The sequence below is a fragment of the Biomphalaria glabrata genome, chromosome 4, assembly GCF_947242115.1.
Source record: "Biomphalaria glabrata chromosome 4, xgBioGlab47.1, whole genome shotgun sequence".
Lineage (NCBI taxonomy): Eukaryota > Metazoa > Mollusca > Gastropoda > Planorbidae > Biomphalaria > Biomphalaria glabrata.
Window position 1 is genome coordinate 15302926 of NC_074714.1, and position 72089 is coordinate 15375014.

Here is a 72089-nt window from a genome sequence, read left to right on the forward strand (position 1 = left end):
TCTAGCTGGAATACCATCAGGTCCAGAAGCTTTATTTGGTTTGGTGTTGGCTAATAGTTTTTGAATTCCATTTTCTTGTACTACTATATCTTCTATGTTGTCTACTTGGTTCAAATTCAGTAATATGTCTTTGTCTCCTGGGGCTGAGAATGCTGATGCAAAGTATTTGTTTAGAATGTTTGCTTTAGTTTCATTATCATTATGTATTATGTTATGTTCATCTTTTAATGGCGCTACGCCTGTTGTTTCCATTTTCTTAGACTTAATGTATGACCATAGGTTTTTGTTGTTGTCTTTAGATATTACATTGTTTATGTATTCACTCTGCAGCTGTTTCAAATGTTTCAATCTATCTACAAGAATTATTAACCTTAAGTTTTGTAAATTTTTGCACATTGCATTATGCACACTTTGTAATACTGGAATTAGCTTTTTTTTTTGTGTGTTGTTTTTATTTTGTGTACACAAATTCTGTTCGCTTCTTGGGATTGGTAGAATCTATAACTTGAAAGGTTTCTTTTTTTTAAATTCATTGTTAATTTGTGAGAAAGTGTCTAGTTGTAGTATTTCAATATCGACATCATTCTTTCAAAGTAGGAAATCAAGCCCAGTCTTTCTTATTAGATATATAGACTATATAGGGTTAGGGTAACAGTTCAAAGTGAGATCTATCGCTGAACAAGATCTAAATCTAGATAGCAAATCTATTAAGTTTACTATAAAAATTATACATCTAATTGTTGTTGATTTTAAGCTATTTATTATGTTAAATTATACAGTTTGTTCACTCCATGTCAGGAAATCGATAAATAACTTTTCGAAGATCTACACGTTTCTAATTTCCTATTAGCTCAAGCATAGCCATAAAGTCCCAGATAGGCCTGCTTCTTCTCTCAGCATTTTGTTGCCTCTGCCTTCTATCATGCTGGCCACTCTCCTTGCCTAACATCTTGACACTTTGACACTCACGATTTACACCATGAGGAGCATTTGTACGCTATAGCTTCTCACCGTTAATGTCAATTTCACAGTCCTTGAGTGTCCTGTATTGCTTGTGTTGATCACTCCTCATTTCCCGAGAGCGCCGCTTTCCAGCACGCAGCTCCCAATATAAAAGTCATTTAAGAACGATTTTCTGCCATATGGACAGTGTCACAGCTTTCCTTTTATATAACTATTATTATATCTACTTATAACTCGATAGAATCTACCTTAGGTCTCGATAAGTCTCCAGGTGTCCCTGGTTCAGCTGTAGTTAACGAAATAAAACAATTAAAACACTAGATCAAACACATAAACTTTAATCAGCTTTACTGCATATCACACCAGCTGGACTCTCTCTGACAACAAACACACTTCCGGTCATTTGCAAAGAGTGTAAAAATAGATTATACATACATACACACATTCATCCGTGACATCTCGCCCCTCTTAAAATTATAATCAATTTGTACAAAGAAACATAAAAAAACACGATTATAAAACAAGTATAAAACCTTAAAACACAATACAACTAAAATGTTAATTCGATAGGCCACAAAGGCTCTAAATATGCCACACAGCGTTTATGTATCCAAACAAACTTGAATATAGTCACACAGACTTTAATGTAGTCACACAGACTTTAATGTAGTTACACAGACTGCAATGTGATAGGCACACAGTCTATAGTTAAGACACACAGTCTCGGTATAAGAGCCAGTCTTAGTTAATTACACAGTCTTAGAAGATGAAGACACATTCTTAGAAGATGAAGACACACAGTCTTAAAAGATGAAGACACAACAAAGTCTTAGTTGCAGACAAAAAGTCTACCATCAAGCAACAAAGTCTAAACTGTTGAAGACACAAAGTCTTTGATGAAGCAACACATGCTTTAGAGAAGCCATATATGCTTATATCTATGATAAGCGTGACAGAATGTCCGCTACGACGTTTCCTTTACCTGGAATATGCTGCACTTCGAACTGAAAGTCCTGAAGCATGAGGGCCCAGCGAGTTACCCTGGAATTCACCGACATACGTGTGTTTAAACAGCGTAAGGGTGCGTGATGTGTGACCTGTAATGGGGCTTTTGTATAACAATCTCTGGGCTTTGTACTGGCAAAAGTGCTGCACGCTGAACAATATTTTTTCACATCTTTAAATATTCCTGGCCAGTAAAAGTTATTCAGAATTCTTTGTCTTGTTCGTGCTGTCCCCATATGACCCGCAATAGGTGAGTCATGACCTAACTCTAAAATTATGTTTCTGTCGGCGGCAGGAACGACTAGCTGTAGTTTATCTTTGTTATCTTGTCTCATCAGAAGCCCATTTTTCACTTTAAATTTACTGGTGGGACGCTCAGCCAATTCAAAAAGTTTAACCAATGTTTGGTCCTTCTTTTGTTTCCATGCATAACTGATTCTGGCTGTTCGATCTGACTATGTAGTATCGGTTGTCCCATGTTATCTATTGCACCAGATTTAGATATAGTTACCGCATTTGTAACTTCTGACATTGCTGACCTTTGCCACTTGTAGACATCTGTGATTGTAGGCTCTGTTATGCCAGTCACGTTTCCTAGAATCAAGTCAGCTGCAGGCCTCTCCTACACACATGCTTCATCTTTCCCAGATAAAAATGGCGTATCAATGTCAATGACAGCTGTGGGATATTCTTCAATTGTTCCTCCAAATGTCATACATTGGACTTTCTTACCCGTCAACTGGTGAGGGTGCACATGTAGTCTCCTCACTCCGATTGTGGTCGCTCCTGTGTCTCTCAAGACCCAAATAGATTTCTTCCCAACAAATCCAGGATACATTTTTAGTTTCCCAGCGTCACAAGTTACAACTCCAGTCATCTGGATCTGATCAGCTTCATGATGGAGTTGTTCACCATGTTGATAGTCTATGCAAAATGACACATTGTATGGATGTCCAGTTGGTCTTCTCTGTTTCTGGTTTTAAACTCTTGACTTCTGCTTGAGCCCTTAGTCTCATTTCGTCTTAATGGGCTTTTGTTTTTACATTGGGCTGCTAAATCTCCCGTTTTTAAACACTTAAAACATTTTCTTTTTTCAACAACACTTCTTTTCTGCAGATGGTCCTGTCTCCATTCTTGTTTAAAGCGACTTCTGTTATCATTAGTCTTTGCAGCAAAGGCAAACTTGCTAGTTATCAAGTCTTCTTCTCTTGATTGTCTGCTCTGGATGTGCTGTAATATATTGCTGACACAATTTGACTGCTGTTGGCACATTTTTCCGTTTCCTTTCATGTAGAAAAGCCACTAACTGAAGATTGCAAAATGTGAGGATCTTGTCTTGGATGAACAGATCAATGAGACCTTCGAATATCTTTTCAGTATTAAACAATTCTACCCAACGCATTAAGTATCTTGTAATGTCCTCAACAAATTTATGGAATGGCTGGTTTCTCTCTGGTATATCTTTATGGAACTTCTCTCTATACCCATCATCTGTCAAGTTGTATCTTTTCATTAATACTTCCTTCACCTTGTCATATTCCTCTAAATCTTTCTTAGAAAAAATGATACAAGCTTGCAGTGCCTTTCCCTGTAACAATGTGTAAAGATGACTTCCCCATTGGGTTTTAGGTATTTCTGCAACTTGAGCATGCACTTTAAATCTCGCCAAATATGCATTTATTTGATCAACATTTTCATAAAAAGGTGGCAACTTTGGCTTCCATACAAGTTTTATATGCTCTTTGATTTCTCCTTTCGTCTCCCTAAGCTCCAACTCTCTGACTCTCAATTCGTGTATTTCTACCTCAGCTTCTTTCTCTTTAGTTCTTGCTTCTGCCTCTTTAGCTCTCTCTACCGCCTCTCTTTCTTTAGCCCTTTCCACCGCCTCTCTTTCTTTAGCTCTTTTCACCGCCTCTCTTTCTTTAGCTCTTTCCACAGCCTCTCTTTCTTTAGCTTTTCTTTCTCTCTCATTAACACGTTCCTCACGCTCTCTGTCTTCTCTTTCTTTCACCCACTCCTGTAGAGCTGTCCCCGACAATCCTATTTCTTTTCCAGCGGCTATTAACTGTGTTAATCTCTCTGCCATTTTGTTTATATCTCTAGCATACAATATAAACAACACAAATAGTTTTCTCACTGTGTTTGACCTAGTTTCGTCTCGGCTGATTGACTTAGTTTTTTCCCGCCGTTGCACGTGAGCGCACACTCTTCACTGTCTTGTATCAGTTTTAAAAACCCCTGTAATATTTAGTGAATAGTAGTCACTGAACTATTCCGTGCTAACTGCACGAGATTTTTCTCCTGGTCGGGGACTGACCACGAGGTGGACACCTCAGTAGATATTAGACTCTCAGAGCGAGAGGAGTGCTATGGATATTTTTTGACAGCAGAGTTATGTATAAGTATTAAAGTATTGAAGCTATTATAATTGATTTGTATTCAGAACATATTTCTCTGGACGTATAATTTGTGATGGCTAAAGTCGCCAATATCTTTTGTGATATATTATTGTGTGAATAAAGTTCATGTCTGCTACCAGTGTGTTTATCAATAATTCTAAATATTGTCGTTGGAGACTTTAGTATACTAGTGTTCTTACGCACTTGCAAATCTAGTGCGTGTAAGAAAGTATTTAGTTAAGAAGAACATTATAGTAGTACCAGAAGAGGTATCTACAACACACAGAGACATTTGCGTCATCACGCCTACAACAAGAACTAGGCCGTGACATTCACGACTTCACGGCCTTCTTGGTCCTTGACCTTTTCACAATGGCGAACCGGAGTTCTGCCTAAAGTCTTCCAATACTACGTCAAGTAACAGATAAACGAGCCCCCAAATATGTCACAGCTTTCCTTTTATATGACTCTACCTACTTATAACTCGATAGAATCTACCTTAGGTCTCGATACGTCTCTAGGTGTCGCTGGTTCAGCTGTAGTTAACGAAAGAAAACAATTAAACCACTAGATCAAATACATAAACTTTAATTAGCTTTACTGCATATCACACCAGCTGGACTCTCTCTGACAACGAACACACTTCCGGTCATTCGCACAGAGTGTAAAAATAGATTATACATACATACACACATTCATCCGAGACAGACTACATGTCAAACCCATAGACTTTGGGACATTTTTGCTGTGGCGTGGATACCGTTCATATGTGACAACTATTGGATCTTAATGTGACAGTGTCTGACCTGTGTTCAAACTAGGGCAGAGTACCAAGGGACTGGAAAGAAGCTATTGTCAGCCCTCTATTTGAAAAAAAAATAATAATCAGACCAGAATAAACTACAGACCAGTATCACTTACCAGCATCACATGTAAAATCCTAGAACACATAATATGTAGCAACATCATAAACCACAAGCAACATGGCTACAAGAAATGTAGATTATTTAAAACTAAATAATAAGACTCTTTGATGATTTTTCAAAAGGTTGAGATAACAGTGAGCAAATAGGTGCTATCTTAATAGATTTTTCCAAAGTTTTTGACAAAGTTTACCCCCATAGTTTGCTTAAAAAATAAAAATATATTGGCATTGATGGTCCATTTAATTAATGGATTAAAGATTTTCTGATAGGGAGAGAACAAACTGTAATAATAAATGGCTCTAAATGAACACCAATAAAAGTAAACTCAGGTATACCTCAAGGAACAGTCTTAGGTCCAGTACTTTTTTAATTTACATAAACAATTTTACCAAATCGCATTAGTTTATCAACAACAGTCAGATTTTTCGAAGACTATTGCATAATATATCGAACAAAAAAACAACACAAGATACAGAAATTTCACAAAGAGAATTAGATAAATTACAGAAAAATGAATCAAATTCGAGCACGTCTTTCCACCAAAAAAAAAATCATTTATTAAAAAAGTAACAAAAAAAAAAAAAAAAATTTATTACACTAATCTTATTTATGGTAAACCAGTACCAAAGACTAAAAACGCAAAATATCTAGGGGTTGAAAAAAATGAAAATGGAATCCCCATATTGATAAAGCTATCAAAAAAATCAAACAAAACATAAAGGTTTATTTAAAGAAATTTATATAAATTTCTATATATCAAATGTTTGGAATCCTCAACTGAAAAGAACAATAAGAAACTGGAACAGACACAAAATAGAGCAGTGAGATTCATAACAAACGAATATTCACATTGGACTAGTCTAACACCTTTAGTAAAATCACTAAGTTTAGAAAGCCTTCAGGACAGAATACTTAAAAGTTTTATTAATACATAAAACAATAAACATTAAAATAAAAATAAAAAAACAAAATCTAATAAAATACTCAGAAAGATACAAAGATAAAGGCACATTCCTCATCCCATATGCTAGTACAAAATTTTTACAAATACTCATTGTTCCCTAGTGCTATTAGAACATTAAATTGGTTGCCTGAGCTAGCCAAGAAAACCAGAGACTTGGCAGAATTTAAGTCATTGGTTAATATGCATAATAAATTTATGATGCGTAGGACGTAATCATCTTCTTTTTTGAAGTAAGGTCTCTATTATATAAGATAACATAATTCTCCTTTCCCTTTTTTATTAGGCAGATTATATTAAGGCCATTCGTTTCTGTGGCTCACGGTTAAACTTGATTTGAAATTGAGAAATGGAAGAAAAAAAGTGTAAAATAGTCCTATCAGACCGAAAGACATCATAAAATAATAAAATAAGCTGATAAAAAAATATTTTGGTAACGTTTTAAATAATGGTTTATTTAATATCTATAAGTATCATTCTTTAATAGAGAAACTTTTTATGTCTAAACATCGCACATCTTTACAATACATATAAGCATATCAGTACTGTGGTCAAAAGTAGAAATGTAACAATTTGAAGCTTGGTTGAGAGGCTAAGGACTACCTATGAATAGACTGGAGTTTCAAACCTCGAATCGGGCAGAGTTGTTTTTACTGATCGCTTAAAGTAGCACAAAAAAAACCTTCTCAAAGATACCCCTCCCTCTTACTGGTCCAAGAATGTTATGGGACCTGAACGCTCTGAGCATGCTATAAGCATGAAAGTAGTGCTATATAAATTATAATTAATTAATTATATTATATTCACAATAAATTTATGCTCTCGTGAAAAAATTAGACAGTTAATAAGTAAAGATAAAAATCTTACTGTGTATACCGGTGAAAAGACGACCAAGGCCAGCATCGGTCTTTAAAATGAAATTTACAGACGGATGATCAATTAATTTGGAGAGAACATAGTTGCCACCGTCAACCCAATGTAATGGTGTGACATTTAAAAAAGCAATAAAAACCAAGCGGAATAGTCAATTTTTAGAGTTTCTACCTCTAAAAAGTCAGATGTTGAGTTTGTGTACATAATACGTCAGAAGAATAAGTCAAAGATCTTGTACAATCGCGACGAAAGAAACCACAAATACGGTGTTTGTTTTAAGGCTAATTGCATTTTAAACTTAAAACATGTTAACAGAACTATTTCATAATTCATATAAAAGTTATAATTAAATAATTTATTATATTATATTCACGATAACGTAATGCTCTTGTGAAAAAGTTAAAATGTTTACTCATTTTAAGAGGGGTGGGGGGCAAGAGACAGTAAATGAGGGCTGTTAAAAAGCTTATTATGTATATAGGTAAAAAAACGACAAAAGCCAGCATCGGTCTTTAAAATGGAATTTACAGACGGAGCACATTAGAAATGTAAGTTTTCCTTGTTTGGGAGAAAAAATCAAGGATCAATTAAATTTGGAGAGAACATAGTTACCACCATCGACACAATGTAATGAAGTGACAAATAAAAAAGCAATATATAACGAATCCGAATAATCAATTTTTACAGTTTCTACATCTAAAAAGTCAGATGTTGAGTTTGTGAAGAAAATACGGCTGAAGAATAAGACAAGATCTGATACAATCGCGATGACAGAAACCACCAAGACGGTGTTGGTTTTAAGGCTAATTGCATTTTAAACTTAAAACATGTTAACAGAACTATTTCATAATTCATAATTCATGTTTGCCATCGACACTATTACTATTTGTTGTGCATCTTTTCAAACGAAGCTTTCCCATTTCTCCAGGAAAAAAGTGACAAGAGCAATTTATAGTGTTTTATGTGAAAGGTAAAGCCCATAATTACCGTGGTCGAAGGTAGGAATTTAACTAATCACTATTTGAATCGTAGTTCAGAGGCTCAGTACGCTTTAACTATTCTTAATTTGGCTATCTATGAAGGGACTGGACGTTCGACACCCAACTCGGGCAAAGATGTTTTTACTGAGCACCTAAATGCAGCACTGAAAATCTTCTTTAAGATACCTCCTACCATTTACTGATCCACTAATGAGATTGAACTATAACGCTCTGGGCATGCTATAAGCATTAAATTAGCTCTATATAAAAGTTACAATTAAATAATTTATTATATTATATTCACGATAACGTAATGCTTTCATGAAAAAGTCTTGTTTGGGAGAAACTCTCAAGAATCAATTGATTTTGGAGAGAACATAGTTACCACCATCGACACAATGTAATGAAGTGACAAATAAAAAAGCAATGAAAACCAAGCCTAATGTTTAAATTTTACAGTTTCTACCTCTAAAAAGTCAGATGTTGAGTTTGTGGAGAAAATACGACAGAAGAATAAGACAAGATTTAGTACAATCGCGACGACAGAAACTCGGGCAGAGATGAAAAGACGACAAAGACCAGCATTGTTCTTTAAAATGGAATTTACAGACGGAGCACATTAGACATGTACGTTTTTCTTGTTTGGTAGAAAACCTCAAGGGTCAATTGATTTTTGAGAGAACATTGTTGCTACCATCGAACCAATGTAATGCTGTGACAAATAAAAAAGCAATGAAAACCAAGCCCGATCGTCGAATCTCTGCCTCTCAAAAGTCAGATGTTGAGGTTTTTAAGAAAATACGACAGAAGAAGCTGACAAGATCGTGTACAGTATTGAAGACAGCTAAAAGCATGTTAACAGAACTATGATGGCCATTATATTGGGACTAGAACCCTTAGCATAACAATTTTTAAAGTATATGACGCAACATTAGACTATGAACATCAGACTATGAACATCAGACTATAAACATCAGATTATGAACATCAATCTATGAACATCAGATCAATCTGAGCTTAACTTTATCACTCAGCGTTCCAGAGCCATTATTTATTGTTTAAAATCTAGACTGGATTTTATGTGTGCATTTGTTATACATAGTTTACACAGCTTATATATATATATATATATATATATATATATATATATATATATATATATATATTGTTATGACTCTACAATGCACGCTGTCATTAGGTGTGAGACTGCGCACCATGAGACACAGGACAGGGACATGAAATAGGAGAGGAAGTCAAGATGGCCGATGATTAGAGATGAAAACGACGCTTGTCATGTGATTAGTGTAATTCTAGATCTAGTTTCCTATTTGGTTATTAAACATTTTATTTTGTTATCTTATAATCCTTTCGTTGAGGTTATTTAGCTAAGTTATAGCAATTGGTGTCAGATAGTGGGATCCTCAACGAAAGGGGAGAAGATGGTCTAGATCTCAGTATGGGACATTGAACGATTCCATTTTCGGGTAAATCAACATAAGTTTGTTTTTAGTTGATCAACGTTTTAATACTGGATGGCGTCTAAGAAAACACTTAGTCAACTGTCATTACAGGAACTTAGGCATGAACTCAGAGGTAGAGAGCTGAAGGTGAGCGGCAACAAGGAGGCACTTATAGAGCGTCTTAGGCAAAGCATGATAGAGGAAGAACAGGACCCGAAGACCGATGAGTTTGAAATAGAACCGACTATGATGGAGCTTGGAACATGATACAAGAACAAGGCAAAACAAATACTGACATAGGAAGCTCAATGAAAGAAGACATGAAATCATTAAAGGATGAACTTAAAAAAGAAATGGGTTATGAACTGGGCTCTATAAAATCATTTGTGACTGAATTGAAGAAGGATATAGACGACTCCAAACAACAATTAAGAAATGATGTAACTGAGCTAAGGTTCCAAATGGTAGAGGATTTCAATTCTAAAATGCAACTACTACGTAGTGAAATGAAGGCGGAGCTGGAAAAGAAACAAGATGCTGGGGCCACTGTCAATGAAATGGCTGGGAAGACTAAACCGCCGGCGTTTGACGGTTCTGTTTCTTGGTCGGTGTACCGATTGCAGTTTGAAGCGGCGGCCAAAGTAAACAGATGGAATACAAAGGCAGAGAAAGCAACTGGTCTGGTGTTGGCACTAAGAGGCAAGGCAGCCGAATTGTTACAGACAATGAAGGACCAGACGGACTTCGATGCCATGGTCAAAACAATGGAACTGCGATACGGCGACGAACACTTACAGGAAGTGTTTAGACTACAATTGAAAAGTCGACAGCAGAAGAGTGGAGAGACACTACAGGAATTAGCGGCGGACATTGAACGTCTTGCCCGTCTGGCTTATCCATCGGCAACACCAGAATTTGTGGATGTTATTGTTACAGATGCCTTCATAGATGGAGTGCGAGATGCGGAACTAAAAAAAGCCATCCGAATCAGTGGAAAACGGAAAGTAAGTGAAGCTCTTATCTATGCTCTGTCCTACGAAGCGGCTAGGGATTTAGCGAAGGCCACTTATTACAGCCGAACGATAGATGCTCGGGAGGAGGATCCTACACAGCTGGTACGAAGACTGGTGGGGGAGGCTATAGACGAAAGACGACCCCAGGAGAAGGATCTTTCACGGCTGGTCAGAATGGTGGTGGAAGAGACTAGAGACGAACGGCGACCCTATATCAGACATAACAGAACACCCTTTCGCTGCTGGAATTGCAACAACCCTGGTAACATGCAAAGGGATTGCACCAGAGTGTTTCGGGGCTGTGAACGCCAAACACAAGAATGGCAGAACGGCAACCGGGAAAACTAATGTCTGCCGGTTTCAAGGAGCGGAAACAGGCAGCACGGTATACAGAGGCTCCAAAAATGGTTATTTCTGTCACAGTGTTGGGAAGAAATAGAAGTTTAAAGGTACAAGGAAAGATCGGCAGCGGGTGTTGTGCTTTTCTTTTGGATACTGGAGCATCTCGGTCGATAATTCGACCCGATTATATTGGAGATCAGGAATTGATACAAACGAATGGTTGTACAGTGAAAACAGCCAGCGGTGAACTAATACCAGTGTTAGGACAGGTTAGACTAAACTTCGAAATTCAAACCCAACCATTCAATCATGATTTCCTGGTCGCCAATGTGACCGACGAGTGTATCCTTGGTTTGGATTTTATGCAAGCATTCGGGTTGTCGTTAAACATGGCAAATGGTACTATACAATATGCTAACATGGAGATTCCACTACTCGAGGAGGATACCGGAGAAGGTCTAGTGAGAAGAATTTTGTTAGTAGAAGATACGACCATACCAGCACAATCGGAATGTATAATTTGGGGAAAGATTGAAGGAAGTTGCGAAACTATCCGCACGAAACTCGTAGAAACAGCGAGAGGAATAGAGAATAGGCTGGCTGTAGGAAAGACGTTAGTGGTCAGTGTTGATGATAGAAAGGTCCCCGTGAGGGTCATGAATCTTTACTCTCAGGACAGAAAGCTACGAGCGGGTAGTGTCATAGCGGACTGTTACTCCGTGGATCTGATCACACAATGTCTGGACGCAGAGGTATCGACAAACACGGCACCGAAGGGAAATTCACAGATACACAAACTTCTTATCAAGACGAAAGAAAGTCTTTCGATGGAAGAATATAACAAGGCTGAGGAATTAATTTTGGAATTTATGGAAATTATACCCAATGACGAGAAAGACTGCGGGATTACAAACCTTGTGCAGCACAGTATTGATACAGGAAATGCCAGACCCATTCGACAACCACCACGTCGTCTACCGCTGGCAAAACAGCAAAAAGCTCTCGATATGCTGAAAAGTATGAAACAACAAGGGGTCATCGAACCATCCAACAGCCGGTGGTGTTCACCAGTTGTGTTGGTTAAAAAGAAAGATGGGACTTTGCGGTTTTGTGTAGATTACCGGGCATTGAATAATGTCACTCAGAAAGACAGTTATCCTCTTCCCCGAATTGATGACACCTTGGACACACTTGCCAGATCAAGAATCTTTTCGACTCTAGACCTCAAAAGCGGATATTGGCAGGTAGCGATGCACCCAAAGGATAAAGAAAAAACGGCCTTTTCAGCTGGAAGCGGCCTATGGCAATTCAAGGTGATGCAATTAGGCCTATGCAATGCACCAGCCACTTTTGAGAGATTGATGGAGCAAGTCTTGAGAGGTCTTAACTGGAATACTTGTCTGGTATATCTTGATGACATTATCGTACTTGGGAGTACATTTGATGAGCATTTGAATAATTTGAGAGAAGTGTTTCAAAGGATTCGAAGTGCTGGCATGAAGATAAACCCCAAGAAGTGTGACCTATTCAAGAAGAAAGTGAAATATTTGGGCCATGTCGTATCAAGCGAAGGTATAAGCACGGATCAAGACAAAAGGAAGCGATTAGGCAATGGCCTGTCCCTGAAAGTGTACAGGAACTGAAAAGTTTTCTGGGCCTTTGTACTTATTACCGACGCTTTGTTCCAGGCTTCTCTAGGATTGCAGGAGTTCTTCACCAACTGACAGAACAGAAAAAGCGGTTTACATGGACAATAGAATGCCAGGAGGCGTTTGAAATGTTGAAAGAGGCTCTTCTTTTGTCGCCGATGTTAGCATACCCACTGTCGGATATGCCATTCATTCTGGATACAGACGCAAGTGGTACGGGGATCGGTGCTGTGCTATCGCAGAGCATTGATGGAAACGAAAAGGTCGTAGCTTACTTTAGTAGAAGGTTGTCAAAGGCTGAAATGAATTATTGTGTTACGAGACGTGAATTGTTGGCTGTAGTTGATTCAATTAAACATTTTCATAAATATCTCTATGGACAAAGGTTTAAGCTGAGAACTGACCACGCAGCCTTGAAATGGCTTCTATCTTTCAAAAATCCAGAGGGACAGGTGGCGAGATGGGTTGAACGGTTGCAGAGTTATGAATTTGAGACTGAACACAGGAAGGGATTGATTCACCAGAATGCCGATGCATTGTCTCAAAGACCATGCAAAATGGAGTGCAGGTACTGCGTGAAGGCAGAAGAAAAAGAAATTGAGTGTTGTCGTCTAGGAGTAGATGTTACCGGATCCTGGTCAGATGAAAAAATTAGAGAGGACCAGTTGGAAGATAATGATCTGGCTCCCATTCTGCTATGGAAGGAGAATGGACAACGGCCCGAGTGGCAGCACATCTCTGAAAAAGGGGCTGCCACGAAAGCGTACTGGGCGCAACGGGACTCAATAACCAGCATTAATGGTGTCCTAAGAAGGGTCTGGGAATCCGTTGACGGCACATCGAGGCGTTTTCAGCTTATACTACCAAAAAGCAGAGTGTCTGAGGTGCTGCAGGAAATTCACAATGGTACCAGTGGGTCTCATTTGGGTGTTAATAAGACCCTCGATAAGGTTCGCCGGAAATTCTACTGGTTCAGATACAGAGAGGATATAGAGGAATGGTGCCGGGGATGCAACGTCTGTACAGCCGCAAAGGGCCCTCCACGCAAAACAAGGGGACAAATGCAACAATATATGGTTGGAGTTCCGTTTGAAAGGATTGCAATCGATGTGGCAGGGCCATTTTCAGAAACTAGACGAGGAAATAAGTACATATTGGTAACTATTGATTACTTCACTAAATGGCCGGAGGCGTATGCAATACCGAACCAAGAAGCAACAACGGTAGCAGAAACGCTTGTAGAGAACTGGATCAGTCGATTTGGTGTCCCTATGGAGTTACACTCCGATCAAGGCAGGAACCTTGAATCTAGAGTATTTCAGGAAATGTGCCGGGTGCTTGGCATCAATAAAACTCGCACTACACCGCTACACCCGCAGTCAGATGGAATGGTAGAGCGGTTCAATCGTACCTTAGAACAATACTTGTCGAAGGTCACCGATGATCGACAGGACAACTGGGATGCATACATTCCAGCGTTCCTGATGTCCTACAGGAGTTCTATCCATTGCTCTACTACATATACCCCTGCAAAGATGTTGTTCGGCCGGGAACTTCGTTTACCAAGTGATCTGCTATTTGGACTTCCGAGAGACACACCAGTCCTTGCTACTGAGTATGTCAACGATCTTAGACGGCGTCTGGAGGAAACATATTCTCTGGCTCGTGGGACAATGAAGAATAACTGCGATCTAATGAAGACTAGATACGATAGACGTGCAAATACTTCGGGATTTCAGGAAAACGATCTGGTATGGCTATATAACCCCCAGAGAAGAAAAGGTAGATCCCAAAACTCCAAAGAGACTGGGAAGGTCCATATCGTGTCGTTAAAAGGATCAACGATGTGGTCTACCGAATTCAGAAGACTCCACGGTCTAGCTTCAAGGTTGTTCACGTGGATCGGCTTCATCGTTATCATGGCGGGGCAAACTTTGTTGGAGACGAACAGTTGGAGGGGGCAGTGTTATGACTCTACAATGCACGCTGTCATTAGGTGTGAGACTGCGCACCATGAGACACAGGACAGGGACATGAAATAGGAGAGGAAGTCAAGATGGCCGATGATTAGAGATGAAAACGACGCTTGTGCTGTAATTCTAGATCTAGTTTCCTATTTGGTTATTAAACATTCTATTTTGTTATTTTATAATCCTTTCGTTGAGGTTATTTAGCTAAGTTATAGCAATATATATATATATATATATATATATATATATATATATATATATATATATATATATATATATATATTGTTACGATTCCCACCTACTCAGGCCTTCTGCAAACACTGCTAAAGACAACACAATACATAAACACATCAAGAACAAAATGGCAGGAGTACAAGTCAAATTTAAAAATAATCTTGCTACAAGAGACGAAAAAACATTGGCCAACGAGTTAAATGATTTCTATTGTCGCTTCGACACGAAAGATTTTAATTATTTAAGACTCAAAGCCCTTGAGGATGTCAATGTTAACAACTGCTTAGAATTAGCGATTACTAAAGAACAAGTTTGTAACATTTTCAAAAACGTCAACCCAATGAAAGCTGGTGGGCCTGATGGAATAAAAGGGCGAATCTTAAAAGAATGTGCTGAACAACTAGCTGAACCTTTCCAAGATATTTTTTCTACTTCATTACTAAACCATGAGATACCACCTGTGTGGAAGTCATCTATAATTGTACCTGTGCCAAAGGTTTCCAAACCGAAGGAAATGAATGACTATAGACCTGTTTCACTTACTTCCATTGTGTCTAAATGTTTAGGAAAATTGGTTAAAATGTTTCTTCTGAATGATCTTTGTAATAAGTTAGACCCTTTACAATTTGCTTACCAAAAGGGTAAAGGTGTAGACGATGCCATCCTAAATATTTTAAACTGTGTCTACAAACATCTGGACTTACCGAACACTTATGTAAGATTGCTCTTTATGGATTTCTCATCAGCTTTTAACACTATACAACTTCATTTACTCATTGAAAAGATGAAAGCGTTGCAGATTAGTCCATACATAATACTATGGGCTAATGAATTTTTGACCCAGAGAGCTCAGAGGGTTAGGGTAAACAATGTTATATCTAATGAACGCATAGTTAACACAGGGGCGCCCCAGGGGGCTGTAACATCGCCATTGTGGTTCATTTTGTACACCAATGATTTTCAATCCGATAGTTCTTGTTGCTCCTTCACAAAATTCGCTGATGATGCTGCTCTTCTTGCCCTGCTCTCAGAGAGCTCAGACGTAAATGAGTATTTCAAAGAACTAGAACACATTGAGGAATACTGTAAAGATAATTTTTTATTATTAAATGTAAAAAAAACCAAAGAAATGATAATCGATTTTCGTAGGGACAAGAAGGGAAATGATATTGTTTCTGTAGCTGGAGAGACTATTGAAATTGTGCAAACCTTTAAATACCTTGGTACTATCCTAGACAATAAACTAAATTTTACTGCAAATACTAATTATATCAGCAAAAAAGGGCAGCAAAGATTACGACTACTAAGAAAACTGTCCTCGTTTAATGTTAGCGAAAAGGCCTTGGCTATGTTTTATCACGCTCACATCTGCAATATTTTAAGTTTCAATATCACTGCCTGGTATGGCAATCTGAGCATTAAAAATAGGAATAAACTTTATAGAATCCTAAATGCTGCTGGCAAAATCATTGGCAAAAAACAAACCCCATTTGGTCAGTTGTTTGAGACAAACATCTATAAAAAAGCTAACAAGATCCTCGAAATAAAGAATCACCCTTTGTGTCAGGATTTTGTGATTTTACCATCACAAAAGAGATACAAGACACCGATAGCAAAGACAAACAGACACAAACACTCTTTTGTTCCCCTGGCAATCAAATCATTAAATAAGAACAATCTGATATAAACTTTGTCACATGTAAATTATGAGTGAGTCTGGTGTGAATGTACACTTTGGTTTCTTATAGTTATAATGTTTTTTGTTTGGTGTAATGCACAAATTGTAAGACAAATTTCCTTACGGATAATAAAGATTATTATTATTATTATTATTATTATTATTATAAGAACCAAAATATCGGGTACTTTAATAAGGGTCAAATAAACGGCCCATATGACACAATTGGCAACACAATAAGCTACTACGAATGTTAAACTGTACATCACCGAACTTAACTATACTGAGTCTCTATCTCTTCCTGGACTCGTACATTCACTGGAGGACTGCACCAGGACCGACTTCATGGCTGACTAACAGTCCCGGTCTCAACGCTCTCCGGTCTTGAACTGCTGCTTTCCTCTACACTTTGTCTCTGGTCTGCGCAGGCCTATGATCAGATGACCATAACACGGGCGCTTTTCACGTGCAAAGTTCATGCCGGTACTGTCCCTTGCCTTTCAATATAGCACGCTAAACTGTATTGCTGGCCTGTGTCACAAATGTCAGCTGATCACACACAGTTAACCCTTTTGCGTCGCAAATAGGGTTATAACAATATATATATATAGAGAGAGAGAGAGCGCCTTCTTCATTGTCAAAAATGAGCACATTTCTCATTTCCTATGTACTCAAAGATGGCTGTTAAGTCCAATCCTTGCTTTAAAAAGCCGGCCGCTATGAGGAGCGATCGAGAGCTAGTGCTTTCCAGCCGTGAATGTCGATATCACATTCCTTGAAGGAGCTCTTGAGAGTGTCTTTGTAGCTCTTGTATTAGCCTCCTTGGGATCTCTTTCTTGCACACAACTCCCCGTACAAAAGTCTCAAAGGGCTTGAAGTAAGACTGTGTGCTGGTTTTTCAGCTTTTCAAAGCTTTTTAGCATAATGTTCACCGCCATGAAGAAAGATGTCTTTCGCACAGAAAGCATTGGAGTTGGCATACGATATCGCACCGAAGCAAGTTTGTTTTAATGCTCAGAGACTCAAGGCAAGGACCATGGTAAACTACTACTGCACCAGAGATCTGCTATTTGCAGATGACTTTGCCCTAAAAGCCGCAAATGAAGAAGACCTTTAAAAGAGCCTGTCCCTCTTCACTAATGCCTGCAAAAATTTAGGCCGCACCATTAATGTAAAAAATACAGAAGTGTTACATCAACCTCTGTCACAGTACCAGGTATTCTCATAGATGGCCTGAAATTAGCAAATGTCAAAAAGTTTGTCTGGGAAGCACCATATCAGAAAACGCCAACCTAGATGATGAGGTTGTCTTCCGTATTGCTCGTGCCAGTGCTGCTTTTGGCAGACTTCAGGAACAGTGTGGCAACGGAGAGGACTCAGCATATTTAAAAATCTGAAATTCTACAGTGCTGTAGTTCTCCCGTCACTCCTATATGCGTCCTAGACCTTATATACCCGCCACACCAAAAAGCTCAACTCTTTCCATCTAAATTGTCTAAGGAGTATCCATAAGGTGCGTTGGTCCGACTACATACCAGACACAGAAATTTTAAAGTTGACCAGCATGCACAGGCCTGACAATATTTATTGATATAATGTTTAAAATCTTGACTTGATTTAATGTTATACACAGTTTAGACAGCTTATATAAGAATATTGGTTCACGTGCCTGGACTAATTCACATGCCTGGACTAATTTGTTTGGTACAATTTTTACCTTAAAAATTATATGTTTTTCTTTCATCTAAATTCAAATTTTTTTTTCGCATTCTTTGAATTTACTAATTTTTTTCTTGCATTCATTTAATATGTTCGCCTTTACTAGATCTCAATTCTTTAAAATCCAGTCAGACTATAAAAACATGTGTACATATCATGTTTATTGACAAGGCATTCTTTTAATATTTAATTTATCATGTTTTACAGTTTACATTATCTTAATGCAAAAGTGTGTATTCTTGCAATACGAAATAATTTAAACTTTCGGAACGTATTAGCTTGGAATGTCCGCGACAACATTCACATACTGGACTATGTTCCATTTCAAGCTCTTTTCATTCATATATAGATCTATGACGACGCAAAAAAACATTGACTATACATGTCATACTAAAAAGTTGATAGTAAACGTAGATTATTCTAATTGGCAATATGTCGAAGTGTGTGAGGCGTGGTCGAGAGGCTAAGTACGCTTGAACTTGGCTTGGCTTTTCTACCTATGAAAAAGGCTTGAGGTTTGACACCCCGCTCGAGCAGAGTTGTTTTTATTTAGCGCTTTAAGCATGTTTCCATGAAAGTAGTGCTATATTAAAGCAAAAGACGCAAAATCAGGCCTTTTTATATTCAATGATATGAAGAACTGTGTTAAAAATGTTGTGTTGGCATGCTTTGCTTTGGAAAAAATAGGTTTGTTAATAAAATTAAAGAACAATATCTCAAGACTATAAAAAGTTCTTTTTAATATCAAAATGTTATCAACCCATGGATCAAACTTTTATCAGAGCTAGGGGTATTAACCACAGGCAGTGGCAGTTAAGAAAAGTTCTTAAAGATTTGGAAAAAAACATTCTGAGTTTCAGTAACAAAGTAGTATCCGCTGGCCTAGCATGGGCAAAGTATTAAGAAGATCTCAAGGCAGCACAACAGAATAAATCCTAAACCTTAGAATACTCTGTGTAAAATATCTCCAACACCAAGAGAATCTTTTCAATGTCTTTATTGTTTTCAAGAAAGCCTTCGTTTTAGTATGGCACGGGGCTCTCTGGGCGACAATGGAAAAGTACAACATTACTTAAAATATAATCAAAGTTATCCAGAACCTCTACAAGAATGCAACCACTGCGCTGTACTTCAACAATAATATTGGGGACTTGTTCAAAACCACAGTTGGAGTAAGACAAAGCTGCCTATTTTCACCAGCACTCTTCAATATCTTCCTTCAAAGATAATGGAAGATGCTTTCAAGGGCTATGAAGATACTGTTAGCATTGGAGGAAGAGGAATCACTAACGTGCGCTTCGCAGATGATATTTTCAAAACTGAAAATAATATGGAAAGACAAGGGCTTGGCCCTCGGCACCAAAATGCGCTCCCACATCATGGCCACATTTTTATATACTTGCAAGTCTTGGACGCCGACTGTGGAGCTAGAGAGGAGGATCCTAGCAAAGGAATTGAGATGCTACAGAAGGATCCTAAGCATCACAATTAAAGACCGCATTACAAACCAGGAGGTTAAAGACAGGGTAACTGCAGCGATCGGACCCCATGATGACCTGCTAACTATTGTAAAAAAAACGAAAGCTTAAAATCTAAGGCCATATTACAAGATTAACGGGGCTCGCAAATCTTCCTTCAGGAAACAGTACCAGGAAAAAGAAGAAGAGGCAGACAGAGAAAGCGATGAGAGGACAACATAAAAGAATGGACGGTCTACCATTTTAAACAAGACAAACAAAAAGGGAGAAATGAAGAAAGACGGTCGACAGACTAGTGAATATGTAAAGGTAAAGGAAGGAATTGTTATGTTAAATGAAATATATTTACTGTGATTTTGTTTCTGTTATTTCAATTGAAGAGTGGAAGGCAGAATTAATGTTAGCCATTTACACTATTACTATGTGTTTGCATCTTTTCAAACATAGCTTCCCATTTCTCCATGCAAGCAAGTGACAACAGGCTTTGTCTATTTCCTTTGCTGAATGGGGAAGTTATTATTTCTTTTAAAATTGTTGAGAAGTACAAGACTTTTTTTTTGATACTTTGAACGTGGAAATGGAAAGCAAATTTAAAAACGTCAAGAACTTGGAATATGTTTTAAATACTTTACATTTATATATTATGTGTACATAAATATGTTTGGTATTGGGTCAGTCATATTTATTGTTCAATTGTCTTATAGTGCATTTTACTATTTTGGGTTCAGCCCCTTTTGGGTGTCACCCGATGTTGACCACACCCTCTAGTGACGCCACTGATAGAAATAACGTAATAAATACATAGCTCTATTATTTTTTAAATAGCCTATAAACATAAATCACATCATACCGTTTTCAAATACAAATCACCTCATACCATCTACAAACATAAGCCATGTCATACCATCTACAAACACAGCCTAGTCATACTATCTACAAAATAAAAGCCACGTCATACCATGTACAAACACTAATCACGTCAAACCACGTCTACAAACACAAGCCATGTCATACCATCCACAAACATAAGCCATGTCATACCATCTATAAACACATATCACGTCATACAGTCTACAAACACAAATCACGTTATAACATCTACAAACACTAATCACGTCTTACCATCTACAAAAACAAGTCACGTCATACAATCTACAAACACAAATCACGTTATACCATCTACAAACACAAATCACGTTATACTATCTACAAACACAAATCACGTTATACCATCTACAAACACAAGCCAAGTCTTACCATCTACAAAAACAAGTCACGTCATACAATCTACAAACACAAATTACGTTATACCATCTACAAACAAAATCATGTCATACCGTCTACAAACACAAATCACGTCATACCGTCTACAAACACAAGCCACGTCTTACCACGTACAAACAAAATCATGTCATACCATCTACAAACACAAATCACGTGTTTGTAGTAGTCTACAAACACAAGCCATGTCATACCTTATGTATTAGCAAACTTTAAAAATGGCTTTCTATATAAATTGCCTCCGTTGATAATTAATAGTTTCACTACACTAACTTAACTTACAACTTTTTACAATTTATAGTGTTATAACATTACACAATAGTATATATTGGGCATTTATTGCATAGGGCATAAGCCACGTCTTACCATCTACAAAAACAAGCCACGTCATATCATCTACAAACACAAATAATGTAGTGTTGTGACATTACACAGTGGTATCAATTGGTCATTCAATGCCTAGTGCTTTATGTCATTTCGATGTTCCCCTCTGCCTCCCGTAAAAGAAATATAACACCAAACTCATTGTAATCATTTTCAAACATTTACCTCTAACTTATCTTATTTAGAGAGTAAATGCTACGGAATAATTCTGGGTATCAGATATCAGGAAAAAAAGACATATTAGTTTGTACTGTTACAAGTCAACACTCTGGCTGGCAAGAAGAAAGAACTCATCTACAGTGAAGAGGCGACAGTTGAGCTTGTTCGGTCCTATTGTAAGACATCACTGTCAAAAGTTATTCTTCAAGGTACAGTGGACGGAGCGCGAAGAATAGGTCGTCCTAAAGAAAAGCTGGCTGGATAACATAAAACAATGGACCGGCCTCTCTCTTGATACTGTGCTTAGAACAGCTTATGATCAGGAAAGTTGAGAGATTTAGTTAGTCAAGCTTTCACGGCACCCCTACGACGAATGTCAAGGAACAGATGAGAGATGAGATATTATTTACAAAACAATTCATTGTTAATATTACTCACCGGCTCGCTAACTTTCATACTCCATATTTTTTTCTTACTGACTTTCTGAATTTTTATAATAAGTTGGTTGGCTCCTCTACCCAAACAAGACAAATTTAGTGTGTTACTACAAATTCGAGTAGTCTGTATATATCGGTACATTTACCAAAATGCATTCCAATGCAAGTAGTGTCTTTCATATGAGCCCAATGAAGCCTACAGTGTACGATGTTTGCACACCTTCTCAAAATATTAAACAATTTTAAATTGTTTTAAATAAACAAAGCTTATTAGTTTAGACACCAGTTACTCGCCTTCACCCCTTCTCCTGTCAGTGAAACAAGTTCCACCGAATTCAATATCTTTGCCATATGTGAAAGTCAGGAGCTAGACTAGTTGTCAGAGAGTCTATTTGAGACGCATGCCATTAGGAAATATTTTATAGGTAGTAGATTGCTTATATTTATTGCCACTTACAGCAATGACAACTTTGCGGAACTAAGTATTTAGTGTCGTTTGGTATTTGGCCCGGTTTTATGGAGCCCCTTCTCGCCATGGATGCTACGCCACTGAGTTAAATCTGCATTCTTAATTCGGACAGTCTTTTCTCATTTTTTTAGGCCATCAAAGATCTTCTCCAGCTGTGCTAAGAAATGTATGCAGATGTTGCACAAATCATTTATTTTTAAATATCTTGCATGAAAGGATAATGTAAGATGCTGGTTAAGGAAAAGAAAGTATTGTTATTATTGACGGAAGAAAGGTGCACAGCTTACGCTTTGCGGATGACACATAGTGTCTGGCAAATCTAAAAAGCTAGCTGACTTGCTGATTCCTATAATTCATCACCAAACCTGTATTATTTGCAAGAATTGCACAGTCCAAAGAAGTACTCGTTAAGCTAAATACAAGCTCCCAGGGCCACATCCTTAATAGGGGCTTCCAGTAACTCAAAAACATTCTTAAGAAAACTTACACACTTGCAGTTAAAATGAAGGTTTCAATATTTTCAGCATGGTTATGGTATAAACTACAAACTATCAACAACTGCAACCTTATCTCCTCTAATATAAAAAAAAAGTAGTGTCAACTGTGAACACTCGAAGCGTTAGTTCTAGATTATTTTATTAAATTAAAAGAAAAATAAAAGTACTTTGGGCTACAAGACCTCTTTGCAATGTACAAAAAAAAATTGCAAAGGTAAAAAAAAATTATTTAGTTTAGGATTAAGGTCAGGGAAGGATGTTTAAATGAGACACAGTAGGGAAGGATGACTAAATGAGACACAGAAGGGAAATATGACTAAATGAGACACAGTTTAAAGGGATGAATAAATGAGACAAATCAGGGAAATATGACTAAATGAGACACAGCAGGGAAGGATGACTAAATGAGACACAGCTAGGAAATTTGACTAAATGAGACACAGCAGGGAAGGATGACTAAATGAGAGACAGCAGGGAAATATGACTAAATGAGACACAGCAGGGAAGGATGACTAAATGAGACACAGCAGGGAAATATGACTAAATGAGACACAGCAGGGAAGGATGACTAAATGAGACACAGCTAGGAAATTTGACTAAATGAGACTCAGTTTAAAAGGATGAATAAATAAGACACATCAGGGAAGGATGATAAAATGAGACACAGCAGGGAAGGATGACTAAAAAGACACAGCAGTGAAGGATGACTGAATGAGACACATCAGGGAAGGATGGTTAAATGAGGCACAGCAGGGAAGGATGACTAAATGAGACACAGCAGGGAAGGATGACTAAATAAGACACATCGGGGAAGGATGACTAAATAAGACTCAACAGGGAAGGATGACTAAATGTGTCACACTACTTTAGACACAGTGTCGAAGGGTGATTAAATGAAACACAGCTTTGGAGAATGACCTGGATCAACTAATGTTATAAAATGACTTTCTATGATGTTTTTGAATGGGGTAAATCGCTCATTTAAGGCCTCATGAAAGAATCCTTTTACTTTTTCGATCAGCGTATGGTAGCATAGGATATCAAATAAACAAACAATAATAAACTAATTACATTATATATAAAATGTTATTAATCTTATATACATATAACATTGAATATCTCTATTTAAACAAAAAAATATGCCGTTTGTAGCATATTTAACAGAAACCACTTGATTTCGAAATACAGATATATTTATACACATTGTTTTTTTTAAACAATGTGCATAAATGTCATACAGATTTTCAGTCTCCTCTGTTGTTGTTTTTTTTTTTTAATTATAAAAAAGTTTAATTGTAGAGATTGTGTTTTTTTACATTTTTGCACAAGAGCTTCGAAAGATCTATATCATTATATTAGATTTTTAAGATCTTTTCTAGATTCTGCGATTTATAAGGGACAGGTGGACGGGCGGACACGGACAGACAGAGCACAAAAACAATAGATTGTTTCTGGGGTGTTTGTGTCTAAAATGAATTTTTAAAAATGTCTTTAAGTTACTGTCATTTGTTCTGAATGTCTTTGTGTGAAACAATTTGTTCTGGATGTCTTTGTGAGAATTTCTTTCTTATAAATATCTTTCATATGAATGTTTTTGTGTAAATGTCTGTTAATAATGGCTTTATTATGAATGTCTTTGAAGTGAATGTGTTTGTGTTAATGTCATTGTGTAAATGTTACCATTATGAATGTTTGTTATGCTGTATTTTAGTTTCGTATCTAGGTTGTAGCTTTTGTATGTTTAGTCAATGTCTGCAAACTAAACACCTCAAATCAAATGGTAAGTCCCGTCACTGTTAACGATGGTGTTATCTAGCTAGCACAATGACTAACCGCCTTTTTGTTTTCCCAAGTTATTCACATTTGTCATACTTTTACGATTAGTTTAGAACAATACCCCCCTTTAAAACAAGCTACAATTTTTACCTGTGACAAACGTCTTAAAAACCCCAAAATAAAAATTCCAACATTCACCATAATCAACTTATAAAGAAGTTATAAAAAAAAACAACAGCATTTAAGATGTAATTAGTATTGTTAACACCAGTTGTGTTCGACATTTTAAAGATGATTACATTTAGATCGTAAATAATGTTTGCAATTAGTTCACATAAAACTAGTATAAAGAATTGTAAGTTCCTTTAAAATGTTACGACTTATTTTATACGGGCTGTGTAAGTAAGAGTTTATTACGAGGTTAACTGTGGACGAGATTTTCATTTGGCTATTAACTGTGGACGAGGTTTTCATTTGGCTATATTTCTAAGACTGATTCCAAGTGTAGTTAGGACATAAAGCTTTAATTCATTCTATTTTTTGAGGAGGTAAGACATAATATTGCTTTAATACTTTGGTATCTTGCAAAATAAAATTTTCATTGAGATTATCTGGATAGTATTGCGCCTCAGACGATCCTATGCTAGGAAAAATGTATCACATGTACTGACAATTTATTAAGAAAAGGTGGACTGGATGTCTGTGTTGAACAAAAGTACTTCTTCTCTTTTATATTAAGATTATCAGTTTAATCTTGTTCAGAGACTGGTTTATTGCGGTGTTTGTCCCATGGACATTTCTGCATGTACGTTGAAAGAAGACAGTTACACCTTTCGCTCCCCGGCAAAGACATTTTTTTCCATTCTGGTACGCTCTGATGATCGATAATCTACAACTTGCTTGGTAATTCAGTAACATTTCCTTTTTAACACTTTCTGATTGCTGTTTTTTTGCAGGAATCATTTGGTGAAGAAAAGATGCAAGCAGTTGGTGGATAAACTCTATTTTCAAAGGCAATGTCTTTAGAGAAGTTGAGCCTCGTAAAAATGTCTTCGCTGATAGGACCAAGATAGGCAAGAGAGATCAAGGTCAAGTTTAAAGACCAACTGTTGTTTAGAACTTAGGATACTCTGAGAACAGTCGTGAAAGAAAAAAAACATGTTAGATTAGCTCTTCTATTAATTAGAAAATATATTGTGTAATTTTCTGATGATTAGAGCTCTGGATTTTTTTTAAATAAATATTAGAACTAATACAATGGGCCGAATAAATAATTTTACCATAATTTGACCATAGGTTTTTGGGGAAAATTTGTCCCACTAAAAAAATGATAAGAATAAACTGTTAGGAACTAGTTTAACCTAAAACTTTTTTTAAAATTTAACTTTATGTAAAATTAAACTTAAAATATAACCAAAATGTATTCTTCAAGTCAAATTATTTTGTTCTTATGACAGGTTATAGATTACTTGCCCTCTGTCCTCGAATAGTACTAAGCGATAAAAAAAATGAAACTGTTCTTTTTGTGTGTTTTCATTTTGTTTTATTCATTCTTTTTTTATTATTTGAATTAAATATTTATCTTTACAAAGACATACTTAAAAAAAAAAAAACGAAGTTTGTAAAACATACAAGTTTTGGGATGATTACAGAAGCAAAAAAATGATTTTTAGTCAATAAATCTTGTAACAAGTCTTTAAAGGTATAACCGATTTTATGGATTCACTAAAGTTGTATTTGTTAATGGTATGATTTAGATTATGTTCTAGTTAATAACTCTTCTTAGTTGTGTGAACTTCTTGGTTACAGTATGTAGCCCAATGCTTGTATTACATCCTTGGGGGGCCAAAGCTAATTTCATTATTTTTACTAGACGAAAGAAGTTATTCACGAACAAAAATGCCTTTATTTATTGGTAGGCCTACTATCCTAGACAATAAACTTAATTTTACTGTAAATATTGATTATATTGTTATAACCTCGCCATGCACACCGCCATCCAAGATAGTGCAAAAGGTGCACAATATTAGCAGAAAACTGTACAGTCCTATAATTGGAATTATTCAATAAGTATACTACAATAAATGAAATAAATTAAAAATACATGAAATACAACTAAATGTTTTTACTATATATAAATAACAGATTACAAAAGCTGTCCATATTGTAATAACTTAAGTGAGGCAACTCAACGAGACAAAGACTTTTATTTACATGAAGACATGACAAACACAAAGGGGCATCTGCCTTGAGTACAAAATCTCCATATTGGCTCTCTACTTGGGCGGAAATCGTTAGTCCCCTAATGTCAACATCCGACTTGTTTAATCACAGATAGTGCGCACCTTCTTTCTGCACTATCTTGGATGGCGGTGCGCATGGCAAAGTCATAATAATATGTTTGTTTTTTCGTTAATCTCCAAAGAACATTTATGCCAAGTTTATCAAGATTGCTCAAATGGTTTTGATTTTCACTCGGGTCGTACATACATGCATACATATACATACAAAAATACATACGCCTTACTTTCTTCTTTATATTGTTATGACTTTGCCATGTCTCAATGTAAATAAACGTCTATGTCTCGTTGAGTTGCCTCACTTAAGTTATTACAATTGCTGTCAGAAGTGGGATTTATAGGCAACTCAACGAGAAGAGGTAGGATTAGATCTCTATGGCATCGTTGAAGCTATTACATCAGCTCTTAATTAAAGAGCAAGACAAGAGCTTCGAGACCGAGGTTTAAAACTGTCGGTAGCAGGGAAACGCTCACGGCTCGTCTGCGGCAAGCTCTGATCGATGAAGAGGAAGATCCGGAGACCTATCAATTTGAAATTGAGCCTGAGATTGTTGATGTAATGGGCAAGATCCAAGATTGTGGGGATGCATTAAAGGAACAATTGAACATGATTAGGAATAAGATGGGGAGCATGATGTGGAACAAAGTAGATGAAAGTGTGTTGCCAGTAGAAGGCCCAATAGACCAAAGTGATAACATTGTTCCGCAAGCAAAAGGAGGAATAAACTCGTTAGGGAAGGAGCAGTTGCCTGGTCAGGACTGTGGTTGCACAAACAGTGGTGATGGAGGCGCTGGGGATTGGAGCGCTGTCTGTGACTGTGTTGTGGGCAAGTCTGGCGGGGATGACTATCAAGGCGAGAAACGTGACGACGATTGCTGCGACGATCTGAACGGGTCTGCGTCCAAGCTTTCTGCTGTGGACCTTAAAGACCTCTGTTTATCTGTCAGTACCTTTGACGAAAATTCAAACCATGAAAGCCTGATGACCGTTTCTGATTCCTTGCCTTGGAAGACGTCGGGTGAAATTGTGAATATGGGCCCCAACAATGGCCGAGACAGAAACAACGAATTTGACTTTGGCAGCGGCATAAGAGAGAACTCGATGCTTGGCAACTGCATTCAGACGATTGACATGAACTGTATATGCGGCGCCATGCGGGGACAGTGCCCATGCCAAAAAAAACCCAGCTACAAGATCTGAACTTGACAGAAATGTGAACTTCTGCCCACATCAGAGAGAGTGACTTGAACGGTTGTGAATTAATTCCAGCGAAACCTGATGTAGCGGTGGAAGAACATTACAAGGATGCTTCATCGGCATACCTTACAGATGAGGCTGAGAAAGACTATGTGCCTGAAATCATGGCTACCAGTGGGCCTACAACTGTGTCACGAGACATCTATGGAAAAGGTCCGCTGACTCAGCGTCTTGTAACAATAACCCTGGAATCTACAAAGATCGCCACAACCTCCATTTGTGTTACGTGGCTGGCAACCATGACCTCCACTAACTCTCCCTGTGTCATCTGGCTGGCATCAGCGACTATCATCATGAGGTTGAAGCAGTGACCACGACATCGTCTCAAGCGTAGACTGGCCAACTGGAAGAAGAGGAAGCGACGGCCGCGGAATACTGTGCAGATGGCTTCGTGGGCAACAGGCTCCCTGCCGTCTGTGGCTCCCACTGATCGACCTCCACCTGAACTGTCAAACCTCAGCTGCAGTGTTTCTTTTCGGGACGAAAAGTGCTAAGACGGGGGCAATGTTATGACTTTGCCATGCGCACCACCATCCAAGATAGTGCAGAACGAAGGTGCGCACTATCTGTGACCAAACAAGTCGGATGTTGACATTAGAGACTAACGATTTCCGCCCAAGTAGAGAGCCAATATGGAGATGCTGTACTCAAGGCAGATGCCCTTTGTGTTTGTCATGTCTCTATGTAAATAAACGTCTATGTCTCGTTGAGTTGCCTCACTTAAGTTATTACAATATATTAAGATAAATGTTTGTATTTAACCCTTAAAGTGCTGAACTGTTTTACAATGAGTGCATACACAATTCTGATGTTTAGAGGCTAAACTACCACACGAGTTTTAAGGGTTAAGTGGCACTTTCTTAAATCGCACAAAACAGTAAAAAGAGATGTCCTAGAGGTTCGCGTAAAATGTTCAGGACAAAAAAAGTAAAGTTCCTTTTTAGGGGGGTGGGAAAACCGACAGCCTATTCATCCCGACAAATTGCACGCGCCACGAAAAGCTCATGCACCCGTAACCAGTTTAGAAAATACAGACTTTACACTATTAGTAGACTAATAGGCCAAGAGACCAACTTTTATATAGGGAAGGGCCGGGTCGGGATTAGCTAAAAGACAGACTGAATGACATATAGTGAAAAAAAAGGTATTTAAAGACAGACTGACTGACACTATAGTTGCATACACAGAGTTAGGAAACACTTTGCATACACAGAGAGACAGGACGTAGTTGCAATGGACATCCATGACGGACAGATAGGGTTAGGAGACAGGAAGACATGCATACACACAGAAGGAAGAATTAACAGTAGATAGACTAAAATAAAATATGTAAATATTTAGAAATAGTAGACAGACAGATAGACATAAAAAAATGTTAGGGATTAAGTAATAGTAGACAGATAGACAAAGAAAAAAATGTAAGTAATAGTAGACAGATAGACAAAGAAAAAAATGTTAGGCATTAAGTAATAGTAGACAGACAGATAGACAAAAGAAAAAATATTAGGCATTAAGTAATAGTAGACAGACAGATAGACAAAGAAAAAATATTAGGCATTAATTAATAGTAGACAGACAGATAGACAAAGAAAAAATATTAGGCATTAAGTAATAGTAGACAGACAGATAGACAAAGAAAAAATATTAGGCATTAAGTAATAGTTAACAGACAGATAGACAAAGAAAAAATATTAGGCATTAAGTAATAGTAGACAGACAGATAGACAAAGAAAAAATATTAGGTATTAAGTAATAGTAGACAGACAGATAGACAAAGAAAAAATATTAGGCATTAAGTAATAGTAGACAGACAGATAGACAAAGAAAAAATATTAGGCATTAAGTAATAGTAGACAGACAGATAGACAAAGAAAAAATATTAGGCATTAAGTAATAGTAGACAGACAGATAGACAGAGAAAAAATATTAGGCATAAAGTAATAGTAGACAGACAGATAGACAAAGAAAAAATGTTAGGCATTACGTAATAGTAGACAGACAGATAGACAAAGAAAAAATATTAGACCTTTTAAAGTAGTAGATAAATTGACAGAAAAAAAACATTAGACATGTAGAAGTAGGAGAAAAAAAACGTAGAATAGGGTACAGATAACAATAACAACATAGGCACGGTAAAACCCCACCTTGTTTTTTTAAATTACTGCTAATGGAATCTTGTATACAATACCTATATGTAAGGACATTTTGAACTGCTATTTTTAAGGAATATGGACTAAAATATAGTGTTTTTTTTAAATGATAGTAAATTGAAGTTTATTTTATTCCCTATTTTTCTATGTACTTATTAGTGATGCGCACTGAATCTTATTTCTGTAGAAGTTGAGCGCTATTACTTCTGATAAAATTCCGCCTCCTCCGAAGGCTTTTACCATGTATACATCACTTAGAGTATGTACATTTCTAGTTTAGTGATATAGTTCGAGATATAATTGTAATCTATATAGATTGTTGTAACTCTAAGGCAGACAACTCAACAAAAGGTAGGAGGTAAAATTAACGATTTATTTATTTACAACTATCAACAAATAGTTAGACTTAGACTATTTGTTACAGTAATTATTTGTCCTATAAATAAACATCGATGTGCCGCGTTGAGTTGCATGACTTAAGTTTTTACAATATTAATCAAAGTAGGTATCTTGGAGCAGTGGCGTCATGGGGGGGGGGGGGGGAGAGGGTGCGGTCCGCACCGGTCTACACCATTTTGGGGGTGACATACAAGTTGGAAAAAGTATAACTTGGCAAAAGCAGACACATTGAAAAAGATAATAATAAAATCTCTTTATTTTGCTTGTATCCAATATACATATTGTTATGACTTTGCCATGCGCACCGCCATCCAAGATAGTGCAGAAAGAAGGTGCGCACTATCTGTGACCAAACAAGTCGGATGTTGACATTAGGGGACAAACGATTTCCGCCCAAGTAGAGAGCCAATATGGAGATGTTGTACTCAAGGCAGATGCCCCTTTGTGTTTGTCATGTCTCCTTGTAAATAAACGTCTTTGTCTCGTTAAGTTGCCTCACTTAAGTTATTACAATTGGTTGTCAGAAATGGGATTTATAGGTATATTAGACAAGTTTAAATTTTCAGGACACATCTTATTGATCTATTTCTGTCTTGCTGACTCTGTTAATATATTTTTTTCATCAAATTAAATCTTTTTTAACTGTGTGAAATTCTTAGAAGTGTTTTAATGCTTTAAGCCAGTGATGCCCAGCCTAATTCGACCTGCGGGCCATTTTAATTTCGGACATTCGTGTCGCGAGCCACATGACCTAAAAGGTACAAAAACGAAATGAAGTGGCCTGAAACTATTGGATTAAAATCTTACATTAATTAATGAGACTTTAATAGTTTATCTTTTTTTGATGCGTGGGATAGTGGTTTAAAATGTGAGAAGCATTGTAGAAAGATTTACCATCGACTTATTTTCTTGTCGCTTTTTAGTAAACATTCCCATCAATCCTCCAATCTCTAGGAGTCTAGGCGTAGTTAAAGAATCTTTTATTCGCGGCTCAAATCAAGAAAGCCGTCTTATTTGTTTCATGGTGCTTTCATTTTTTTTTTAAATAGCCAGACTTTCATTACAAAACAAATCTGGTGGTTTATTATCATGTTCCACAAGAAAGAAAAAGATCCGTTCACTTTTCCTGGTTGATTCTACATTCAAAATACCATTTCATAAACACACAAATATTATAGGTTAATAGTGAAGGCACTAACGTAGGAAAAGATTCATCTTTCAAACTTTTTTTTAATGGTATTTTCAGCACTTTGTGCCGACGTTCTGTGGGCCGGACAGAAACCACGTCGCGGGCCTGATCTGGCCCGCGGGCCGTATTTTGGGCATCACTGCTTTAAGCTATTTTATTTTTATTTCTGTTTTGTCCATTTTTAGCTACTTTCGTTGCCATTTTCGACAACTAAAATTAAAATGAATACCTGATTCCACAGAAGAAATTGTTACAGCAAGTATGACAAATGCCAGCAAAAACATGATGATCAGGAGGCTGAAAATGTTATAATAGATATTTGGAAAAATACACGATATATTTTCTTCACTGTATTTATCAAACTTTACTGTAGGTTTCAAGTAATAGTATTTTCAACATTATGTGTGCAAAAAAAAAGGTGAAAACATTAATAACATTAATAAAATCCTTTCTCTAAAATATGAATCTATTAAATATAGAAGCGTGGGAAGCGTAGTCGAGAGGCCAAGTGTGCTTGAACTTGGCTTGGTTTGGCTACCTAGAAGGGGGCTCGAGGTTCGACACCCGACTCGGGCAGAGTTGTGTTTACTGAATGTTACTGAGCGCCTAAAGGCAAAAGCAACTCCTAGATACCCCCTCCCACTGGTCCACAAATGAGATTGGACCAAAAGCACTCCGAGCATGCTATAAGCATGAAAGTAGCGCTATATAATAGCTCTAATAATATTGTTATGACTTTGCCATGCGCACCACCATCCAGTCTAGTGCAGAGATGCGCACTTCTTGAAACCAGACTAGAACAGGATGTTGACATGCAGAGACTAACGATTTCCGCCCAAGTAGAGAGCCAATATGGAGATGTAGTACTCAAGGCAGATGCTCCTTTGTGTTTGTCATGTCTCCATGTAAATAAACGTCTATGTCCTCGTTGAGTTGCCTCACTTAAGTTATTACAATTGGTTGTCAGAAGTGGGATTTATAGGTAACTCAACGAGAAGAGGTAGGATTAGATCTCTATGGCATCGTTGAAGCTATTACATCAGCTCTTAATTAACGAACTAAGACAAGAGCTTCGAGACCGAGGTTTAAAACCTATCGGTAGCAGAGAAACGCTCACGGCTCGTCTGCGGCAAGCTCTAATCGATGAAGAGGAAGATCCGGAGACCTATCAATTTGAAATTGAGCCTGGGATTGTTGATGTAATGGGCAAGATCCAAGACTGTGGGCTGCATTAAAGGAACAATTGAACATAATTAGGATTAAGATGAGGAGCATGATGTGGAACAAAGTAGATGAAAGTGTGTTGCCAGTAGAAGGCCAAATAGACCAAAGTGATAAAATTGAGTCGCAAACAAAAGGAGGAATAATCTCGTTAGGGAAGGAGCAGTTGCCTGGTCAGGACTGTGGCTGCACAAACAGTGGTGATGGAGGCGCTGGGGATTGGAGCGCTGTCTGTGACTGTGTTGTGGGCAAGTCTGGCGGGGATGACTATCAAGGCGAGAAACGTGACGACGATTGCTGCGACGATTTAAATGGGATATACAAAATTGAAAGAAAAGAAACAAATGAAGAAACTAGAGAAGTCTGTTATGAGCCTGAAACTTTTGTTCCTGGTATACCTGCAACGGGTCGGACAGATCAAGACAACGTAGGGTCTGCGTCCAAGCTTGCTGCTGTGGACTTTAAAGACCTTTGTTTTTCTGTCAGTACCTTTGACGAGAATTCAAAAAATGAAAGCCTGAAGACCGTTTCTGATTCCTTGCCTTGGATGACGTCGGGTGAAATTGTGAATACGGGCCCCAACAATGGCCGAGACAGAAACAACGAATTTGACTTTGGCAGCGGCATAAGAGAGAACTCGATGCTTGGCAACTGCATCCAGACGATTGACATGAACTGTATATGCGGCGCCATGCGGGGACAGTGCCCATGCCAAGAAACCCAGCTACAAGATCTGAACTTGACAGAAATGTGAACTTCTGCCCACATCAGAGAGAGTGACTTGAACGGTTGTGAATTAATTCCAGCGAAACCTGATGTAGCGGTGGAAGAACATTACAAGGATGCTTCATCGGCATACCTTACAGATGAGGCTGAGAAAGACTATGTGCCTGAAATCATGGCTACCAGTGGACCTACAACTGTGTCACGAGACATCTATGGAAAAGGTCCGCTGACTCAGCGTCTTGGAACAATAACCCTGGAATCTACAAAGATCGCCACAACCTCCATTTGTGTTACGTGGCTGGCAACCATGACCTCCACTAACTCTCCCTGTGTCATCTGGCTGGCATCAGCGACTATCGTCATGAGGTTGAAGCAGCGACCACGACATCGTCTCAAGCGTAGACTGGCCAACTGGAAGAAGAGGAAGCGACGGCCGCGGAATACTGTGCAGATGGCTTCGTGGGCAACAGGCTCCCTGCCGTCTGTGGCTCCCACTGATCGACCTCCACCTAAACTGTCAAACCTCAGCTGCAGTGTTTCTTTTCGGGACGAAAAGTGCTAAGACGGGGGCAATGTTATGACTTTTCCATGCGCACCACCATCCAAGATAGTGCAGAACGAAGGTGCGCACTATCTGTGACCAAACAAGTCGGATGTTGACATTAGAGACTAACGATTTCCGCCCAAGTAGAGAGCCAATATGGAGATGCTGTTCTCAAGGCAGATGCCCTTTGTGTTTGTCATGTCTCTATGTAAATAAACGTCTATGTCTTGTTGATTTGCCTCACTTAAGTTATTACAATATATTAAGATAAATGTTTGTATTTAACCCTTAAAGTGCTGAACTGTTTTACAATGAGTGCATACACAATTCTGATGTTTAGAGGCTAAACTACCACACGAGTTTTAAGGGTTAAGTGGCACTTTCTTAAATCGCACAAAACAGTAAAAAGAGATGTCCTAGAGGTTCGCGTAAAATGTTCAGGACAAAAAAAGTAAAGTTCCTTTTTAGGGGGGTGGGAAAACCGACAGCCTATTCATCCCGACAAATTGCACGCGCCACGAAAAGCTCATGCACCCGTAACCAGTTTAGAAAATACAGACTTTACACTATTAGTAGACTAATAGGCCAAGAGACCAACTTTTATATAGGGAAGGGCCGGGTCGGGATTAGCTAAAAGACAGACTGAATGACATATAGTGAAAAAAAAGGTATTTAAAGACAGACTGACTGACACTATAGTTGCATACACAGAGTTAGGAAACACTTTGCATACACAGAGAGACAGGACGTAGTTGCAATGGACATCCATGACGGACAGATAGGGTTAGGAGACAGGAAGACATGCATACACACAGAAGGAAGAATTAACAGTAGATAGACTAAAATAAAATATGTAAATATTTAGAAATAGTAGACAGACAGATAGACATAAAAAAATGTTAGGGATTAAGTAATAGTAGACAGATAGACAAAGAAAAAAATGTAAGTAATAGTAGACAGATAGACAAAGAAAAAAATGTTAGGCATTAAGTAATAGTAGACAGACAGATAGACAAAAAAAAAATATTAGGCATTAAGTAATAGTAGACAGACAGATAGACAAAGAAAAAATATTAGGCATTAATTAATAGTAGACAGACAGATAGACAAAGAAAAAATATTAGGCATTAAGTAATAGTAGACAGACAGATAGACAAAGAAAAAATATTAGGCATTAAGTAATAGTTAACAGACAGATAGACAAAGAAAAAATATTAGGCATTAAGTAATAGTAGACAGACAGATAGACAAAGAAAAAATATTAGGTATTAAGTAATAGTAGACAGACAGATAGACAAAGAAAAAATATTAGGCATTAAGTAATAGTAGACAGACAGATAGACAAAGAAAAAATATTAGGCATTAAGTAATAGTAGACAGACAGATAGACAAAGAAAAAATATTAGGCATTAAGTAATAGTAGACAGACAGATAGACAGAGAAAAAATATTAGGCATAAAGTAATAGTAGACAGACAGATAGACAAAGAAAAAATGTTAGGCATTACGTAATAGTAGACAGACAGATAGACAAAGAAAAAATATTAGACCTTTTAAAGTAGTAGATAAATTGACAGAAAAAAAACATTAGACATGTAGAAGTAGGAGAAAAAAAACGTAGAATAGGGTACAGATAACAATAACAACATAGGCACGGTAAAACCCCACCTTGTTTTTTTAAATTACTGCTAATGGAATCTTGTATACAATACCTTTATGTAAGGACATTTTGAACTGCTATTTTTAAGGAATATGGACTAAAATATAGTGTTTTTTTTAAATGATAGTAAATTGAAGTTTATTTTATTCCCTATTTTTCTATGTACTTATTAGTGATTCGCACTGAATCTTATTTCTGTAGAAGTTGAGCGCTATTACCTCTGATAAAATTCCGCCTCCTCCGAAGGCTTTTACCATGTATACATCACTTAGAGTATGTACATTTCTAGTTTAGTGATATAGATCGAGATATAATTGTAATCTATATAGATTGTTGTAACCATAGACATAAATAAATATAGACTGGAAGTAGGAAGTTATTTTTATTTGGGGGAAGTCAAATGTGTTTTATGTACTCTATCTATGTGAAAAAAAAATGGCGGCAATTGAGCTATAAATTCTAGGACTAACATTTCAGCCAATATATAATTATGATCTTTAGTTTTGAAAAGTACAAAACTGCCATATTCCCAATATTTTGCCTTTGTTTTATAATCATAGACATAGGCAAATATATACAGGTTTGTGATGTGGATCTATGTTTGTTGACACGGCTTCTTTATTAATGTATGGCGGTCGTCTTAGCGATTCAAATTGTTAGAATTAGTTTTTAGTCAATGAAGTCAAAGAAAATGAGCAGAACGTGCTCTAATGTTCGTAGTACGATAGGCCAAGGATAAATTCTAAAGGTTGAAAAAAAATTGAATATTATACACAGTAACTTTCAGTTTCAGTAAGTCAAAATAATTCAGACATTCAGTATCACTGTGACTGTGACTAATTTAATATTGATAGATCTAAATCTAATAAATATGACTAATATTTGTAATAACTAGGTCTAATAATTTTCATACTTTTTACTACTAACTATTAAACTAGTTAAAATTAAAATACTCCTTCTTCCCTAGTGCTATTAGAGCATGGAATGGGTTGCCTGAGCTAGCCAGGAAAACCAGTGACTTGGCAGAATTTAAGTCATTGGTTAATATGCATGACTAAATGCATGACGCGTAGGACGTAATCATCTTCTTTTTTGAAGTAACGTCTGTATTATATAAGATAAGATAAGTCAGTCTATCATCTATGCATGCAGACTATTGCCTAGATCTAGTATAAGTATAGATTATAGATCTAGTGACAATCTAGTCCTAGACTATTTATATACTAACTATAGACTATACTATAGACTAGATCAGTGATGCCCAACCTAGTTCAACCTACGGGCCATCTTAATTTCCGACACTCAAGTCGCGGGCCACATGACCGAAAAGGTACAAGAACGAAATGAAATCGACCTGAAACCTGAGCATGGAATGGGTTGGCTGAGCTAGCCAGAAAAACCAGTGACTTGGCAGAATTTAATATAATATGCATGACTGAATGCATGACGCGTAGGACGTAATCATCTTCTTTTTTGAAGTAACGTCTGTATTATATAAGATAAGATAGGATCTGTTCACTTTGCCAAGTAGCTTCTACATTCCGATTTCATAAACAAACAAATGTTAAAGGTTAATAGTGAAGGTCCTAACTTAGGAAAAGATACATAATTAAACCTTTTTTTATGAAGGGGGGATTTTCTACACATTGTGCTGACGTTTCAGCGGGCCGGATAGAACCACGTCGGCCTAATGTGACCCACGAACCGTATTTTGGACATCACTGAGCTAGATCATTATTTTTTTCTACTATACTGGCAAACAAAAAGAGTGCTCTGCCCATGATAACTTAATGCTACCTATTTTAAAATTAATGAATACTTAACTATTTAGTCCTAAACTCAAAATTCCCGTTAGTAACAAAGTATCGTAATTGCTCCAACAAAATATTTATAAAGTTCTAGTCACCATACCAGTCGAAGGCAACAATGCTTACATTGTGGACTGGGCCAGCATTGGTCAAATCAGTGCCCCACCCGAAAGGCCGGCCCGGCTCGAACTGTGCCTCCCAAGGAGAAACCAGGCCCTCTGAGCTATGCACAGGCGGTCAAAGAAGGTAATCCCAAGGAGAAGGAAATCGAAAAATGGTTGCAGAAGGATGGCTTCACGATGGTAGAGAAGGGAAAAAAAGGAGTCTTCAAAGTGTCGCCAAAGAAGATATCTAAAGTGTCGGATGTCGCGGCTTCATCGATGATGGCGGATGCAGCTACTTCATCGGTTATTGCCAGTACACCAGAGATAGCTGTTGATACGGAGGTTGAAACCCCCCAGAGTGGCGAAGACTTCAAACTAAAAAAGCGGTTCCGCTCTAAAGAGCATGTTAGGTCCGCTCCTGGGTCTCCGACAAAATTGAAAAGGAAGAGATGCTTATCTGTCTCCTCGTGTGAGGATCTTTTCGCTAGCCCGTGTATTATAAGAGAAGTTGTAAGCCCTCCTAACACGAGTCTTGATGTTAGTGCATTGGACATTCCTGAGACTCCACCCACATTGGTTATAGATGAGGGGGGAACACCCATAATTAACCACTAGAACTGGTTAAATTTACTTTTACACCCAGTCATGACAGACATTACAATCTTATCATTAAATATACGTAGTCTTAGAAACAAGCAAAAATACATTGTTCACCTATCCAGAAAATACAGGCCAGACTTCATTTTCATTCAAGAAACAAATATAGACACACATTATAAATCACGCAAATACACATCCGACATAGGGCTGAAAGAGGGCTGGTTTAGCCTAGGTAACGAGTGTAGAGGGGTAGCTATTTTTCTAGTCTCAGATAGGTTTAAAGTAGTGCATGCATTTAATGACACCATGGGAAGAATAGTAATCATTAGAGTAGAATCAGGAAATCAAACATTTACACTTGCAAACATCTACGCACCAGCAAAGAGCGCGGAAAAACAGGATTTTTATGAAAATTTAATCGATATACTAAACAATAATTATAGAGAGGATACGCTTATCATAGGGGGGGATTTCAATTACATAACTTCTGCATTAGATAAACAGACTACTTTGGCAGTGGGCCCTCCCTCTCGTAAAACCTTTCCGAATCTTAATTTCTTAGAGGAGATAGAGAGGAATTTTAATTTAGTTGATGCTTACAGGACACTAGAACCTATGGGTCGTGACATCACCATGGTGCATAGGTCATACCCCGTCTCGACGCGCTTAGATAGAGTGTATGCTCCTAATGATTTCTATATAAGTCGGGTGTCACATCTGGAAGAAACACTAGAATACACAGACCACAAAGAGGTGTTAGTTACTTTGGACATAAAAAACAAAGAAATTAAAAGAAAGTCATCCCACTGGAAATTTAACAATTCTCTGTTGGAAATTCCCCTTTTCGTGGAGTTAGTTTCTACTAATCTAAATTCTTACTTACAAGATATACAAGATCCACATTTCGATTTAACACAGACATGGCCACTCCTAAAAAGTTCTATCAAGCAGCAAAGCCAGTTAATATCTACATTAGCTCAGGGACGTAGGAGGCAAGAATATGAACAACTCAAATACACATTATTACACACGGATGATGAAATCGTTAAAACAGAAACTCTTTTAAAACTAGAGGAATTAAACAAGTATACTTATAGGGGTGCTGAGATTAGGTGTAAAAATTACTTAAGTAATGAAGGTCCTAGTAAACTATTCCTATCGTTTGAACAGAATGTACAATCAAGTAAAATAATAAGCAACATCATAGATAGTGAGGGGAATAAAGTAGATGATTATGAAGATATTAAGAATATTTTTACAAAACACTTCACTACTATATACAGTGAAGAGCCAGTATATACTGATGCTCAAGATAATTTTCTAAAATTTTGCAACCAGCTGGACAAGACAGATGAAGATCTTTTAGGGAGTGCATTTACGCTAGACGAACTCAGGACTGCCCTGGACTCGACTAAGAACAATAAATCACCCGGTCCAGATGGCTTAACATTTGAACTCTATAAAACCTTCTTCCCCCTGCTTGGTCCTCTCTTACTGCGACTATATAGCGACGCCATTAGACTGGGACAATTTCCTCCAAATTTTAACGAAGCATACATCACACTTTTACCTAAGAAATCTGAAAATAACACTTCACCTAGCGACTATAGGCCCATTTCACTTCTCAACACGGACTATAAACTTCTCACAAAAATGATTTTCCTAAGAATGAAACCACTCATAAACCAACGTATCGGACATGACCAGTACTGTTGTATCCCGGACAGAAACATTGACGGCATGACGCATTTTTTACGGGATTTTATCATGTACAGTAAGGATAAAAACCTCAATGTGTCTCTTTTATCTGTAGATCAAGAAAAAGCCTTTGACCGAGTAAGCCATAGCTTCCTGTTCAAGGTGCTTGAGAAATGTAAAATAAGTTCCCTGTTAATCAGATATATAAAGCTTGTCTATACCAATGCAACAAGTAGATTGATAATTAATCATTCTCTCAGTAGGAGTATCCTCATACAAAGGTCTGTCAGACAGGGCTGTCCCTTATCCCCCTTCTTGTATATCCTTTGCTTGGAACCCTTCTTGGAATCTGTAAGATCTGACCCATCCATTATTGGGATAAATATACCGGGTCGTTCCTTCTCAACCATCAAAGTCAAAGCCTATGCGGATGATACAACCTTTTTTCCATCTTCAGAGCAAGATATTGAGAATATACTAAAGAAATTTACACTTTTCGGAGAAGCTAGTGGTTCAAAAATAAATATAAATAAATCCTCTGTAATGGGACTAGGGAAATGGAAATTCAAAGAGAATTGCGCTTTCAGAATTGTTGATAAAATCAAGATTTGTGGTATTGTCTATACCTGTAATCCTTTGTTCTATTGTAAAGACCAGTGGGAGAATATTTTTGTCAAAGCCTCAAACTTAATTAAACTTTATCAGCACACAGGTTCTACAATATTTGGTAGAGCTGTATTGATAAATAGTTTGGTCATTCCAAAGATTGTCTATTTAGCTAACATTACAGAGCCACCTCCTAAATTCATAAACAAGCTGAACAAGTTAATTAGAAGCTTTATATTTAAAAACACTATTAGGAGCATAGAGCATACACTCATTCAAAACAAAGAGGATGGGGGGATAAACTTGCAAGATGTTAAAACAAAAATACAGTCGCTAAGGCTAAAATTTGTAGGTCAAGTAGTTAGGAACCCAACAAACTTTCCCTTGACAATTTACTATTATGGTTTAAGATTAAGTAGTCTTCTTCCAATACACAATGATACTCCTCACTACTTTGGTACAGTCACTCATCCATTTTACAGATCTATTTCAAGAATTTTACCTGGTAATGAACATTTAATACACAACAAAACCAAAGAATCATACACAACACTTAAAAAGCTGTTACAGGAAAGCCTAGTGAATAGGATTAAGTGGGGGAGAGTTCTTGGGGTGACAGAATTCAAGGACACATTCATAAACCTATACAGTAAACATATCCCACCAAAAGCTACAGAGATTAGTTATAGACTTATCTTTGGGATGACCCCTATGGTTAGAAGACGGGCAAATGACCGTGAATGTATATTATGCCACCTTGAAAATGCTGATAACGAGAAACACATGTATTTGGAATGTCCATTATTCCTTCAAGTTTGAAGTACTGTAATGGACCTATTGGAAGCAAACTGTTGCAATTATGTAAATGTTAACCTGTCTATTATTTTAAACAAGCTGCCAAAACTAAAAAATAAAATGATACATAACTTTAACTTGATTATTGTTTCCGAATACAGGAATCTTGTTTGGGCTAGCTGGCTCAAATGTCTACATAATAATAAGGTGTTTGATCCTAATCACTTGGAATTAACATTTAGAAAAATAATGGACTTTAGGGTAGAGAATTATCTAGTTTGATTTTCATATACCTGTATAATGCTCATGTAGTTTTTCAGAAATAGGGTGTTGGGGGTCAGGGATATCTGATGTGTTGATTGTTCTGGAGTAGAGTATACTTGTATCATTTTTCTGTCTTTAGGGGGTTCATTGGTTAGGTAGTATGTCTTTGATATTAAATAATATTTCTATTACTGTTATTATATTTTTAGGTTAATCACTTTTCAATTGTTTATGATTTAATACTTGTGAATTATGATAACTTACAAATAAAAACATATTAAAAAAAAAAAAAAAAAAAAAAAAAAAGCCCACAAAAGAGGCAAGATGGCCCATAAAAGAGTCATATAAAGCCCAAAAAAGAGGCAAAGAAAAGAGGCATAAGGCCCAATGATTCCTATGATGATAAAGCTAAAACTGAATAGCGCAAATTCTGAGGTTTCCTTTAAAAAAAAATATAAAAAAAATAACTGCAAAATAAAGTATCTTCGACCTTATAACGAACTTATGAAACTTATTTTTTGAGCTTTCTTTAATGCTCCTGTATCTGTGACTTGTGATGTTGCTAGTTCAGGCTGTCTTGAAGTCAACCAATTACTCTGCAATCGTTTGGGTGTAATTGTTCGGGTGTATTACGTGTAGTTGACCAACAACACAAACAAGAACCGGCACATCAATTGTAACAGGTGAAGAGATGTAGTCAACGATGATGAACAAGTTAATATATATTTATTATGATAAAAGGCCACAGTAGAAGTCTCTGTCACTAAACACGTCGTTACCCTGGAGTGTTCTAACGCTAACTGATTTTCCGGTCTCTAACCCAACATATCCCAAACGTCACTAGTCCCGTTCAATATGCGTCTACTATGGTGCGTCGCTAAATAACTAAAATAACTAACCTATATAAATAAGGTGTCTAACAGATTCCTCCCCCCCTTGAAAAAAAAATATGTCAATATTTTTCCACTACTGTCAAGTCTTACAAGGGCATTTTCAATTTAAGGGGAAGACAACAAACATAAAATCTTGACATCTTCATCTTGACTTCTTCATCTTGACATTTTCATCTTGACTTGACAGTTCTTCATATTCAATGTCAATGTTCATAACAGTTCATAACATTCCAGAATCATCCTCCTTAGTACACAGTTCATCATAGAGGAAAATGTGGCATCCTATGGGCATGTCCTACACATCTCAAATGTTCTTCACTGGCAGTAATCTGATAAAATACAATATTTCAAAAAACAATTACAAACTTTATTTACACATTCAATACATTTTTTCTTACCACCCTTTTATACGCTTTTGTCCATTTTTCTTTTATACTCACCCTTTTCCATAGAACTAACTTTCGTCAATGATATATGAAATGATTCACACAAAAAAAAATATCCATACTTACTTTTAAATGCTTAACATCAAATTTACTTATCTCCCTTTTCCATAACATATAAATGGTGTCAATATATTAATATATATTACATACTCAATATAATCATAGTTTATTTACAAAATTGTTTCACTTCAATGTCATTCTAGACAATAAATCAGCTACAATATTCACAGATCCACTAATAGCTTTCACTTCAAATTTATACTCCTGTAGTGCTAAGAACCATCTATAAACACGACTGTTTTTCATGCTCTTTTGCTGTATATATTGAATAGGTTTATGATCAGTTAATAATATGAATTTCCTTCCTATTAGATAACTCTCTAGCTTAGTAATTACCCATATTACAGCTAAGGCTTCTCTTTCAATGACACTATATTTTTTCTCTGCCTCTGACAATTTTCTACTTACATATAATATAGGATGTAAGTTATCATAGTTCTGCATTAAACAACCACCAATAGCATTACCAGATGCATCAGTTGTGACATAAAATATTTTGTCTTTATCAGGTAGTCTTAATATTAGTTCATGACTAAAAACATCTTTAATTCTGTCAATAGCTTTCACACATTCCTCATTACAAACTACTTTTTGAGGTTTTCCTTTTTTAAGTAAGTCATTTAGTGGATTCACTATTTCTGCTAAGTTCTTTATAAACTTTCTGTAATACTTTACTATTCCTAATATGCTTTTAATTTGTCTTTTTGTTGTAGGTATTTCAATATTAAGTACTTTCTTTATGTTATCTTCAATAGGGCTAATCATGTTGTTATTTACTTTATGTCCTAAGAAAATTATTTCCTCCAATCCTATTTCTACTTTTTCTGCTTGAATTGTAAGTCCACTTTCTTTTATTATTTTGAATACTTCTTTTACATCTACCAAATGTTCCTCCCAACTATTATTAAAAATACATATGTCATCCAAATAGCAAATAACATTTTCTTTGTTTCCAATTATCATGTTCATCATTCTATTAAATGTGGCAGGTGCATTTACTAATCCAAAACTCATATAATTCCATTGAAAAATACCATATGGTGTTACAAATGCTGTGTAAGGTTTTGCATTTTCTGTTAAAGGTATTTGCCAATAACCTTTAGTTAAATCTAATTTAGTAAAAAATTTTGCTCCATTTAATTTATGTAAAATATCCTCTATATTTGGCATTGGATATGGGTCAAATTCTGTGATGTTGTTAAGTTTCCTATAATCAATACATAACCTTATATCTCCATTCTTCTTTTTGGCTATCACAATTGGTGAAGCATAAGGAGATGTTGATGGCTCAATTATACCTGATTCTAGTAAATTGTCTATTTCTTTCTTTACTTTGTCTTGTAAATGTAGCGGTATTCTATATGGCTTAAGCTTGATAGGTTTTGTGTCTGTTACTTTAATGTCATGTTTAATAATATTAGTTTTTCCTGGTATGCTGGAAAAAATTTCTTTGTATTCCTGTATTATTTTAGTTATATCTTTTGACTTTTCCTTAGTTAAATTATTAAGATTAATCTTTTGCCAAGTTTGATTCTCTTTTGTTTCTATTACAGGTATTTCCTTAATATCATTTTCATTGTGATTTTCATTTGTTATTATCATCAAGCATTCTTCTCTTTCTGAAAATTTATTTTCTATTTCCTCCTGAATGTTTTGTATCAACTCATCTTCTCTATCATGATACAGTTTCAAATTATTTATGTGATATGTTTTAATTTTCCCATTTATTTCAATTTGATAATTCACATCACTAATTTGTTTTATCACCTTAAATGGACCTTTCCATTGTTTACCAATTTTATTTTTCAGGTCATTTATCAATATTAATACATTGTTTCCTACTTCTAGTGTTATCAATTGTCTTTTCTTATTTATATTCTCATGAGCACTTTGTTTGTACTTCTTATTGTTGTTATATGCTTGAGTCCATATTTCTTTCAATTCTGTTGTGATTGTTGTTTCACTGTCATTATTTAATTTATTCTCATTGCCTATTAGATTTTCTTTAAAAACATCTAATTCATCTCTGGGTTTTCTTCCATGTATTATTTCATATGGTGAAAATTGTGTTGCTTCATGGATGTTGTTTCTATGAGCAAATAGTACATAGTTAATGTAATGATCCCACTTGTTCTGATTATTCTGAATTATTTTTGTTAGTGATCTTTTTAATGATCCACCATATCGTTCACATAAACCGTTACTCTCCGGGTGGTAAACCGAAGAGTATATGTGTTGTATATTGTATTGTTTAGTCCATTTCTTAAATTGTTCTGACTTAAACTGAGATCCCTGATCACTCAATATAATTTTAGGTATACCATGTCTTGTAATTACTTTTTGAGTTATGGCATTAATGATATTTTCTGCACTTGTATTTGATAATGGGATTGCCTCTGGGTATCTACTAAACATGTCTATTACTGTTAAAATGTATTTGTTATTATTTTCAGTTTGAATTAAAGGACCTATTAAATCAATAGATACTTTCTGAAATGGTGCTGTAGGTTCATCCATTTCTTGAATAGGTGCTTTATTCACTAGGCTTTTGTTAGATCTCTTTTGACATATGTCACATGAGTTTATGTATTTGTTGATTGTTGCTTTCATTTTGGGCCAAAATACTTGTTTTGACAAATTCCTATAACATTTCTTTACTCCCCTATGTGCTGCTAAATTATTATCATGTGTCATGATTAAAACATCTTTCCAATATTTCTGTGGTAAGACAAGTTGTTTTATTTTCTTGTTATCCTTACTTGTTTGTCTAAATAATATTTTATTCTCTATACAAAATTTCTCCATTGGATTATTATTGTTTTTATCTAATATTCTTGAATAAATTTTCCCAATAATATTGTCATTCATTTGTTCTAATGCAAATGTGGGTGTTGTTTCTTTTTCACTTTGAGATATTTGTGTTTCAAGACTATTTTGTGTTTCATTTTCTATCTCTCTTTCCTTAACATCTGTATTTTCTATTTGTATTACATTACTGGTTTCTTCTTCTTTATCATTACTTATTACATTTATTGTATTTTCCTGTTTCTCATCTTGTTTATTCATTGATCTTGTTATTACCATACTTGTTATATTTTGTGTTTCTATGTTTTCATGATTTTGTCTTATGTTTTTGTATTTGTTTTGCCAGTCTTCTAATTCTTTTCTTGAACATTCTTTAACTCCTTTTATGTTTCCTACTAACATATCATATCTCATTTCTGGTATTGCAATGCCATCACAATAACCAGTGAAAAATGGAGTTTCAATGTATACCCTTATAGCTTTAAATTCCCTTACAGTGCCATCTGCTAATTCTACTTTCCTAGTAAACCCTTTATACCAATGAGGTTTGACAAATTTAGTTTTTACTGCCAAAGTGTTACAACCTGAATCCCTGATTAATTCCACTGGAATTCTATCTACAAACCCTGGGTACACTGCAAAATTGTTCCTATTTCCTTCCATGAAATATACCCTATCTGTACCTTTATTTTTGTATTCCCTACTGTAACTCCTATTTCTGTAATTTTCCCTGTCATTCCTATCTCTACTCCTATATCTACTGTTATTTTGTTCATTGTATCTATTTCTACTTCCAGACCTACTATTCCCTCTTCTACAGTTAGCTGCTATATGACCTTTTCCTTGACATTTAAAACAGGTTATTTCACTATATTTTCTATTTCCACTATTTGATCTGTTTCTATTTCTACTTCTATCAACATTTTCTTTGGTGTATCCTATTAAATCTACTTTGCTCTTATCCCTATCAGAAAATGGTTTATTTGGATAGGCATTTTTGTATACTCTCATTATTTCTGTTATTTCATCTATAGTTTTTGGGTTTCTTTCTCTAATAAAAGATTGTAACTGAGGATCACATTTATTTACAAAGTTGTCCACTAGAATAAAATTTTTTAATCCTTCATAAGAGTTATTCACTTTTTCTAATTTTACCCACTTATTGAAAAAATCCTTTTCCATATTAATGGTAGTTTGGGGTTCTATTCCTAATGATGGTATATTGTCAAAGTATTTCTTTCTAAAAGTTGTAGCATTATGACCATATGCATTTAATAACTCTCTTTTTAAAACCTGATAGCTATCATCAATATGATGGTCATGATTTTGGCATATTGTTAGAGCTTGACCATGAACAAAGTCTATCAGTATTTCAGACCATTCTTCTTCAGGCATATTAAATGTAGACATTTTTGCCTCATATCTTTTCAGGAAATCACCAATGTCATCCTTCTGTTCATCAAAACTTTGTATTTTTCTCTTTAGCCATGTCTGTGAATTAGGGTTGTCTCTTTGAGTGGTATAATTATTTGAGTTATTTGTGTTATTTCTTTGTTCAGTTTGGGCTCTGGCTTGTGCTGCGTCCAATCTCATCTTCTCCATTTTAGCTTCATGCTCTCTCTGCCTTTCTTGGTCTTCTTTTTGCTTTTCATATTCTTCCTTTCTGATCCTTTCTTGCCTCTCTATCTCTTGTCTTTGATGTTCTTCTTGTCTTTCTATCTCTTCTTTTTCCCTTCTTATTTTATCTTGACGTTCCATTTCTTCCCTCACAACTTGCTGTACATAAGCGGCTAAGTCTTTTCCTTTTAACTCCATGGCCTTTCCATCCTGCATAGCTGTTTCCTTAACCTCCTTAAGGTCCACATATGATGATGTAGCCATTGTGTTTTATATTTTATATATATTTTTACTTAGCCTATATTGGTTATGGCTATACTTTAAAAGTTTTTACACACTTTTATACCAGTTTTAAGTGTTATGTCTCTATCTATAGATTTAGTAAATGTGTAAATCTAGTCTGAGTTATTATGGTTATATTCAAATCTGTATATTAGGTCCAGTATTACACACAAATTTAAATCTAGTATATTATAGTATGTATAATAATACTATTTAGATCTATAGTTATCAAGAGCACTATGACTTTTAGATCTAGTATGAATAACTATGATCAATTTTAAAATCTGGTATGACTGAAGTCACAGTGAAGTGTTTAGAGTAAATTCAAAGACTGTCTAGAGTCTAGATCTAGATTAGATTATGGTTCTATTTAACCATACGAAACAAATATGTGTATACAATGTCAAATATATCTTCAACAAGATACATATATCTAGAATGTACTACCTTCATTCATTTTTCAATTAATAATATTTCAAATTAGAGTCTAGATGATTAAATTGTACCAAAGAGATGTACAACAATTTGCAGATCTAAATTTAGCCAGACGATAGTGTTTGACTACATAGCCAGTTTCGGCATTATTCTCATGGCAAAATCATATTTGATTTTAACCGCTCAAACTAAAATTATTTTAGTCTGATTCACAGTAAAAGAATCCTACCCGCACTTTCTATCATTAAGTGAAAAAAATTACAGATCTAATTAAATTAATAAAAATAAATAATTTAAAATAATATAAACAAATGAAATAATTAAATGAGACTATCACTATGGGTTGGGATGTGACAATATGGCACACAATGATAACGTCACGAAGTAACCAGGCAACAACGGATATGACGTTTACACAAACAAAACAAATTACAACCCTAAACGTATAATATAGCTTTTCATCTAAATTACGTCTTCTACCCCGACGGGTTTTAAGGCGCACCACCTGATTTTACTCAGGCTAACGTACCAAATTTAGACAAAATCTATTTCTAAGGGCAATCTAAACATATACTAATAAGAAAAATGGCACTTAGCTTTTGATAAGAAAGATCCCTTTGTTCGGACTCCCGAATATGTTAGATCACAACAAATTCCACTGCCTCTCTTCCAGTTCTGACTCTGTTCTCCGGTGCTACCAGTATCCCACGTAATGCCACAGATGTCCTGATATGCCACAGCAAAATGTTCCAGTTTCTTCGACGACTGTTGATGACCGTATGTGTAGTTCCGACGACTTTGTGTACACAGTTACTGACGAATAGGTTAACGGTTCTTCTGGCGATGACTTGACTTGTGTAGATGACTACTGACAAATAACAGTCTCTTGACGGCAACTTGATCTGGACGACTGACGAATAACGAATTTCTTGACGATGACTTGATCTGGGCTGACGAATAACGGTTCTCTAAAATAGTTCACTGCTTCTGCTGCTACTCTGGTAGTACGACGAAGTTTGCTGTTGTACTCTGCTTCACTAGACCAAACTGTCCAATGTAGACTAGGTGAGACCAAGGTCACCTCCGACGACGTTCCGTTATACGACTAACGGTTTTCAACGAAATTAAGTGGATGTAGCTGTTTCCACAACTTCACTGCTAACAAGTCTAGGTATGGTCTAGACCGACGAATACTAGATAGATCAATGTTCAGTACTGATAAAGATTACTTCACTAACCTTCCAAAGGTTAAACACAGTGACCGTTATAAACGTGGCAAGCAACCGGTTCAATGAGCAAACTGCTCCACAAGAATCTCTCCAAGGGTAAGACGACAGAGCGATTTCGATTTAGTTAGCTACCAAACTTGTAGTACTCACAATACTTCTGACAGCGGGCAAACTGTCCTTCTCGAAACTGACGAGGTAAAACTTGATACTCAATGTGGCTCCTATGACGAAGAAAAAATATGTCCAACAGGTTCACTAACGATCTCTCACCCGTTATGAATGAACGGTTTCTCTGGTTGTAGGTCGGTTCAGCATATGAAGATCAGGCGTTGCGATGATTACGGTCCTGACGAAGGTCACCCTGAGTTAACGGCTCGTTGAACGTGCGATCAAACAGGCGACGACTGTATGTAGATCCAGAACAAAGTCACTCTGCGATGCTGCTGTGTTCAGCCGTACTCCGATGAAATCTTATAACTTCGAGTGCACGACCCTCACCTGAGTAAACGTTCTGCTTCGAGGTCCGGTTCGATGTTCGTCGGGCTTCGAGGTTCGGGGTCGCCACTGTGATGTTGCTAGTTCAGGCTGTCTTGAAGTCAACCAATTACTCTGCAATCGTTTGGGTGTAATTGTTCGGGTGTATTACGTGTAGTTGACCAACAACACAAACAAGAACCGGCACATCAATTGTAACAGGTGAAGAGATGTAGTCAACGATGATGAACAAGTTAATATATATTTATTATGATAAAAGGCCACAGTAGAAGTCTCTGTCACTAAACACGTCGTTACCCTGGAGTGTTCTAACGCTAACTGATTTTCCGGTCTCTAACCCAACATATCCCAAACGTCACTAGTCCCGTTCAATATGCGTCTACTATGGTGCGTCGCTAAATAACTAAAATAACTAACCTATATAAATAAGGTGTCTAACAGACTACAAGATAACAGAGCCTGTATACACAAGCCTCTCCCACAGTTTCAGAATGACTGAGTACTGACAACACACCCTCCATAAAAACTTCTCTGTGTATGTGTCCCAGAACTGTTGGACTTTACTAGTAAATAAAGACATTGACCTTCAAAACTTCGGAGGTTATATAAAAGCATTTCGTGTGAGATGTAAACCCCTATGGGTTGTATGCGGACTTTCATGCGTCTAGGGCAGGAAAAAGGACAAGCAAAATGAAAGCAAGAACTATGAACAATTTCTGAACAAAGTTTTTACATTTGTTTTGATACCATGAAATTCTTTTTTTTTTTTTTTTGGAATGTATCTTTTGCAAAATAAAGGAAAAAAATGTGTTGATCAACTATTTCATTAAGTTAAAGATATCAGGTGGAAGTCTGGCAAATATCAAGTTCAATATAAGTGCTTTTAAAAAAAACTGAGAAGAAATAAAAATATTTTTCTTACATTTAAAGCTTATATTAAGTGTGTTTGGATCAGTCATGTTTTAAAATGTTTTAAAATTTGTACTAGATCTAGAGTCCAGTGATGCCCAACATAAATCGACCTGCGGGCCATTTTAATTCCTGACACTAGTGTCGCGGGCCACATAAACGAAAAGGTACAAAAACGAAATGAAATTGGCCTTAAACTATCTGATTAGAAACCCGTGGATCAATACTTACATTAATTTTTTCATGCGTCGGAAAACGGTTTCATTTCTCTACTAAAAATATGAGCAACAGTGTAGCTAGCTTTACCAGCGACTCATTTTCTTGTCTCTTCTTGGTAAAATTCTTTTAATCTTTCAATCTATTGACGTAGTTTAACAATCTTTTCATTCGCGGCTCATACTAAGAATGACGTCAAATTTGTTTTATAATGCCGTTTATGTGTTGTTCGTTTTTAAAACAGCCACACTTTATTTACTAATCAAATAAGTTGGCTTATTATCATGTTCCACATAGAAATAAAGGTTCTTGACTCCCTTCTCTTTTTTTTTTTTGGTAGATTCTACATTAAAAATGTTAAAATTTAAAGGTCATGGTACTAATCAATCGGAGAAACACTGAGGGCTCTAACGTAGGTAAATAGACATTTTTCAACTTTCGGAGTGGGACAGATTTTACACTTTTTGACGACATTTCGTCGGGCCAGATGGAACCACGTCGCGGGCCGGATCTGGCCCGCGGGCCGTATTTTGGGCATCCCTGGACTAGATTATACAGATTACAATTATAGTTTATAGTATAGTACAAGTAGTAAGTAGTATTTTTTTACTATAGTATTTATATAGACTAGATCTAAATCTAGTATTTAAAACTATTTATTATTATTTTAATTATTTTAAATTTAATAGATTTGGTAGGCACGATTAGAGATATAATAATACAGAAGGGGTTCTATCAATTATATAGGTTATGGCTGAAAAAAAAAACTATAAATACTTTTAATTTTACACTGCTCATAACTGCTGTATAGCTCATACAAATTTATCTTTTCCCAAATGTTTCCCATAATAATTTTTACTTTATCGTCCAGTCTATATATATATATGTCTATGGTTGTAACTCTAAGGCAGACAACTCAACAAAAGGTAGGAGGTAAAATTAACGATTTATTTATTTACAGCTATCAACAAATAGTTAGACTTAGACTATTTGTTACAGTAATTATTTGTCCTAAAAATAAACATCGATGTGCCTCGTTGAGTTGCATGACTTAAGTTTTTACAATATTAATCAAAGTAGGTATCTTTGAGCAGTGGCGTCATGGGGGGGAGAGAGGGTGCGGTCCGCACCGGTCTACACCATTTTGGGGGTGACATACAAGTTGGAAAAAGTATAACTTGGTAAAAGCAGACACATTGAAAAAGATAATAATAAAATCTCTTTATTTTGCTTGTATCCAATATACATATTGTTATGACTTTGCCATGCGCACCGCCATTCAAGATAGTGCAGAAAGAAGGTGCGCACTATCTGTGACCAAACAAGTCGGATGTTGACATTAGGGGACAAACGATTTCCGCCCAAGTAGAGAGCCAATATGGAGATGTTGTACTCAAGGCAGATGCACCTTTGTGTTTGTCATGTCTCCTTGTAAATAAACGTCTTTGTCTCGTTAAGTTGCCTCACTTAAGTTATTACCATTGGTTGTCAGAAATGGGATTTATAGGTATATTAGACAAGTTTAAATTTTCAGGACACATCTTATTGATCTATTTCTGTCTTGCTGACTCTGTTAATATATTTTTTTCATCAAATTAAATCTTTTTTAACTGTGTGAAATTCTTAGAAGTGTTTTAATGCTTTAAGCCAGTGATGCCCAGCCTAATTCGACCTGCGGGCCATTTTAATTTCGGACACTCGTGTCGCGAGCCACATGACCTAAAAGGTACAAAAACGAAATGAAGTGGCCTGAAACTATTGGATTAAAATCTTACATTAATTAATGAGACTTTAATAGTTTATCTTTTTTTGATGCGTGGGATAGTGGTTTAAAATGTGAGAAGCATTGTAGAAAGATTTACCATCGACTTATTTTCTTGTCGCTTTTTAGTAAACATTCCCATCAATCCTCCAATCTCTAGGAGTCTAGGCGTAGTTAAAGAATCTTTTATTCGCGGCTCAAATCAAGAAAGCCGTCTTATTTGTTTCATGGTGCTTTCATTTTTTTTTAAATAGCCAGACTTTCATTACAAAACAAATCTGGTGGTTTATTATCATGTTCCACAAGAAAGAAAAAGATCTGTTTACTTTTCCTGGTTGATTCTACTTTCAAAATACCATTTCATAAACACACAAATGTTATAGGTTAATAGTGAAGGCACTAACGTAGGAAAAGATGCATCTTTCAAACTTTTTTTTAATGGTATTTTCAGCACTTTGTGCCGACGTTCTGTGGGCCGGACAGAAACCACGTCGCGGGCCTGATCTGGCCCGCGGGCCGTATTTTGGGCATCACTGCTTTAAGCTATTTTATTTTTATTTCTGTTTTGTCCATTTTTAGCTACTTTCGTTGCCATTTTCGACAACTAAAATTAAAATGAATACCTGATTCCACAGAAGAAATTGTTACAGCAAGTATGACAAATGCCAGCAAGAACATGATGATCAGGAGGCTGAAAATGTTATAATAGATATTTGGAAAAATACACGATATATTTTCTTCACTGTATTTATCAAACTTTACTGTAGGTTTCAAGTAATAGTATTATCAACATTATGTGTGCAAAAAAAAAGGTGAAAACATTAATAACATTAATAAAATCCTTTCTCTAAAATATGAATCTATTAAATATAGAAGCGTGGGAAGCGTAGTCGAGAGGCCAAGTGTGCTTGAACTTGGCTTGGTTTGGCTACCTAGAAGGGGGCTCGAGGTTCGACACCCGACTCGGGCAGAGTTGTGTTTACTGAATGTTACTGAGCGCCCAAAGGCAAAAGCAACTCCTAGATACCCCCTCCCACTGGTCCACAAATGAGATTGGACCAAAAGCACTCCGAGCATGCTATAAGCATGAAAGTAGCGCTATATAATAGCTCTAATAATATTGTTATGACTTTGCCATGCGCACCACCATCCAGTCTAGTGCAGAGATGCGCACTTCTTGAAACCAGACTAGAACAGGATGTTGACTTGCAGAGACTAACGATTTCCGCCCAAGTAGAGAGCCAATATGGAGATGCTGTACTCAAGGCAGATGCCCTTTGTGTTTGTCATGTCTCTATGTAAATAAACGTCTATGTCTCGTTGAGTTGCATCACTTAAGTTATTACAATATATTAAGATAAATGTTAGTATTTAACCCTTAAAGTGCTGAACTGTTTTACAATGAGTGCATACACAATTCTGATGTTTAGAGGCTAAACTACCACACGAGTTTTAAGGGTTAAGTGGCACTTTCTTAAATCGCACAAAACAGTAAAAAGAGATGTCCTAGAGGTTCGCGTAAAATGTTCAGGACAAAAAAAGTAAAGTTCCTTTTTAGGGGGGTGGGAAAACCGACAGCCTATTCATCCCGACAAATTGCACGCGCCACGAAAAGCTCATGCACCCGTAACCAGTTTAGAAAATACAGACTTTACACTATTAGTAGACTAATAGGCCAAGAGACCAACATTTATATAGGGAAGGGCCGGGTCGGGATTAGCTAAAAGACAGACTGAATGACATATAGTGAAAAAAAAGGTATTTAAAGACAGACTGACTGACACTATAGTTGCATACACAGAGTTAGGAAACACTTTGCATACACAGAGAGACAGGACGTAGTTGCAATGGACATCCATGACGGACAGATAGGGTTAGGAGACAGGAAGACATGCATACACACAGAAGGAAGAATTAACAGTAGATAGACTAAAATAAAATATGTAAATATTTAGAAATAGTAGACAGACAGATAGACATAAAAAAATGTTAGGGATTAAGTAATAGTAGACAGATAGACAAAGAAAAAAATGTAAGTAATAGTAGACAGATAGACAAAGAAAAAAATGTTAGGCATTAAGTAATAGTAGACAGACAGATAGACAAAGAAAAAATATTAGGCATTAAGTAATAGTAGACAGACAGATAGACAAAGAAAAAATATTAGGCATTAAGTAATAGTAGACAGACAGATAGACAAAGAAAAAATATTAGGCATTAAGTAATAGTAGACAGACAGATAGACAAAGAAAAAATATTAGGCATTAAGTAATAGTAGACAGACAGATAGACAAAGAAAAAATATTAGGCATTAAGTAATAGTAGACAGACAGATAGACAAAGAAAAAATATTAGGCATTAAGTAATAGTAGACAGACAGATAGACAAAGAAAAAATATTAGGCATTAAGTAATAGTAGACAGACAGATAGACAGAGAAAAAATATTAGGCATAAAGTAATAGTAGACAGACAGATAGACAAAGAAAAAATGTTAGGCATTACGTAATAGTAGACAGACAGATAGACAAAGAAAAAATATTAGACCTTTTAAAGTAGTAGATAAATTGACAGAAAAAAAACATTAGACATGTAGAAGTAGGAGAAAAAAAACGTAGAATAGGGTACAGATAACAATAACAACATAGGCACGGTAAAACCCCACCTTGTTTTTTTAAATTACTGCTAATGGAATCTTGTATACAATACCTTTATGTAAGGACATTTTGAACTGCTATTTTTAAGGAATATGGACTAAAATATAGTGTTTTTTTTAAATGATAGTAAATTGAAGTTTATTTTATTCCCTATTTTTCTATGTACTTATTAGTGATGCGCACTGAATCTTATTTCTGTAGAAGTTGAGCGCTATTACTTCTGATAAAATTCCGCCTCCTCCGAAGGCTTTTACCATGTATACATCACTTAGAGTATGTACATTTCTAGTTTAGTGATATAGTTCGAGATATATTTGTAATCTATATAGATTGTTGTAACTCTAAGGCAGACAACTCAACAAAAGGTAGGAGGTAAAATTAACGATTTATTTATTTACAGCTATCAACAAATAGTTAGACTTAGACTATTTGTTACAGTAATTATTTGTCCTATAAATAAACATCGATGTGCCGCGTTGAGTTGCATGACTTAAGTTTTTACAATATTAATCAAAGTAGGTATCTTGGAGCAGTGGCGTCATGGGGGGGGGAGAGGGTGCGGTCATCACCGGTCTACACCATTTTGGGGGTGACATACAAGTTGGAAAAAGTATAACTTGGCAAAAGCAGACACATTGAAAAAGATAATAATAAAATCTCTTTATTTTGCTTGTATCCAATATACATATTGTTATGACTTTGCCATGCGCACCGCCATCCAAGATAGTGCAGAAAGAAGGTGCGCACTATCTGTGACCAAACAAGTCGGATGTTGACATTAGGGGACAAACGATTTCCGCCCAAGTAGAGAGCCAATATGGAGATGTTGTACTCAAGGCAGATGCCCCTTTGTGTTTGTCATGTCTCCTTGTAAATAAACGTCTTTGTCTCGTTAAGTTGCCTCACTTAAGTTATTACCATTGGTTGTCAGAAATGGGATTTATAGGTATATTAGACAAGTTTAAATTTTCAGGACACATCTTATTGATCTATTTCTGTCTTGCTGACTCTGTTAATATATTTTTTTCATCAAATTAAATCTTTTTTAACTGTGTGAAATTCTTAGAAGTGTTTTAATGCTTTAAGCCAGTGATGCCCAGCCTAATTCGACCTGCGGGCCATTTTAATTTCGGACATTCGTGTCGCGAGCCACATGACCTAAAAGGTACAAAAACGAAATGAAGTGGCCTGAAACTATTGGATTAAAATCTTACATTAATTAATGAGACTTTAATAGTTTATCTTTTTTTGATGCGTGGGATAGTGGTTTAAAATGTGAGAAGCATTGTAGAAAGATTTACCATCGACTTATTTTCTTGTCGCTTTTTAGTAAACATTCCCATCAATCCTCCAATCTCTAGGAGTCTAGGCGTAGTTAAAGAATCTTTTATTCGCGGCTCAAATCAAGAAAGCCGTCTTATTTGTTTCATGGTGCTTTCATTTTTTTTTTAAATAGCCAGACTTTCATTACAAAACAAATCTGGTGGTTTATTATCATGTTCCACAAGAAAGAAAAAGATCCGTTCACTTTTCCTGGTTGATTCTACATTCAAAATACCATTTCATAAACACACAAATATTATAGGTTAATAGTGAAGGCACTAACGTAGGAAAACATGCATCTTTCAAACTTTTTTAAATGGTATTTTCAGCACTTTGTGCCGACGTTCTGTGGGCCGGACAGAAACCACGTCGCGGGCCTGATCTGGCCCGCGGGCCGTATTTTGGGCATCACTGCTTTAAGCTATTTTATTTTTATTTCTGTTTTGTCCATTTTTAGCTACTTTCGTTGCCATTTTCGACAACTAAAATTAAAATGAATACCTGATTCCACAGAAGAAATTGTTACAGCAAGTATGACAAATGCCAGCAAAAACATGATGATCAGGAGGCTGAAAATGTTATAATAGATATTTGGAAAAATACACGATATATTTTCTTCACTGTATTTATCAAACTTTACTGTAGGTTTCAAGTAATAGTATTATCAACATTATGTGTGCAAAAAAAAAGGTGAAAACATTAATAACATTAATAAAATCCTTTCTCTAAAATATGAATCTATTAAATATAGAAGCGTGGGAAGCGTAGTCGAGAGGCCAAGTGTGCTTGAACTTGGCTTGGTTTGGCTACCTAGAAGGGGGCTCGAGGTTCGACACCCGACTCGGGCAGAGTTGTGTTTACTGAATGTTACTGAGCGCCTAAAGGCAAAAGCAACTCCTAGATACCCCCTCCCACTGGTCCACAAATGAGATTGGACCAAAAGCACTCCGAGCATGCTATAAGCATGAAAGTAGCGCTATATAATAGCTCTAATAATATTGTTATGACTTTGCCATGCGCACCACCATCCAGTCTAGTGCAGAGATGCGCACTTCTTGAAACCAGACTAGAACAGGATGTTGACATGCAGAGACTAACGATTTCCGCCCAAGTAGAGAGCCAATATGGAGATGTAGTACTCAAGGCAGATGCTCCTTTGTGTTTGTCATGTCTCCATGTAAATAAACGTCTATGTCCTCGTTGAGTTGCCTCACTTAAGTTATTACAATTGGTTGTCAGAAGTGGGATTTATAGGTAACTCAACGAGAAGAGGTAGGATTAGATCTCTATGGCATCGTTGAAGCTATTACATCAGCTCTTAATTAACGAACTAAGACAAGAGCTTCGAGACCGAGGTTTAAAACCTATCGGTAGCAGGGAAACGCTCACGGCTCGTCTGCGGCAAGCTCTAATCGATGAAGAGGAAGATCCGGAGACCTATCAATTTGAAATTGAGCCTGGGATTGTTGATGTAATGGGCAAGATCCAAGACTGTGGGCTGCATTAAAGGAACAATTGAACATAATTAGGATTAAGATGAGGAGCATGATGTGGAACAAAGTAGATGAAAGTGTGTTGCCAGTAGAAGGCCAAATAGACCAAAGTGATAAAATTGAGTCGCAAACAAAAGGAGGAATAATCTCGTTAGGGAAGGAGCAGTTGCCTGGTCAGGACTGTGGCTGCACAAACAGTGGTGATGGAGGCGCTGGGGATCGGAGCGCTGTCTGTGACTGTGTTGTGGGCAAGTCTGGCGGGGATGACTATCAAGGCGAGAAACGTGACAACGATTGCTGCGACGATTTAAATGGGATATACAAAATTGAAAGAAAAGAAACAAATGAAGAAACTAGAGAAGTCTGTTATGAGCCTGAAACTTTTGTTCCTGGTATACCTGCAACGGGTCGGACAGATCAAGACAACGTAGGGTCTGCGTCCAAGCTTGCTGCTGTGGACTTTAAAGACCTTTGTTTTTCTGTCAGTACCTTTGACGAGAATTCAAAAAATGAAAGCCTGAAGACCGTTTCTGATTCCTTGCCTTGGATGACGTCGGGTGAAATTGTGAATACGGGCCCCAACAATGGCCGAGACAGAAACAACGAATTTGACTTTGGCAGCGGCATAAGAGAGAACTCGATGCTTGGCAACTGCATCCAGACGATTGACATGAACTGTATATGCGGCGCCATGCGGGGACAGTGCCCATGCCAAGAAACCCAGCTACAAGATCTGAACTTGACAGAAATGTGAACTTCTGCCCACATCAGAGAGAGTGACTTGAACGGTTGTGAATTAATTCCAGCGAAACCTGATGTAGCGGTGGAAGAACATTACAAGGATGCTTCATCGGCATACCTTACAGATGAGGCTGAGAAAGACTATGTGCCTGAAATCATGGCTACCAGTGGACCTACAACTGTGTCACGAGACATCTATGGAAAAGGTCCGCTGACTCAGCGTCTTGGAACAATAACCCTGGAATCTACAAAGATCGCCACAACCTCCATTTGTGTTACGTGGCTGGCAACCATGACCTCCACTAACTCTCCCTGTGTCATCTGGCTGGCATCAGCGACTATCGTCATGAGGTTGAAGCAGCGACCACGACATCGTCTCAAGCGTAGACTGGCCAACTGGAAGAAGAGGAAGCGACGGCCGCGGAATACTGTGCAGATGGCTTCGTGGGCAACAGGCTCCCTGCCGTCTGTGGCTCCCACTGATCGACCTCCACCTAAACTGTCAAACCTCAGCTGCAGTGTTTCTTTTCGGGACGAAAAGTGCTAAGACGGGGGCAATGTTATGACTTTGCCATGCGCACCACCATCCAGTCTAGTGCAGAGATGCGCACTTCTTGTAACCAAACTAGAACAGGATGTTGACATGCAGAGACTAACGATTTCCGCCCAAGTAGAGAGCCAATATGGAGATGTTGTACTCAAGGCAGATGCCCCTTTGTGTTTGTCACGTCTCTATGTAGATAAACGCGTATGTCCTCGTTGAGTTGCCTTACTTAATTTATTACAATATTCTTTAAACTTTAGATTTGCAAGTGCCAATGTTTGTTCCAGACAAAAAAAGTCTTGGTAAAAGGCTAACTAACCCTTCTCAAACTTTACATGTGCCTCCCACCCCTAGACAAGCAAAAATAAAAAATAAAAAAAAAACTTATCCAAGTGAAAGAACAGACAATTACTTATATTTATCTGAAAATGGCAAAGTTTAGCTCCCTTTCTGCTATGTAAAAAATTAATTAAGTACTGCTAATTGATTAACTTTTTTTTTTCTCTATTAGTGTATTGTCATCGACTGTGAATAATTTTGCAAAATTTAATTTGATCCGAAAATGTGAAGTTAACTTATACGTAATTAACTTTTTATAACTTTTTATAGTTTTTTTAAAACTTTTAAGTTTTATATGATGTGTCTTTCCTTCCGTCCATCCCGTTTAGTATCGAAAAAAAAAATTAGAAAATTTGATATCGTAATAATCATAAATGTAAAGAAATTACTCAACGGAAAGGGCTCCAGAGCACAGTACATATAAATCTGTCTCTCGCTCCTGCCTTTGACATCCACTGTCTTTCCTTGCTTAACATTCTGTCTATATCCTATGTTGACTTAGGAGTAGAGTTAATACATCGCCACATTCCTATAGCGCTGTTCGTCTCGAGCTGATACAGTGCAGGTGGAGGACTATCTGTGGCATCCACAGAAGGGAGGGAGCGCGTTTCATCGTGAATATATCCTCACCGCAAGTGTCCCTTTCTCCTTCTCCAGTTGTCCAGTCTGCTCTTGAGGCGATGTCCTGATCGTTGTTTCGCTTCCGTCACGACGTTTTTTGCTGATTCCAGCCACCGGACACATAGAGAGGTAGGAGCGGTCTCTAATTCATGAAGCCCAGCATGCCACTTCAGCAGATCTTTTCGATGGAGGTGTCGTGAAGCAGTTGAGGCAGTGGCGTAGCTAGGGTGGGGTAGGGAAAGTACAAATTAGAAAATCCTTCCTCGGGCCCTCACTTGAGATGAGCCTCAAATAAAATGTGTTTTTACTTTAAATATTACGCCATTATCTCATGTCATGATGTCGAATGTCAATCTGAATGGGCCAATAAAGAGGTCAAGCCCCCCTCCCCCAATCCTTTCCCAAATGCCTAGCTACACCACTGAGTTGTATATTTAGTCCCACAGGAATCCAAGTTGTCACCCCTTTCAAGAATATATGCCAATTAGGCACTTTTACAATCTCCCGTTAGTTTAGTATATTTTCAGTAAAAACAATGAGTTAATTAAGGCTAGTTTATTAATTAATTGGTAATATTTTTTGTTTGTTCCTGTGTTGTCATCGACGTTGAATATGTGTGCAAAGTTTCAACTTGATCCGAGAAGGGTAAATGGTAGTAATAACGTGTACAAGACTTTGACCAGACCCCCCAGACAGACAGAAGGTGTTGTTATAAGCTTGAAAAAATGTCTCATATTGAAGTATGCTTGTTTTTTTTATATAAAAAAAAATTATTGAAATACATTTATGTTGAAAATGTTTTATTTGTATTCTATGATATGGTACACGACAACTAGAGAGAAATAAAAGGTTTGGCTGTTACAGTGATCATTGGTTGACACGTGACTGAAGAAAACGAAACCTAAAAACAATTTCAATGAATGCAATGTAATTATAAAACAGCATAGGCTTATCATATTTACAAAATTACTTATGTATATTCTAAAAACTCAGATTCTCTTGAATCTAATGTTTCAGAGACCATATAACAATTTATTCGTTGAATAGAATCTGCAGCTCAAGACAGAATAGATCTATTATATGAAGCTATCTTTAGTACCAAAGCTTTATTCCTTTTATGACACACATACACATAAACATAGATTAATCTCCACGCCTGCTAACTGTCTCACCTTTTGACTCCGTTTTTGTTGAAAACTTAGAATAAGTGACGAAACTAATAGTGAATAGAATAATTGAAAAATGAGCAAGCTCTTATCCGAATCACAAGAAAGATGATGCCGTCGTCTAATCTTTCGACTCAGGATCGGACACAACAGAATGAGACAACATATGTTTCGGAAGCTGCCTGTGTAGAGTGTCACCAGAGAATGCTGACCATGTCCTTTAAAACGGCATTCTTTACCAAGAGGCCTGAATAAGACACTGGCCCCTAAACACCCAAATAGAAAAAAAAAAAACTCTATGGAGTGCTCCCTGATTTGGAAACAACTGTACAGTTCATCTCATGTATTGGTCTAGTCACCTGAACGCTCCAATGTAACAATGTGCACGAGAATGGAAGTTATTTCGTTACCAAGATCGAGATAGCTTTAAATTGCGTCAGCATTGACTTTAAGCTTACATTATATCTTTAACCAACTCCTGTTTGTGCAATTGAAATGTTCTTATATTGCGATGTCAAAGGGGTCTCATACTAGTAACCTGTTATTGATGTTTCTCCTGGAATTAAAAATAAAAGGGATTTAACATTAAAATTGTAATGACATAAAAGATCATTTGGATTAGAACATCTTTTTAAAAATCAATTTTCATAATCCACACTTCTCCCCCCCCCCTCTCTCTCTCTCTCCACGCCATTTCAATATTCTAAACGTACTACATTTCGGCAGACATTTTACCCTTTATAAATGACACTTTATTACACTGAGAACTCGAGGTTTACTGTATACATTGTCTCTCTGCTTACTAAGACGGTATCCTTCAACAGTACACAACTACCTATATGTAAACTAATTTAAAATAAAACAAAAACAAATTCCCAACTATATATACATATATATTTATATTCTAAATATATAATTAGAAATATGAGATTCAAAGTCCCCAGTTCTTTACCGCTCGACTATCTCCCCTACCTCTTTTATGTCTGGACTTTAAACTGAAACAATGTACCACGACATTGGGAGTGAAACTCTCTACATGCATAAGATAGCTTTTAGTCGGTTATATCTCAGCTTAAAGTTGCCTTAAAGCATATCTTAACAAGAATAAGGTCACGTGACAGAACTAGAAGCAGATAATATCTCGGCTTTTTTTTTAATCAATTTTTTACATGGATTTAAAATGAACTCTCTAATTGTGATTTTTATGGTTTATTCTTTTTAATGTATATACATCTATAGGTAGATACGAGGAACTATCCTATTGTAAAAGGTCAGTAAATTTATGTCAATTTGAAGACATTAGAGAACTCAATATTTAAAAAAATAACAAATTACTGACTAAGAAAAAAAAGGAAAATGGCGACTGAGACCAATAGCAAATGATGACGAGAAAAAACAACCCCAAAGTGAATAAATCATTGGTGGCTACGAGACTGAGGGGATGTCGGTAGAAAATAGCGTGCTTTGTGTCCATACTTTATTGATAATATAAGTTATATCCACTAATTTGGAATGACGTTTTGAAAAATTTAATTAGCTAATTAGATTTATGTAATTTAATTACAATTCAATATAATTATTTTTAAAAATTCACAGGGTATTATATAAAAGAAGATTTATATATAAAAAAAAATATATGCGTTGGTAGTGATGGCATTATTTTATTGATTGTTTTTAATTGTAATTTACTTGTAATGAAACTCACAAGCTATACACCTCTATACTAAATAGTTGTAAATCTGTCTTAGTATAAGTATGGGGGTTTGGGAAGCTGATTATATAGAATGTTGTATATCAAGCCTCAGGAAGACATATAATTTGTGTCATAAAACTATGAAATAATAAGAAACTCATCTCTAATGAAATTGATTGGTGTATATATAAAATGGCAAGCTGTTGCAACTACTAATTAACTAATGCTCAATTTGCCATGGTTTTTGGCTATGCAGATGTTTAGAATCTGTCAATAAAAATATACTTTAATTTGAGGGCATTGATTTTGTGCCATGAACCACTTGGTAATAGGAAAAAAACGAATCAATTTGTTTAGCCCTAAGTATTTGACTAAATGACGGTCTGTCATAAAGAGTTTAATAATCTTTAGGATTCGCTGATATTATAATGAACAAGACACTGACTTGTTGCGTCTAGTTCTGTTTTTGTAAATATTACTGATTACAATAAACAAAGTCTTTTAGTTTTGAGTTTCTTTTGAATGGCACCTGTTTATGCTGCATTTGATAAATGGGAAGAAGTTCGAGGGACAGTATTGTGGAAAGTTTTATTTAAGGTGCTCACCAAACAGTTCAGTTCGAGTGGGTATTGGAACACCACTGAAATCGCTTAGTCAAATATTATCAGGGAACAAAAATATTAATTAACCTAACCCCAGTTATATTTGCATAAATTAAGATATATTTACAAATTAATAAAATACTAAAGGCATGTAAAATAGGTGAATGTTTGTTCTATAAAATAAACACTTTTAGCACTAAGATTTGCTTTCAATTCCTTTGTAAAGAACTTTGAAAAAATAACAATAAGATTATGATATTGAAGCGCTATTTAGTACTGTTTCAAATTATCAAAAAAATCACAGACTGTGCATTTATCTTGACAACGGATTTAAAAAAAACTAAATAAAATATATTTTTATTATTTGTTCAGTAATAAGATACATCTATATTCTTTATAGAATGTATTATAAAAATGTTGTAAAATACCGGAGATGAATTTATTTCACATCATGCCAAGTGATATCAAATACAACTAATGTAACCTTTACACTTTAGAATAGCTTTAAACCTTAGATTGAATATAGTGAAGTCTTTTCATTTTTCAAATATCTTGATTTGAGTAATTAAAAAATAATCTCTGGCGGAATTAGCAGACACTCTTAGGACTAGTTACATTTTAAACTAATTATTATACTTTATTCCATCGTTGCCAAATCGTCTTAAAGTATATGGGTAGAATTAGAAAAGAATAGTTACAAAAAGTAGTTACCGATAAGGTTTTAAAGTTAAAGTTTAAATATAATGTATGAATAAATGTAAAAGAGATGCTTACAATAATTCAACAGTTCATGTATATCTCCTTTAATTCTACTAATACCAACCCACACGGTCCTGAAAGACAATCTGTGCCTACCAAACCACTGTTACATCATATGTGAACGAAGTGGCTTTCTCTTCTCCAATAAGGCTAAAATAGAAAGATTTGAAAACGCCTTTATCCCACCTTCAGTAAGAGTGTTGCAAGGTCATCTGTCGTCACCGAGACTTAGAAGCCTAATACATTCAGCGCGGGTTCTGTGTGTGTGTGTGAGTGTCTTTTGTGCGTGAATGTTCGTACTTGCATCTAAATCGTTATAGTAGTTATGCTGAGGTGGAAAAATGTAGTCAAACTGAATTAAATTTCTTTGGATCAATAAAATTGACTTATCTTATCTTATCATCTTTTTTTATCTTATCTAGTTTTAATTAAATTAAACGTGAAATGATGACATTTCTTTAAAAAAACGTTGACAAACAATGACACTATGGAGTTAATAAATTCAACATATAATCAAAGTGGCAGAGACGTAAATGTGACGGCAGCGCATGTCAATGACAGTTACTTTGATTCAAGTGACAGTTTCGCCAGCGTTTCCTCCAGCGTACGCAACGTCATCAACGTTTTCATGGTCCCTGCGCTCTGCGTCATCGGCTTCGCTGGCAATGTGGTCAACGTGCTGGTCTTGAGGAGATACGGCTACAAGGAGTCTAACATTTTATTTCTCACGTCAATGTCTCTGGTTGAAATGACGCTAACTTGGCTGAACGCCATTCTGTCGTTGGGAGACATACTTAAATATATTGATTTCACAGCGGCACTTCGCGTCGGTGCGTTCACGGCTATTTATTTTAACGTACCCCGACAGATCGTCATTTCCATCAATGTGTGTCACGTGACGACCATCGCCGTTGAGCGCGCCATCGCAGTTTGCTTACCTTTCCAAGCAACCAGGCTGTTCTCGATTTCCAGAATCAAAAAGCGTTTGATATTCATTTACATATTTCCGTCTGCTACCCTTTTCCCGGCGCTGTTCATGTTGGAACACAAGTGGATATACAGCCCAGTGTTGAACGCAACACTCATAGTCCCAGTCGAGACTCAGTTTTATAAGTCTAACAGAGTGTCTATATCTACTTACATGAACGTGCCAGGGAATCTGTTCTCAACATTTATCCCCGTGATCATCATCGCCTGCAGTCTTATAGTCATTTTGAAACTTTTCCAGAGGAAGCTCAGTTTTTCCACCAAAACAAACAGCAAGAAAGTGAAAGGACAACAGGGAATGAAGATCCTTCTTTCTGTCTGTTTGGCAACGATTTTTATCTCCATCCCAGGCATTTCTCTTCTCAAATACTGCCAGTTTACAAACTTAACTTCCGGGGATTTGTACAACCTTTTTAATGATATTAGCAAGCTGCTATCTCAACTCCACGCTTCTACAGACTTTTTCATTTATGTCACTATGAGCAGCAAGTTTTTGAAAATCTTCAAAGAACTCTTGGAAATTTCGTAGAATAATGTTAATGTTTTTTTTATTAACAAAAAAAAAATGTTTTCGAAGATTTAAAAAAAAAAAGTTTTGCTAGCACGATAATATGAAAATCGTTTTTAATTGCATGCGTCTTTCTGTTAAAATGAATTAACTACACCTATAGAACGAAAAATAAAAAAAAGCAACACAAGATTACTCAGAGGTGACCCTCAACAGATCCGCCCATGTAGAAAGAATATTCAAGCTATGGACTTTCTTGATTGTTGAAAAAAATAATATGGCTTTTTTTTTTACTTGAAATTATTATCAACAATAAAGTTTCTGAATCATAGTATTATTAACTTTATTGCCTAAATGAGAAGTACTTAATTAAGAAACTTTCCAAGGTTTTTTTCGACCTAACGTGACATACTGACATACAGATAAAACAAAACTAATAGCGTCTTGTAGTTGAACGTGTCTCTCTAAAACATATTTAGTCAAACAAGAAAAACATAAACAAATACTTGAAAAAACAAAACAAATACTTTAAAAAACAAAACTTATACGAAATTTAATTGTATTATTCGTTTGGATCAGTCATGTCATTGAATATTTTTACCGCTTTTGTTGAGCGCTTTTTCATGCTTTGGATTTCTCGATGCGCTATGATCGGTGACCGGTCATTTCAGCCCCGGTCACTTCATCCCCGGTCACTTCATCCCCAATTAATTTTTTTTTTCTTAGTCATTGTGTAATTGTGTTGTGAAGGCTTTGTCTTTAAGCCCTCATTTCATCTAATAAATAAATATGTTTATTTAGAATACATTTTGATATTTTTGACTTGTTATTATAGTGTTTATAGTGTTCTCCCTACTCTCTTCATACTTGTTGAGATATGAAAGAATATATTTCAATAAGTAGATATATTGTAATGCGGAGTTTGTATTTAGTTATATTGTTTCTGTTTTGTTGTAGGGATGTCAATATTATTCTGCGCATATTGCATGATGTAATGGTCCAAGGTGTGAAGGAAGTAAGGGAAATCTATTGAAAGATGAGAACGATTAGAATACCTATGTTCTTGCCGCTGATAACTTATCTCCTGACGTCCATCTTTCACTTTATTTGTCAATTGTTCTTTCTTAAATCAGAGCGTGTCATTTCAAACCTTGATACAATGTTTTATTTATTCTTATAAACGCTGACTTCAAGAAATACGCAACACTGTTTAGGAAATTACAAATTATGTACAGCAATACGAATCAAATAATCGTCTTCTGTTCATATTAGCAATTCTTATTGATTTCAATAAACACACAAAAACAATTACATACATAGATGTTATTATTTTTATATATATTTTTAATGACATTCTATTCTATTCTTATTTATTAATGTTAATTCTTTTGTCATGTAAATTTAAAAAAACTATGAAATATTGTTAATTTTATACTTTTTAAAATTATTATTTGATGGATTAAGCAGGGTAATGAGAGATGGGCTGAGTACTTTGATCAGATCCTAAATACCACTGAAGATGGAGACAATGGAGAATATGAACTGCCACATGGGACACCAGATCACTTAGTGAACCCTCCAACACTCATTGAAACATCAGAAATAATTAGGACCATGAAAAATCACAAAGCACCAGGAGAGGACCAAATAACAGAAGAAATAATTAAATATGGAGGGAAAGACTTACATTTCCAAATACACAGACTAATATCAAGAATTTGGGAAGAAGAAGTAATACCAACAGAATGGGAAACGGCTCTTATAACCGTATAACCCCAATACACAAAAAAGGATCCAAGCTAAAGTGCTCTAATTACAGAGGAATCTCTCTACTAAATGTGACTTATAAGATACTGTCTAGGCTTATAACTAAAAGGCTTGGAAAATATTCAGAAGAAATCTTAGGTGACTACCAATGTGGTTTCAGACCCAACAAATCCACAACCGACTACATCTTCACACTAAGATGTATACTAGAAAAATGCCATGAATACAACATACCAATCCACCAACTTTTTATAGACTATAAAATGGCTTACGACAGTATCAGAAGGAAATACCTATATGACATTCTACAGGATTTTGAAATACCCAATAAGCTGACAAGACTTATACATATGACACTAAACAACTCAAAAAGCAAAGTCATAATACAAGGAGAACACTCACGGGAATTTAGGATTAAACGAGGATTAAGACAAGCAGACGCACTTTCCTGCATGCTTTTCAATTTGACACTGGAGAGAGTTATAAGAAATATAAACATACACACGAGGGGAACTATCACTAACTACTTCAGGAGAGAAAACACTGGTCCACAACCAACAGGGACGATATACAGCCAACCTCTTCAATACCTTGCTTATGCCGATGACATTGCCTTATTGGGTAAAGAAACCTCTGACATCGCTTGAGCCTTCACACAACTAGAAGAAGCATCTCAACCAGCAGGACTTGAGGTCAATGACAGTAACACCAAGTACATCGCAATGACAAGAGACAATCAAACAGAGCGACAACATATCAAAATCAAAGACCACGAATTTGAAAACGTCCAAACTTTCAAATATCTAGGAAGTACTATTAATTTCAAAAATGACCTACAAACAGAAATAAAGGAAAGAAAGCAGGAGGCAACAGGGCATTTTATAGCACCCACCATTTACTTAAGAGCAAAACAATTTCAAGGAAAACCAAGAAAATAATATACAAAACCATAATAAGACCAGCAGCAATGTATGGAAGTGAGACCTGGACACCGACTAAGACATCTGAAAATTTACTTAATACTTGGGAAGGGAAAATTCTTAGGAAAATCTATGGTGCCATACTGGATGAAACAGGGTGGAGGACACGCACTAACCATGAGTTATATTAAATAAAAAAGAACAGACTACGTTGGGCAGGTCACCTTGAAAGAATGTCAGACAACAGAGGAGCAAAAATCGTATACAGGCAAAACCCAAAAGGCAGGCGACCCAAAGGAAGACCCCGAATGCGATGGATTGATGATGTAGAAGCAGATCTGAAGCAGCTAGGGGTCAGGGCATGGAGACGAAAGGCCCAGGAAAGATCTGAATGGAAGGATGTGTTGAAGCAGGCCAGAGCCCTCCATGGGCTGTAGCGCCACAGGAATGGATGTATTAAAAAATGAATGACCAGGGGATGAAATGACCAGGTGATGAAGTGACCGGAGAGGAAGTGACCGGGGATGAAATGGCCGGGAACCGCTTTGATCATATCACTTATCTGGGCCAGTTGACAAAATGGGAAAACAGGGAAAAGAAAGAAAGGGATATCTGGGTGGATTTTACAGTCATTGGTTTTTAAAAGCATTTACAAAAAAGGGCTGTACGATCTAAATTCGAACTCTTGGCTAATAACTTCTCAAGCCGACGTGCTAGCCACTCTGCTAGTGAGATACTTATTACTTGAAAAGATTGTATGGTTATATACTGTTTCTATTTTAAATAAGGTTCTTCTTAAATCATTGCTTAAAATATACCTCCCTGAAGTTTTTCATTATATTAAGTAAAGTAAATTTATCTTGCAATCTAAAGGGTAGATGATGTAAAGGTCATCTGTTTCTGTGTCTTGAGGCTAGCACAACGACCAACCGCTATTAGAGCTGTCTTCGCCAGAATTCGAACAAGGGACCCCCGGTTCGGATGCTAAGCTCAGCCACCGCGCCTTCATTATATTATATTTTCAATATATTTTCTCTAGTCTCTTAGATCTGAGAAGGAAAGTCAGACAGACACATCACATAAACTAATAGCGGATTTTTCCCTTTTAAGTGGCCTAAATAAAATAGATTTTGCTAGCAGTTACCGAAACCTCTAAGTATATATATATATTATGAAGAGTCCAAATCTATTATAACTTATTAGAAAAATATGGAACAGTAAAATTGTTTTAGCTTTTTCCGTTGTTTTTTTTTTCTTTTTGTCTTTTTTTTTATTCAGAAGTTAAATAATTAAATTAGAAGTTGTTGGAATGCTTCAAAGTATCCAGCAGTTAAATGAATGACATTGGTGCCAGAATAACGACTATATCCATTGTCTACTCTCTGACAAACAACTGGTCTATTGTGTGCATGAAGTACACTGTTTCATTTTCTCTTAATAAGACTATTAAAATAAAATTATCAGTAATCAAGATTAATAATTTTCATATGTAACAATTAGGTCATATGCTCATGATTTGTAATTGTGTGTAACGATGAATTTAAATCTCTATAATTTTTTAGTTTCTGCAAAACTATTTTGTTCCTGCTATTTGTATTATTATTGTACTTTTTCTTAATAATTAATTAAACGTTCTTCTCTGACCATGTGCTACAGCGGCGTTTCTCAACTTTTTAGTTCACCATGACGACAGAGTAGTTTTCCCCTGCCCCCCTTCTCTAGTATATATCAATGAGATCTGGGAAGATAAGTATACTGTATGTTGTATGTTATTTAGGCATATTTTGTTTGAAGACTAGATATTGTTGTATTTATGGAGGCCCATTTAAGGGTAAATATTTTAGTGTTTGTGGAGGCCTCTATTAGATAAATGTTATTGTGTTTGCGGAGGCCTCTATTAGATAAATGTCTTTATGCTTGTGGAGGCCTTTATTAGATAAATATCGTTGTGTTTGTGGAGGCTCCTCTAATGGGTGAATATCGCTGTGTTTGTGGTGGCCTCTATTAGATAAATATCGTTGTGTTTGTGGAGGCCTCTATTAGATAAATATCGTTGTGTTTGTGGAGGCCTCTATTAAATAAATATCGTTGTGTTTGTGGAGGCCTCTATTAAATAAATATCGTTGTGTTTGTGGAGGCTCCACTACTGGGTAAATACTGTTGTGATTGTGGAGGCCTATATTAGATAGATATCATTGTGTTTGTGGAGGCTCCACTACTGGGTAAATACTGTTGTGATTGTGGAGGCCTATATTAGATAGATATCATTGTGTTTGTGGAGGCTCCTCTAATGGGTGAATATCGTTGTGTTTGTGGAGGCTCATCTAATGGGTGAATATCGTTCTGTTTGTGGAGGTCCCTCTAATGGATACATTTTTTTTAAGGTTTGTGGAGGTCCCTTTAATGGGTAAATCGATCGCTCATCATGGCGAGATATAAAGCAAGAAGAGTGACAAGTGCGAAAGAGCGCCAAACCAACGGAAAGCTGAGAGAAGAACTGACCTAACCCACGCATGACACGTTTGCGGCCGGCTTTTTAAAGCAAGGATTGGACATTACAGTCATCTTTGAGTTCATAAGATCTTCGATCACGAAGGAGGAGCTATTTAAATATTAGTGTTTGTGGAGGCCCCTCAAATGGATACATTTTTAAGGTTTTTGGAGGCCCCTCTAATGAGTAAATATTGTAGTATTTTTAGAAGCCTATGTAATGAGTAAATATTGTAGTGTTTGTGGAAGCCTATGTAATGGGTAAATATTGTAGTGTTTGTAGAAGCCTATGTAATGGGTAAATATTGTAGTATTTGTGGAAGCCTCTGTAATGGGTAAATATTGTAGTGTTTGTGGA

The 72089-nt window shown here is 36.3% G+C and overlaps 1 protein-coding gene and 2 long non-coding RNA genes across 3 annotated transcripts; 2 read left to right on the forward strand and 1 right to left on the reverse strand.

The window, feature by feature from the left end:
• The first annotated feature begins 24330 nt into the window (after positions 1-24330).
• LOC129925910 (uncharacterized) lies at positions 24331-25863 on the forward strand. Its single transcript, XR_008777681.1, has 2 exons — positions 24331-24657; positions 25610-25863. It is a non-coding gene; the product is annotated as an uncharacterized LOC129925910 (long non-coding RNA).
• Positions 25864-42683: 16820 nt separating this feature from the next.
• LOC129925840 (uncharacterized) lies at positions 42684-50674 on the reverse strand. Its single transcript, XR_008777559.1, has 2 exons — positions 48525-50674; positions 42684-43196 (listed from the first exon to the last, which is right to left on the reverse strand). It is a non-coding gene; the product is annotated as an uncharacterized LOC129925840 (long non-coding RNA).
• Positions 50675-65546: 14872 nt separating this feature from the next.
• On the forward strand, positions 65547-66575 carry LOC129925796 (probable G-protein coupled receptor B0563.6). The gene has a single exon (XM_056026373.1). The coding sequence runs from the start codon at positions 65547-65549 to the stop codon at positions 66573-66575; it is 1029 nt and encodes a 342-aa protein (XP_055882348.1).
• The last annotated feature ends 5514 nt before the right edge of the window (positions 66576-72089 follow it).

Excerpts from the sequence above, each read along its gene's own strand:
- LOC129925796 (XM_056026373.1), top strand. The coding sequence starts at position 65,547 with ATGGAGTTAATAAATTCAACATATAATCAAAGTGGCAGAGACGTAAAT.